This window comes from Carcharhinus amblyrhynchos, chromosome 14 (assembly GCF_965287045.1).
Source record: "Carcharhinus amblyrhynchos chromosome 14, sCarAmb.v2.hapA, whole genome shotgun sequence".
Classification (NCBI taxonomy): domain Eukaryota; kingdom Metazoa; phylum Chordata; class Chondrichthyes; order Carcharhiniformes; family Carcharhinidae; genus Carcharhinus; species Carcharhinus amblyrhynchos.
The window spans coordinates 61,904,043-61,976,131 of NC_137337.1; the positions used below are offsets into that span (position 1 = coordinate 61,904,043).

The following is a 72,089-nucleotide window of genomic DNA, read 5'->3' on the forward strand; positions in this document are numbered from 1 at the left end:
CTAAAAGTCTCCCAAAGCCTGTCCATCTACGAGACGTAAGTCAGGGGCATGATGGAATACACTTGCTTGTTTGTATGCAGTTCTGACAATATTCAAGAAGCTTGAAACCATACAGAACAAAGCAACCTGCTTGACCACTGCCCTTTCCACCACCTTCAGATACTGAAGCAGTCCATGATCATATGCAACAAGATCTGGACAATATCCAGTCTTGGGCTGACAAGTGGCAAGTAACATTCACGCCACGTAGATGCCAGGCAATGACCAGCTAACCACCGCCTCTTGATATTCAATGGTGTTACCATCACTGAATCCCTCACTGGCAACATCCCTGTAGTTACCATTGATGAGAAACCCAACTGGATTCATCACATAAACACAGTGGCTACAAGAGCAGGTTAGAGGCTAGGAATACTCAGTGAGTAACTCACTTCCTGACTCCCCAAAGCCTGTCCACTATGTACAAGGCACAAGTCAGCAGTGTGATGGAATACTTTCTACTTTCCTAGATGGGTGCAACTCCAACAACACTGAAGAAGCTTGACACTATCCAGGACAGAAAAGCTCACTTGATTGGCAGCACATTCACAAACATCCACTTCTTCCACCACTAACACTCAGTAAGGGTAGTGTGTACAATCCGCGGATACATGGCAGCAATTCACCAAAGATCCTTAGACAGCTCGTTCCAAACCCATAGCAGCTTCCATCTAGAAGGACAAAAGTAGCAGATACTTGGGAACACGACCACCAGCAAGTTCCCCCCCAAGTCATTCACAATTCTTGTTTGGAAATATATCGCCTTTCCTTTGCAGTCGCTGGGTCAAAATCCTGGAATTTCTTCCCCAACTGCATTGTGGGTCAACCCACAACATGTGAACTGCAATGATTCAAGAAGACGGTTCACCGCCAACTCCTCAAGGGCAACTAGGGATGGGCAATAAATGCTGGCTAGCCAGCAACGTCCATGTCGCAGGAATGAATTAAAAAAAGATCCTTCACTGCCACTGTTTGAGAAAGCTGAAACTCTCTCCTTAACAGCACTCTAGATGTACCTACACCATATCAATTGCAATAGTAAGGTAAAAATAAAGTTTATTTATTAGTCACAGTAAGGCTTACATTGACATTGCAAAGAAGTTAATGTGAAATTAGTTCAAGAAAACCACAACCTTTGCTAGGGCAATTAAGATCGGGCAATGAATGCTGGCTTTGCCAGTGTTGTACACATTTCATAAATTAATTAAAAGAAAACAATATATTGACTTATGTTTTTACGTAAAGGAAAATACTGAGAGAAGTGTATTGAGTTCAAATCCTTTAAACAGACTTACAAAGAGAGGGACAGTAATATGGTTGATAATTCACTTAATTTATTATTGAAGGAGCATTAATCTTAAATACCCTAAACACTAATATTGCACACCTTGCATTAGTTCTACCTTCAAAACTCTTGTGCGTAATGATGCCCTCTAAATGTGACTTCTGCAAGCTTCTATCAAATCCTCATGTGCCTTCATTCTCATGATGTTGTGATCAACTATAGTTACCAAAGGGACCTATTATGATCCTAACTTGAACTTAAGGGAGGGATTTGCACAGCTCCTGGTCTGTGTTAGTGGGCACATCATTCCCCACAAAGGTCATCTCATTTGAGAAACAAAAGCATTTACCTTCATTTTGGTAAGCAGTATGGGCACTCTTACCATGGGACATTACCCACATGATAAAGGGTGGTGATTCATTGGTGATATCAGGACTGAAGAAGGAAGGAACTGCACTGCTGGGAAGGTCTTCACCTAAAACACCTTGGGGCTAATGTCTTGGCATATTACTAGATCTGTAGAGACGACTTTAAATTAAATAGCAGGGAGAAGGGTGTATGTGGAGCAAGATTTGGAAAGTTAAAAGGACATAGCAATCGCATAGAGTAGCAATAAGAGATACTGTTTGACAGAAAGGGAAAGAGCATAGAACCATAAGAGCATACTGATCAGTGAGATCAGAGTGGGGAAAAATGATAAAAAGGCAGAATGAAAAGCTCGTTATTTAATTGCACGCACCATTTGTAACCAGATGGATGGATCGATAGCACAAATAAAAGTAACTGAGTATATGATACAGAGATTTGGGCTGCGATTCTTCCATCCAGACCCACGACTTTTTTGGCGAGTCGCGGTGGAAGAAGGTATAGTTCATTGGGAAGAACTCTACCAGAAAGACGAACCATCCATGACTAACTAAAGATGGTATCAAATAGGAAGTGAAAGCATTCACTACTGCAAAGATTTGTGATGGGTCAGAAGATTTGGAAAGTTTTAGCTAGAGATAGCTAAAAACGATATAAGAAGAAGAAATTGGAGTATGTTATATTAAATAAAACAGACAAATATGTCAAAAGGAAAAGTGTTGCTAAATTTCCTCAGAAGGTGAGCTAAGGGAATTAATAATGTGAAACACGGAAATGGCAGAGACTTTGGACTCTGCCTTCATGATCGGTGGCACAATAAGTATCCCAAGAATAGCCCAAAATAAAAAGACAAAAGGGAGAGAGGAACTTAAAACAATCACAGTCACTAGAGTAAGGGTACTGGAAAATATATTGCAACTAAACAGTGGCAAGTCCCCTGGATGTGGTGGCCAGCATCTTAAGGCCTTCAAAGAGGTGACTGCAGAAGTGATGGATGCTTTGGTTTTAGTTTTCCAATCTCTCCTCAGTTTAGGAAAAGTCCCAGCAGATTGGCAAAAGTAAATATGATGCATCTATTCAAGAAAGGAGGGAGACAAAAAGCAGGAAACTACAGTTCAGTTAGCCTAACATCTGGCATTGTGAAAATGCTGCAATCTCTGGCTTCTGCATTTCCAGCAACCTCAGGAGAACTGTTTCCAAAAGTTCAGCAGCTGGCTGGTGCCTGGCCGTTTCCTTGGCTCCAGGAGACTTTGGCCTGCCTGAGCCATCGACCCTTCCTCCCTCCACCCAATGAGCATCAGTGGCTGTGTGGTGTTCACCAGAAAATACCCCAGAAGCCTCACCACTAACATATCCCACCGAGGTGACTGTATCTGCACTGGTGGAAGGTGTGGGTGATGATTATGCCCACATTATCATGGCCACATCATCATGGGATGGCCCACATCATCATTTACTGGTCAGTGCTTTCCTCAGAGCTTTCCTCTGAGGTGTCGACGAGGGTCGCAGCAGGGATCACAACGAGGGTGTCAATTCCTGGGAGCCCAGCCTCATCGAGTTCTTCTCCTGCAAAATAAGACACATGGTTCAGTGTAAGGTAGGGACACGTATCTGAGAAGCTGGCAACTGACTTGAGTTGAGGTGGTAGCAAGTCATTTAGAAAATAGGCAGCTGAATATTTCCAAAGAATTTCTAAGTGTCAAAACTGCGAGAGTGATACAGTGTTTGACGTCAGTCTCTCAGGCACACATGGTATTGCAATCTTTCAACACTGAAGCCATCACATGGAACACGCCTTTGGGGAGGCTCCAAGCATGTGACTCACCCCAAGTTGCCTCAGCTCTGTGCCATTAAGTTGGCGAAACTTCATTTAAACATTCATAAGACGTTCACAACTAGTCACGTCAGGAAGATGGCACACTGCAGAACCATGGAGCTAGAGTTAGGACAGCTGCTGGAGACCACAGAGGCAAGGCAGACCATCTTGTTACCCCCAAGAGGGCAGACAACCCAGGGGTCAGGACAGCATTGTGGCCTGGGAATCAGAGCCCATTCCACGCTCCCCACCCCCCCCACCCCCGGCCAAACCCCCCACAACACTCTGTGGCCTTACAACCATCAGGCTTTCAGTCACCCACTTTTGCTCAGCAGATAAGATGGGACATAATCAAAGAGAACAGGACAAGACTGGCAGTGGACTCCCTGAACAGCACCTCTTGACCACTTTTGAATCCATTGGGGGACAATAGAGAGAGCCATGGCCAACAGTTAGGCCAGTGTGTCAGACAGAAGTAAGGAGCCACAAAACCTTCATTCATGTGACCTTTCTCAAGTCAGTTGCCAGCTGCTCAGATACGTGTCCCTACCTTACACTGAACCATGTGTCCTATTTTGCAGGAGCAGAACCCGATGAGGCTGGGCTCCCAGAAATTGACACCCTCGTTGTGATCCCTGCTGCGACCCTCGTCGACACCTCAGAGGAAAGCTCTGAGGAAAGCCCTTCAGCACCGGAGCATCTACTGCATCATTGTGCTCTGCTGTGGGCTCCACAACATTGTGCAGCAGCAGGGCAACATGTTGTTTGAGGAGGAGGGGGACCATGCAGAAGGCTGAGAGGAGACAGTAGAGCAGGGGAACATGGAGGATGAGGCTGAAGAGGAGCCACGGGGATGGAGAACAGGCAGCGATGGCAGGGACACAAGGGAAGCCCTCTTTGCTGCACATTTCACTATCTAGAAGCCATGTTGTGCTGCAGCTCCAACATGCACCCAGGCCCACACCCCCCTCCCCCCCAACCATGGAGCCCCCAGCCACTCTCCCCATCATGAAGCCCTCAATCCGTCCTTCCAACCCCCACTACCACTCTTGTCCACACCCCTCGATATGGTTCTTATTGTCATCAGACCAGGGTGATGGGCCTGCGTTCACTGTGTTAGTGAGTTACTGGTCCAGGCAGGAGGGTGATGGTGATTTGCTATGCAGCACACTGTGATGTTGCCCTGGTGCAACACAAGTCTGACCCCTACCTGTTCTCTAATTCCACGCTGGCACCTGGACCCACGTCCCAGAGACGGTCAGGGCACTACTGTGAGGTCCAATTCCCCGGAGGTAAGTGGCAGGTGAAGGGAGCTGGGCCTGGTGTCCAGTGGTGATGAGACTGTCACCCCAGGCTGTCTGTCACTGTGGACTCACATGGCCCCCGCTGACAGCTCAGAGAGCCATTGGGGATGGGAGCAGAGGAGCTCCATGCACTGGTGCTCACATAGAGCATAAGGGTGGCTATGAGTAGGTGCCCATTGGGAACCCTTTAGCGTTAACTTGCTGGCACCCTTGTGACTGTCAGGAGATGGATTCCCATCAAAGGGAACATAGCAGATTCCATGCAGTATGAAGAGTCATGTTAATACCTGCAGAACACCCTTGATTGGGGCGACAGCTGCCAGACCTGAAGCTTGTTAGCGTTAGTGGGTGCAGCCTGGGATGGAATGTCAGCAATCGGCCACAGAGCCTGTGCAGCAGACAAATGGCAGGGTAACTATAGCGACATTAGCAGCGTTGGAACTTGACCTGGTATGAAACCCCTCGGGGATCATTCAGTGACCAAGGGGAATGGATGGTCCACGAGCCCCAAGCCAACAGCGAGTCCCCAACCTATGGAACCCCACACAAGCCTGGGCCCGATCAATCCCCCACACCTGTGCAAGTCCCCACCCCATCCCGCACCATGGCAACGGCTGCCCCCACCAACCCCACCCCCTGCACCTGGGAGGTTGGTGCTCAGTGGTACATACCTCCGAGCTCTTCTTCACTACTGCTGCATCTGAGCCACATTTTTTAAGACCTGTACTAATTGACGGCGGTGTAATGTCACGCGGAAAGGTGGGAAGCCTCCGGGAGTGCCAACAATTGTGTGCCGAGATCGCTCATGATATTGAAATCCGTCAATCCCATATTAATAAGCCTTGTGCCTATTCTGATCGTGAAGCAGGTTGTGCTACTCAAAAGGACCAGGAGAATCATAAACCATCTGGCGCCAGGCAGGAATCCACGTTGTAGCTATCTTCCCAGCTAGCTACCAGGCGCGGTGAGACGGCAAAATTCCTTCTCATAATTCAGTGAGGGAGCTTCAACATGGTTTTGTGAAAGAGAAATTGTTTTTAACAAATTTATTGGAGTTTTTTGAGGATAAGCAGCATGACTAAAGACATACCAGTCATCGTAGTGTAATTGGATTTTCAAAAGGCATTCGATAAGGTGCCGCGTAAACATTTACTACATAAGATAATCGCTTGTGGAGTTGGGGATATGACTTTAGCATATAAAATGGATTGGCTAATTAACAAGAAATAAAGAGTCAGGATAAATGGGTCAATTTCAGGTTGGCAAACTTTAACTAGTGTTTTGATGTTGTTGCCAAACCTTAGTGAAGTCTTACTGTTACCACATCTTCTTGTCTTACCAGCCTTTGATGAGTTTTTGCTTCTCCTATAACAAACTTGAGATAGTCAGTCTAGTTTAACATGAGAACTATTTATAAAGACCTTAGGCTGATCGCATGGAATTAAGGACACAGAGAGCCCGCTTTTACCATCAAGTTGTGCCCGCTTTCGGGTGCAAAACTTGGTAAAAGTCAGGCAAGTAGTGCAATCCGCGCCTGCCTCTGCGTCAGTTCCCCCTTTACCGAGGTCTGAAAATGAACGCAATCGGGACCGCACCCAAAATGGGCTTGACAGCCATTTAAATGTATTTGCATGTATTTAAATTGACTTAATGAGCTGCACCCCCAACTTTACCAGCATTTCCCCCTTTACTACCATGTTCACCAATCTGGATCAGCACAAAACTGACATGTTCCATAAAAGTCCGATTCGTATGTTCCATCAGCGAGGGTTTGTGAAGAGGTAAGCGCTAAGTGTCTGACGGCTTTCGCTGTTCACAGGTGTCCTTGCATTACGGCCATTTTCTTTCTTGGGTCAGTGACGGCTGTGTGAGTGTGTGGGAGGCTGTTATTCAGCGGGGTCTCCAATGTCTGACTTGCAGCACAGACTCGGGTCTCAGCACTGACTTCAAGTCTTGTGGTGCTGCTAGTTCCTAGTGCACTCAACTCAATTCCAGCTGAAGGATGTGTGCAAAGCCCTTGCAAATTGCACTGCTGCAGCCTCTCAACTTTGCAAGGAGCTGTGATTTTAGGGAGCATGTGGCTGGGAGAATTGGAGGGGGCTGTGATTTGGGGGAGCATGTGGCTGAGGGATTTGGGGGATATGGATAGTGACTGTTGATGTGCTAGGTGCAAGCAGCGTTCCTTAACCTCTACATGTGCTCCTCTCCATCTCCTCCCACCTCCCCCTTCCACCTTAAGAGTGATGAGATGGCTTTTGCGATGCAACTGATCAATCTTCCTGTTCTTTTAGCTGCTGCTGAAGGAAGAAGAGCTGGAGGAAGAATTGTGGACACAGGAGGCCCAGACCTGACCACTTGCACAAATAGAGGGAGATGACCACCAGAAGCAGGAGGTGGCTGCCATTCAACCCGAGAGGGGGCACAGTAGAAGGAGGGAGAAGAGACCCAACAATTCCATGTACGAGTGTCATTTGAACAGATGTCAGACATTGTGTGCCACCAGTGGTACACCTGTGCAACCTGTTGCAGGACCAGGCGCCTAGGGCCGGGGATGTTGGGGGGGCACCCACTCTCAGTGGCTGTCAAATTGACGGTCACTCTGAACTTTTATGTGACTGGCTCCTTCCAGATCCTTATTGGAGATGTATGTGGCATTTCCCAGTCAGCTGTGCACACACGTGTCAAGCAAGTCACAAAAGCCCTGTACACACAGACTGGGCAGTACATCAAATTTAACCTGGACCAGGCCCATCAGGAAGTCAGGACTGCAGGGTTCGCAGCTATTGCAGGGATGCATAACATACAGGGGCCATCGATTGCACCCATGTCACCCTCAGGGCCCCCCAACAGACTCCATGAAGATTCATCAACAAAAAAGATTCATCAAGAAAGGGAACAGAGATAGCCCGGGAAATTACCGACCGGTGAGTCTGACCTCAGTGGTTGGTAAGCTGATGGAGAGGCTTCTGAGGGACAAGATTTACGAGCATTTGGAGAGGTTTGACATGATCAGAAATAGTCAGCATGGTTTTGTCAAGGGCAGGTCGTGCCTTATGAGCCTGGTTGAGTTCTTCGAAAATGTGACTGAATACATTGATGAAGGAAGTGCAGTGGAAGTGGTGTACATGGACTTCAGCAAGGTGTTTGATAAGGTCCCCCATGCAAGACTTCTTGAGAAGGTGAGAGGGCATGGGATCCAAGGGCCTTTGGCCTTGTGGATCCAGAACTGGCTTGCCTGCAGAAGGCAGAGAGTGGTTGTGGATGGGTCTTTTTCGGCATGGAGGTCAGTCACCAGTGGCGTGCCCCAGGGATCTGTTCTAGGACCCTTGCTGTTTGTCATTTTCATAAATGACCTAGATGAGGAAGTGGAGGGATGGGTAAGTAAGTTCGCTGATGACACGAAGGTCAGTGGATGGTCTGGAAGGATGTCAAAAGTTGCAGCAGGACATAAATAGGATGCAGGACTGGGCGGAGAAGTGGCAGATGGACTTCAACGCAGATAAATGTGTAGTCGTCCATTTTGGCAGAACCAACGGGATGAACGAGTACACTATCAAGGGCAGGAGTCTTAGTAGTGTTGAAGAGCAGAAGGATCTTGGGATCCGGGTCCACAGGACTCTTAAATCGGCCTCGCAGGTGGAGGATGTGGTCAAGAAGGCGTATGGTGTACTGGCCTTCATTAATCGAGGGATTGAGTTTAGGAATCAGGAGGTAATGCTGCAACTTTATAAGACCCTTGTCAGGCCTCATTTGGAGTACTGTGCGCAGTTCTGGTCGCCTCACTATAGGAAGGACGTAGAAGCTATTGAAAGGGTACAGAGGAGATTTACAAGGATGTTGCCTGGACTGGGAGGCATGCCTTATGAAGTTAGATTTTGGGAGCTGGGACTCTTTTCCCTGGAGAGATGAAGGTTGAGAGGCGACCTGATAGAAGTTTATAAAATGTTGAGAGGAATAGGTAGGGTGGATTCTCAGAGGCTATTTCCCCGGGTTGAAATGGTCACTACGAGAGGACACAGATTTAAGGTGCGGGGAGGCAAGTACAGAAGTGATGTTAGGGGTAAGTTTTTCACTCAGAGGGTGGTGAGTGAATGGAATCAGCTGCTGTCAGTGGTGGTGGAGGCGAACTCGCTGGGGTCTTTTAAAAGACTTCTGGATGAGTATATGGGATTTAATGGGATTGGGGGTTATAGATAGGTCTATAGATTGGTAGGTGTTGATGTGATCGGCGCAACTCGTGGGCCGAAGGGCCTGTTTGTGCTGTAGTGTTCTATGTTCTATGCTCTAAAAGGGATTCCACTCCCTGAATGTTCAATAGTGTGTAACCATAATATGACCATCATGCACATCTGCACAAGACAGCCAGGCAGCGTGCACCTCAGCTTCATTGTCTGGAGCTCTGACATCCCAGAAGCATTTGAGGAAGAGCACAGGCTGCAGGGCTGGCTTGTTTGATATGGGTTACCCACTTCAGACATCGCTGATGGCTCCTGTGCAGAAGGCTGTGACTGAGGCAGAGACCTGCTATAATGAGGCCCATGTAGCCACCCGCACAAAAGTGGAGAGGTGCATTGGGCTCCTCAAAGTGCAATTCCAGATTGCTCTGGCAGGGCCCTCCAATACAGCCCAGTGATCTCTTTCCATGTCGTGTGCTGTGCCTTGCGCAATCTGGCTCTGCAGAGAGGTGACCTATAGGAGGAGGTGGAGGAGGATGTGGAGGCTGACCAGCCGGGTGCCACTGGGGAGGATGACCAGCAGGAGGAGGAGGAAGAGGAGGAGGAGGATGAGGAAGAACATGCCTTGGAACTCCACTCAAGCTCTAGAGGGCTGACAACTCAAATGAGGCACACGAGGGCAGCTAGGGAGGCCCTGATCACCAGGCAGTTCAGTCACTAGGGGCTTGTGTCTTTGGGTTCCAAACCCTACCCTGCCAAAATTCCTTTTATCTCCTGCAACATTGTCACTTCAAAGTGGTGGGTCTGGGTACACTGTTAGCGAGTTCTTTGGCAGACAGGAGGACGATGACAACTTGCTAAGCACCATTTTGATGATTCCCTAGTATAAACTAGTCTGACTCCATCTGAGCTCCACATGCATGCTGGCACTTGGGCCCACATCTTTGTAGTGGGTAAGGGATCTGAAATGCCCCATACAAGCCCTGGGGTGGGTGGACTGGGGGATGGGAGGTAATCGCTCATGGGTTCTGGGGAACCAATGCCGGGATCTTGGGCTCATGTCGCACTATCTGTAACCCCCATGACTTGCCTGGCCTTTTAACATCTCACTTACTGTCCCGTCTGGAGACAATACACATCCCTTTAACCTATGTTAAATGTTATCTCTACTCACATTGTCTGCACCTTTAAGAATTGATTAGCTGTAAAGACTCGCATTCTAATCAGTATTCTGTAAACTGTGTGTGCCTTTCACATGCTCTGTTTGAGACTAGAACTCTCCTCTCACTTGACGAAGGGGCAAACCCCAAAAGCTTGTGTGTTTACTATCAAATAAACTGGTTGGACTTTAAATTGGTGTTGTGAAACTTCTTACTGTGTTTACCCCAGTCCAACACTGGCATCTCCACATCCTTGAGGGCCCTGGCAGTCTTTCAGGTGTCTGGGACATTTCCATGACACCCTTTTCACCCGTTTGTCCCTGTGATGCCCCAGTGTCAGGAAGGGGGGAGTCAGAAGGTATTGTCACAACTACAGTCTCCTGGCTGGAAGGCCCTGGAATGGGTTCCTGTGGGTCCCTGGGTCACTGCATGGGATGGTGGTGCTTCTGCAGTGAACTCCAGAAGTCTGGCATCACATGGCCCTGTCAGCCCTGGAGGACCGCCTGTGTCCTACCCATGTGGTTGAGCCCTCTGCGATGGCCACTTGAGTCAGGAGCCACCTGTCAATGGCCACAGTAAGTGAGACTGGACCATGCTCTGCAGCCCCTCAACTATGACCCTCTGCAACTGAGCCATGTTCTCATAGGCTGCAGCCATAGCCCACTGTGTCTCAGCACTGTCCCACTGGGTCTCCTGCAGGGTCTCGAGCCTCTCAACCATGGGCCACAGAATGCCTCAGCTGTAGCCCACTGTGACTCGGCTGTGGCCCTCTGGGACTCAGCCTGTGGTCTGCTGTGACTCAGCCATCGCTTGGAGCCTGCCACTCATGGTGAGGATCCTTTACCCCATCCTTGCAGTGTTGGCCTGGGAACCACACAAGATAGGCAATAGGTGGCCCGCCTGAAAACTTTGGGACTCCTCCCAGCAGCCTCGCAGTTGGTCCAGTGTGGCTGTCAGCGCCTCCTGCATTCCCTGGCTCTGTTGCTGCAGCTCCAGCAGCTGAGGCAGAAGTGATGTCAAAGGCCCAGCATGTGGCCTGGGGCCAGCTGTGTCCTCACCTCTGGCAGGTTCCCATGTGCCAGAGGCCTTGGACGTTCCCTCCTCCACCCAATGTACATTATCAGATGTGTCGTGCTCACCAGAGCGACCTAGAAGCCTCACCACTAACTGGACCCACCAACATCTCAGTATCTGGGATGGTGAGTTGTGAGGTGGAAGCTGAAGCCAAAATGGTTCCCCCTCAGAGATCCCTTCACCCATATCCTCCGAAGATTTGTCCGAGCTGTTCTGAACAGGATTGGCAGGAGCTGCATCAGGGGCCTGCAGTGTGAGCCATGATGCCAGAAGGTCTTGGGGCTTCCGGTTCTGTCCCTGCAACACAGGACACAAGGTTAAGTGCAAGGAACAGAGAGGATTCTGGGATGCCAAACACGTGATTCACATTTCTCCATTGAATATAGAACAAAGAAAATTACATCATAGGAACCGGTCCTTCGGCCCTCCAAGCCTGTAGTGACCAGGTTGCCCATCTGATTTGTAACCCTTCCTCTTTTGGGACCGTATGCCTCTATTCGCAGCCCTTTTAAGTAGCTGTAAAGACACTCCTTAAATGTCACTATCGTATCTGCCTCTGCGACCTCCCCCAGCAGGCAGTTGCAGGCACCCGCTACCCTTTCTGTGCAAAGAAACATGCCTCATCTCCTTTAAACCTTGCCCCTCATACTCAAAACTTGTGCCCCTGAGAAGTTGCCTCAAAGTGAGTGGAGGAATTACAGGTACTCACGTCCTGATGGCAGCCCGACCATGCTGTCATTGACAATCTGTGTCTCCCCTTTCCTTGAAAGGTCCAGTGCCCACTCCTCAAAGGGGGTGAGGACCCAGAGGTCTCGTTTACCAGCCCGTGTCTCCGCCCTCTCATGGGTGTTATAGTTGGTCTTCTCCTGTGGAGGCGGAAGAAGCCATGAAAGAAATGATGGCGTGACTAGTATCAGGTGGTGGCCCTTAGAGGGCAAGAGCTATGGGGCCCTTAGGAGGAATAGGAAGGAGGTGCTTGGTGGTCAGGAGCTGGAAGAATGCAGAGGGCTGGGGATGGGAGAATCTGGTGGCGATTTGGTGAGTGATGCAAGATGGGCTTCAGCACTCAGTCTTGCTGCCTGGATGAGATCATTGACCTTTTTCTGGCACTGCTTCCTGGTTCAGGGGACCAATGGCACTGACCGAGACAGCAACTGTCTCCCAGGCCGCATTGCCCTCAGAAACCCTGGGTCTGTGGCCTCCTGGGGAAGAGAGGGCATCCAGTAGCCTGTCCAGATCATCCTCAGAAAAAGGGGGGGGGTCTTGTCATGCGCATATTGTCCTGTACTGTCTGCCTGTCTATTCTTGAGTTTTTAATGGAGCTGCCCTTCGTTAGAGCGGATCAGCTGTAGGCAGTTTGACAGAGCATTCCAGCACGTTCCATGCAGTTTGCTTGTTAGCATTTTGTGGAAGGCAAGTGAACACTTACAGACGTGCTAATGGGGGGAGTGGATCAGTGCCTCAATGATTGGGGAGAGAGGTGTCACACAGCTATCGGAATGTAGAGAAAATGGGGCCTTGTACGGGAGGGTTCGGAATGGGAGTGAGGGGGATCACTCTGCCTGATTTCTGTAGGATGGAGGGGTTGGGTGGATCTCTCTGCCTGAGATCAGTAGTGGGGACGAGGGGCCCACTCTTCTGTTTACAGATGGGTGGTAAGAGGAGAGTCAGGGCTGTTTTAAATTAAACCCCCTCCTGTTCATAACAGATTGTTACCTTTCTCTTTTTTTATTCATTCATGGGACATGGGTGCCACTGGCAATAGCATCTATTGCCCAACCCTAGTTCCCCTTAACAAGATGATAGTGAGCCTCCTTCTTGAATCACTGCAAACCACGTGCTGTGGGTTGACCCACAATGCCATTAGGAAGGGAATTCCAGGTTTTTGACGCATCGATTGCAAAGGAATAGTGATAGATTTCCAAGTCAGGATGATGAGTGGCGTTCATAATGTTTTTCGCTGCACTCCTTTCACTGTTCTCATTCTGGAGCATTGATATGTTGGAAAGACTGTGGAAAGAGTTCAGTGCCATTTACTTCATGCACCTCTCAATGTCCCCTCACCCTGTAATTTTAGCTTCTGATCTTTGTCACTGCAAAGTCAATTTGTTCATTGGACATCCTTGGTGCTTCACCAACCTGCGGCCTCCAGCACTGCTACCATGCTTCGATGCTTTTGCCAAGCTCATGTGAAGAACGACTGTCTTCTCTTCTTACCATACTTAACAACAATTAACCTATTACTCTACAATTAGTGGAATGCCACAGGGATCAATGCTGTAAACTCCACTATTTATGGTTTATATTAATAAGGCAGAGATAGCTTTGATAAAGGAGCCAACTGCATTGTGGCCAAATTTGCTGATGACACAAACATAGTGTAGAAAGCAAATTGGAAGCAGGATACAAAGAATCTACAAAGGGATATAGATAGATTATGTGAGTGGTGAAAAATGGTATTAGAATACAACATAGGAAAAGTTGAGATTGATGAATTTGGCAGGAAGAATAGAAAAGCAGAATATAATTTAAATTGAGAGAGACCTCAGAATGCTGCAGTATAGAGAGATTGAATGTCCTTCTAGATAAATCACAAACAGAATATAGATACCATAAGTAATTCAGAAGGCAAATGAAATGTAGCTCTTGATTGCAAGGAGGGTGGAATGTAAAAGTCAGGAAGATTTGCTGCAACTATACCAGGCAAGATTAGACATAGAATAGAGTGTACAATTTTGGTCTCCTTCAGGAGGAATATACTAGCATTGGAAGTGGTTCAGAGAAGGTTCATTGGGTTGATTTCTGGGATGAAAGAGTTGTCTTATGAGGAAAGGTTGAGCAAGGTGGGTCCGAACTCATTGGAGTTTAGAAAACTGAGAGCTGATCTTATTGAAAGATATTAAATTCTGAGAAGTTTTGACAAGGATGCTGAAATGATACTTGTTGTGGTGGAAAGGAGAACCTCGGATGCAGTTTGAAAAACAGGAAGGGGTCTCCCATTTAAAATGGAGATGTGGAGGATTTGTTAGACTTTGGAATCTTCTTCCACAGAGAGCAGTGGAAGCTGAGCCAATGAGTGTATTCTAGACTGAATTCAACAGATTTTGGGAGTCAAGAGAAAACAGGAATGTGGAGCTGAGGCTGCAATCAGATCAGCCATGATCTTATTGAATGGCAGACCAGGCTCAATGGACTTAATGCTTGATTCCTATTTATTATGATCTTATAAGGCCATAAGACCATAAGATATAGGAGCATAATTAGGCCATTTGGCCCATCAGGTCTGCTCTGCTGTTCATTAATGACTGATAAGTTTCTTTACCCAATTCTCCTGCTTTTTCTCTGTAACCCTTGCTTCTCTTACCCATCAAGAACCTAACTATCTCTGTCTCGAAAACATTCAGTAACCTGGCCTCCACAGCCTTCTGTGGCAATGAATTCCATAGGTTCACCTCCCTCTGGCTGAAGAAATTCCTCTGCATCTCAGTTCCAAAGGGTCTTTACTCTGAGGCTGAGCCCTCAGATCCTAGTCTCTGCTACTAATGGAAACATCTTTTCCACATCCACTCTGTCAAGATCTGTCAATATTTTGTAAGTTTCAATGAGATCCCTCTCAATCTTCTAAATTCCATTGAGTACAGACCGAGAGGCTGGAATTTTACCACCTCGCCCATCCCAGAATTGGGGCATGCGAGGCTCACAGACGGAATTTTCTATTGGCGTCAGATGGGATTTTACAAGTCTAGCCCGAGCAAGGTCATAAAATCCCACATAGAGTCTTCAAATATTCCTCACCCCTGTGAATGTATATGTGCGTAACTACTGATCCCGATTGTAATAAGGTTCACAAGGCCAAAATCTTCCTTTTGAACACAACATTAGGAGTTTACGGACCTGCTGCTCACTGCTGGCAGTGTTAATAGGTTTCAGTCAAGGTGGTTCTTTCACACTGATAGTGCAGCAAATAGAAGACAAAAAATTAGTTATGGGGAGCTCAATCAATAATTCCAATATTCCATGGGTCTTACTCTGACTACTGGCACCTCTGTAATATCCACTTTCATGAAGCATTATACCAGGGTAAGAATAGTGGTACCAACCAGTGATCAATTGTCCATTCGTTATCCAGTAGGAAGTTTGCCTAAATTATGTCTCTTAACTCTTCAGCTCTCTGGTCTGAACATTTCTCAAAAATATATGGTACTTTAGTGTTCTGAGACACACTGATTCACTGATAATTTTTTTTCCCCAGAATGAACAAACTCCTATTTTAATGAAGGACAAGAGACTCCTGCATCCCTTGTTGATCGCAGGTCACTCTGAATGCTAAGTTATTTTGGTTCGTAATCTCTTCAGATGTCCTCTTGGCCTCCAGGGATGTTAATATCTGACTTTCTAGCTGTTAAAGGCTGGTATTAAAACAGATGTTCATGCCAATCTATCAAATAAATCTGAAACATTGTGTGCATGCAACTCAGATCCCATCTTGTCCTTCCTTCCATGGTCTGATGTTGGCTAAGCAATGTCTTAATTTTATAATTTTCATCCTTGTTTTCATTCCTTCAAAGCCTCACCCCTTCCCATAATCTTCTGGCGATCTTCTCCAGTTGCATAATGCTGCAAAATGTCTGTGTTCCTCCAATTCTAGTCTCTCGCATATCCCCAATTTTAATCACTCCATCATTCGTATCTGTGTCGTCAGCTACCCAGGCCATAAACTGGGGAATTTGCTCCCAAAATCCTCCACCTCACTATTTCTCTTTCCTCCATTAGGATTGTCTTTAATACTTACCCATGTGATCAAAGTTTTGAACATCTATTCCAATATCTTGTGTGACTCGCTGTCAAGCTTTGCTTATAACTTTCCAATGAAGTGACTTGGGATATTTTACAATCTTACAGGCGCTACATGAATGCAAGTTGTCTTTGTTATTGTCTTCCTTTAGTTTAGCATGTGGAACCCATCTGACATTTGGGTCAATATGGTGTGAACCCATTTTATTTCGATCTCTTATCCTTCTTTATGACCATCCTTACAATCCAACTCTTGACCCAAACTTCTGGTTCTCAATCATACTACTCCTCTGCTTGGCACCCGACCCACTTTTCTATAAATGCTTGGAACATTTTTCTGTGATATAAATACAGATTGTCTTTATATTTGTGCCCAGTATGAAAATCAGGTCAAGCAATTTCAGGCTTGGATTACAGAGTTAAGAAATGGATCTCTTTTGTCCCAGATTTGCTATTGATTATTTCAGGATACCTGCAGCACAATGAACTGGTGTCATTTTTCGGAAACTCATCTTTTATTTATCTATTGTTAGATCGAGGGGGCGTTCACTTGATTATGCAGTATAATAGTCCTATCATGTCTGTTTCATAGTTGCAATTGTTGTCAAGTCGTTGAGACAGGTAGGAAGTTTCTGAAATTGGCTATCTGGAAAAGATCAATCTGTTTGAATTCAGAGTGGGAGTGTTAACTGTCGATAGTCATGTATGAGTAATTGAAAGTTTGTCCCAAGTATTGGAACTTTGAAAAGATGTTGTTTTGTGAATTTTAATGACCGAGGTTATTCACTTTGGAAGCAAAAACAAGAAGACAGATTACTACTTGAATGGCTGTAAATTGGGAGAAGGGAGTGTGCAGCAGGACCTGGGTGTCCTTGTGCACCAGTCATTGAAGGTAAGCATGCAGGTCCAGCAGGCGGTAAATAAGGTAAATGGCATGTTGGCCTTCATTACAAGAGGTTTCCATTAAAGGAGCAGGGATGTGTTGTTGCAACGATACAGGGCCTTTGTGAGGCCACACCTAGAGTATTGTGTGCAGTTCTGGTTTCCTTTTCTGAGGAAGGATGTTCTTGCTCTCAATGGAGTGCAGCGAAAGTTTACCAGGCTGATTCCGAGGATAGTGGGACTGATGTATGAGGAGGCATTGACTAGGTTAGGATTGCTTTCGCTGCAGTTCAGACGAATGAGGAGAGGTCTCATAGAGACTTATAAAATTCTAATAGACAAGACAGGGTAGCTGTAGGGAGGATGTTCCTGATGGTGGGGGAGTGCAGTACCAGAGGTCACAATCTCAGGATTCAAGGTGGACTATTTAGGGCGGAGGTGAGGAGACATTTCTCCACCCAAAGAGTGGTGAGCCTGTGGAATTCATTACCACAAGAAGTGGTTGATGCCAAAACATTGAATTTATTCAAGAGGCAGCTAGATATAGCACTTGGCATGAATGGGATCAAAAGTTATGGGGAAAAAGCAGGATTAGGCTATTGAGTTGGATGATCAGACATAATTGTAATGAATGGTGGAATAGGCTCAAAAGGCAAAATGGCCTCCTCCTGCTCCTATGTTCTATGTTTCTATGTTGTTTGGATACGTACATTTAAAAACATATTTTATTTTTATTTCTCTCTTAACCTAATATTTCCTTTTCTCTATATTTCTTTCTATACCTGACTTGACAATGATTCTTTTCTTTTATCCTTTTTCATGAGATGGGAGCATCTCTGGCATTTGTTGCTCATCATTAATTGCCCCTAAGAAGGTGGTGGTGGGCTGCTTTCTTGAACCATTGGATCCACAGTGCTGTTAAGACAGGAAGTCTAGATTTTCCACCCAGAAGCAATGACAAAACAGCAATATATTTCCAAGTTAGGATGGTGTGTGACTTGGAAAAAGACTTACAGGTAGTGGTGTTTCCTTGTCTCTGCTGGGCTTGTCCTTCAAGATGGTAGAGGTTGCAGGTTGGAAGATACCATTGGTCCTTTGGCAACTTGTTGCAGTGTGTCTTATAAATGGTGCACACTGCTGCCACTGTGCATTGACGGTGAGGGGAAGTGATTGTTTAAGTGGGTGCATGGAGTGTTGGTCAAGCAGGCTGCTTTGTCTTGGATGTATCAAGAATCTTGAGTGTTGTTGATAGTTGCACTCATCCAGACTGACTGCGATCACACACCAGACTTATGCCTTGTAGACAGGGATTGGGAAGTTAGCCGCTGGGTTTATTGCTGCAGAATTCACAGTATGACTTAAATTCCCAATGTTATCCTTGAGTATTTTATACAATAGTGCAGGAACTGACTAGATTATGCCAACAAGAAGAATTAATGGGTTAATACAATATTCAAAATGTTAGTGGAGATGATATACTTCTTATATTAGGCCTTCTTATCTTATTGGTTTACCTTTGCAGAATTATAGCTCGCCACAGAAAAGCTGTTGTGAAGACATGAAGGCCATCCTCCTCCTCCTTGTCATCACCAATATTCAACAATCCCCTGCTCATGATGTAGAAGGTGAGTGATGATTCTATCACATCTTAATCCTTTATTTAATTTGCTTTATGTATTTAAACTGGGATACCTTAGGTAGTGAATACATTGTACAGTTCAAGTTGAATGAAAGGTCTTACCATTTGATCCTTTCTTAGTCTGGGTGCCCTTGTGTCCCACAGCTCCTGAAAGACATACAATCCAGAGTTCGTGTTCTTCCAGAAATTCTCGTTGGATGTTCATTTAAATGTCATTGGATGAGGAGAGTATTGGCTCTCCAGATGATAGTCTGTGTGATATTCACATCTGAAGAACAATCATTTTTTCACATTTGTTCATGGAATGTGGGCATTTCTGGCTAGGCCAGCATTTATTGCCCATCCTCAAGAGCATTTCAAAGTCAACCACATTGCTGTGGGTCTAGAGTTACATGTAAGCCAGACCAGGTAAGGACAGCAGATTCCCTTCACTAAAAGGAACTGGATGGGTTTTTACAACAATGGCTTCTGGTCATCATTAGACTTTTAAGTCCAGATTTTTATTGAATTCAAATTTCACCATCTGCCATGGTGGGATTCAAACCCTAGTTCCCAGAGCATTACACTAGATTATATCACTATGTCACAGCCTCAGTAATGTGCTAGAGGACAAGTTGTGTGTTTGAACTGCATCAGTACATAAATCTCTGCCTCGATTTTCACTTTGTTTCATCTCTCTGCCTGTGTGATTCTGCTTTTCTTTGTTTTGTCTTACTCCATCTGCACATGTGGTTCTTTCAGTCTAGAATTTTCTCCCTTCTCTTATCCACTCCCTTTCTCCTTCGCCCTTAATGCATCTGTTTCTTTCCTACCATACACTGTGCATCGACCTTTGACATACGATCACTCTCTATCCATTTCCTCTCCCCTCTGTGCGTCTCTGACTCTCTTTCTTTCAAGTTCTGTGCTCTGTCAGTATCTATCTTTTCCTCCAATTTTTATTATCCTGGTTATCTTTTCTGTCTATCTCATGTCACTATTTTTTGCCTCCTTGTCTCTGTCTCTTTCTGCATCTTCATCTATTGTCTGTAGCAATGACACTCTCTGCTCGTCTGTTCCATTGTCTATGTCTCTCTGTAACACCCCTCGCCAATCTTGCAACGTTTTTCCCTCTTTCGTTCAGTGTCAACTGATACAGAATGTATCGTTTCTTTTGGTTTAAGATGAAGCTGGCATTGGAAACCATGACATTGCAATTCTAAACGTACTTGGCAACTTTGAGGTAAAGGAGAATGGCTGCGCAGATAAACCCAGTTACCAGCACAACTTTACAAGAAGCTGCAGAGAGCTCAAAGAGAAGTATCATGTCACCCAAGGTAAATCGTTTTCGAGAACAACTGAAATTGCTTCATGATGTTGACGGTCTTGATACAAACTCCACCTCACATCCCGTGACAGGGGAAGATGGTCAGGGTAGAATTTAAAGAGTTAAATACATTGAACACACTCTGAACATACTGCACCAACTCTCTGAGTGACACATGTCATGGAGAAGCACGACACTTAATGAATTTGTTTGAATAAAGGCAATTGGGAAGCCAGATTAAAAGTTATTCCCTTCCAGTTTCAGGAAATTGTAAGGAAAGCAGGAGCCAGGGCCAGGAAGAACAGATGTGCCCTTTCCCCCAGCTATAAAAAGAAGCCTTTAGCCACTCCTCTCTGCATTATGGAAGACCCTGTGCTCCTTCCAATCCTGGACTTTCTCACCAACTTTTGCCTTGCCCACATCCAATCACAACTTTTCAACAATTTGCTAATACCTCCCCTACCTCAGATAATAGATGTCTTCCTCACTCCCACCAGATGCTCCCATGTTCTGATTATAGGTCTTTCCACCCTCCCAACCACAAGCTTTCCACCCCTTCTGATCACAAGTACCTACCCCTTCCAATTGTAACTTCTCTCACTTCCAATCGTAACCTTCTCCCCCTTCCAATTGTGGGTTTCTCCCCACCTCGATCTTGGGCCTCTCACCCCTATCAATCATTCCACCTCTTCCTGCCAGTTCTTTCCCTTTTCCATTTCACAAGCCTCTCTGTTTCCCCCAAACGCAGATTCCATCTTGCCTCCTGGTCGCTGTTAAGATCCCCAACCCAAATGTGACCTCTAATCATTTTCAGCTATGTGTCTCTTTCTATCCACTCCCAATCTCAGCCTCTTCCCCGCCATTCCAATTCTTTAACAAATCCACCTGTCACTTCTCAGCTTCTTGCGATCAGGGATCACCTTCCTTCTCATCATAGGTGTTCCACCCACACTTCATTCATGGATCTCCCTGGCCTTCTGATAGGTTAGGTAGATAAGTCATGGTAAATTAATGGGGTTACGGGCAGTGGGGATAGGCCAAGGTAAGATGCTCTTCTGGAGAGTTGGCACAGACCTGAAGGGCCAAATGGCCTCCTTCTACACTGTAGGGTCTCTATGGTTCTATGGTTTCCAAGAGCTCTGTCTATTTCCTGCAACATCCAGGCTTCAGGGCAGAAATTGAAACTGAAAATGAAGGTTATGCTATGAAGATCAGAAGGCCTCCACATCCTTGGGTTTCTTGCCTGTTTGACCAGTTAGACCTTCATTCATACTCATACTTGCTGTAACCATTGGGACAATATCTCTGTCAATACAGAATTACACTGACGTGTCCATTGAAATGTCTCCAAATCCTTAGGTCAAATCATAGACATTGCTGGTATCATTTTCTTCAACATAGAATTAAATTTAGAAAACTGAAGCAAGGAAAAGCACAAAGAGTAATATAACATGAAGTCTAGTTCAATGTAGTTTTGCTAGTCAGAATGAACACTAAGCTCTGTGAATTTGGTGACCAAGGGAATTTGGCTCAGTGAGGGAGGAGGTGCTCATCTGATAGAATCAGTGCAGAAGCAGGCCATTTGGCCTACTGTGTCTGCACCTACTCTCTGACAGACCACCTTACCCAGACCCTTTTCCCCAGCCTATCCCTGTGACCCCACACATTTACTGTGGCCAATCCAAGAAACCCACACATCTTGGGTCACTAAGGGACAATTTAGCATGGCCAATCCAGCTAACCTGTTCATCTTTGGACTGTGGGAGGAACCCGGAGCCCCTGGAGAAAACCCATGCAGACATGGGGAGAATGTGCAAACTCCACTCAGACAGTGACCCAAGACTGGAATTGAACCCAGGTACCTGGGAGTGTGAGACAGCAGTGCTAACAGCTGTGCCACGGTGCCGCCCATCTTTGATAGAATGAGGAGTGGCCTGAGAGAGGAAGCTGGAGATCAGGAGTGGAATTCAACCATTCTGCCCACCATGGGAATCAGAGCGGGTGAGGAGTGCAGCATGGGAAGGTCCATTGACCTCAGGCGGGATTGGGACATGTGAGGCTGTAAAATCCTGCCCCTGAAGTTCAGAGGTATTAATTAGGTAAGCTGGTAGGTGATGGGTCAGCAAGTTTAAAAGTTTCTTTGCTCTCTAACCAGTGCAGTGTGTAAGCTGGAACTGGGTAAGTATAATACAGTGCTAAATTTACAGTTTAACTGGTTAATCCATTTCATGTAACTATAAAAATTTTTGAATAAAGACTATAAATAAATACATAAAGTCACTGCAGAGATATGGCAGAATAAATTGTGTGTCTGAATTGCAGAGTGTGGAAGTTTTTAGAAGGTGGGATTAATGGGAGCAAATATGTTTCCAGTAGATATCTCGATCTTGGATCTCTCTGGCTTAGAGTCATTAAGTTGGGGAGTGAGTTCGGGATACACTTGACACATAAAGGAAGGAAGAGGCTCTGTACAGTTTTATCTAGATTTTAGTTTCATCCCAACAGAAAATACATGTTCTAGAAAGGGAGGGGGTGATTTATAGGAAGCCAGATAGAGAACATTCAGGAGAGGTTGAGAAGGAGGGCCCTTGGACACTATCACTCTCAAACATACAATGTTCTCACTATCTTTGAGGACAAGGAGAAAACCTACAGAGCCGACAACCACATTACACCAAGGCACCCTGGCTCAGAAAGCTGTCCAAGGTGGGGAAGAGCAGAATGGAAATGTGGGAGTAATAGGTGACTTCATATTTAGTTGGATAGATAACATTCTCTGCAACAAAAATGAAAATCTCAAATGGTGTGCTGTCTACCTGGTGCCAGGATTAGGGACTTGTTACAGCTGAGATGAATATGGAAAAGGAAAGTTCCATCATTGTGGTCCATGTTGAAATAAATGGAACAGGGAGGAGGTTCCGCTGATAGCGAATACCAGGAATCTGGCTCGAAATTCAAAAGCAGAACCTTGAAATCAATAATCTCTGGATTATTGCCTGGTCCACCTGCAACTTGGCAAAGGCGCAGGCACATCGGGGGAATTAAAGCATTGGTGTGGGAAAGCGGGGTTCCTTTTTTTGGATATTGGCATCATTTCTGGGCAAAGAGTGCATTGCAGCAATGGAATGAGCTCCATCTGAACCACGATAGGACCCATATCTTAGTAAAGAATAAATGGGAGGTTTGGGGAATCGGTTAATTGGACAGCTGGTTCATGATGCAAAGTGATGCCAACAGTATGGGTTCAATGCCTGTATTGGTTAAGGTTATTCATGAAGGCCTGCCTTCTCAATTTCGCCCCTTAGCCCAGAGAGAGAATGTCCAGGGTGCGTGGGATCCTTAATTATGCTGGTTGCTTTTCCGAGGCAGCGGGAAGTGTAGACAGTGTCTTAAGGATTGCCAAATCTGTTAGAGGTTGAACTAAAGCATTGTTAGAGAGTGTAAAAGAGTTAGAATAAAGTTTTAGAAACATAGAATGAAAATAAACATAGAATTAGAAAATATGCTGGGCAAGTCACCACGCTCCGCCGCCATCTTGGACTTTGAATGAAAACAGGCTGAATGTTAGCAAAACATGAGTGCAGGAGAACATTGGGAAGAATAAATTAAAGGAGAACATTGTTGGGAACAGAATAAGTTGTTCTGGAACAGGAGTCTCAAAGATATTTGAACATGAAGTTGATGGAATCCTTTTAAATTAGTTAAAATCTTGACACAGCAATGCACAGTGTCTGTAACACAACTGGAGGACAGAAAGCGATCATGTTTTGGAAAGCACTAAACATAGGCACCTGGATTTCTTGAATTAGCTGGGTACAAGATGGAGGGAAATTGGGCAGGGACAATCAATAGCTTTGTATAATTGTTTCTTGCACTTACATTAACTGAAAGATTTGGGGCATTCTAGAAGTGTAAAAGTTACTTTATGCATGTAAGTTCTTTCTTATGAGGACAAGGGCTAGATGGCCTACTCCTATTTCTTATGTTCTTATGTTCTTACGTTGATTCTTTAGAACTTATTTCGTATGAAATTATGATTGTCAAATTGTCAGGAAATCATGAAAAATCAAGGAGATTCAGTCATATTGAGTGTGTTCTGCTGCTTGCTTTCATGAAAAAAACCATTCAAAATGGGAAACTGTGCAGTGGTTGAGTCAGTTTAGCTAGATTGCTGAAACTAGAACTTTTGATCTGTTGGTGAGCCTAGTAACCCTGGAAACAAATGTTTACCTAAAGCAAGTTGATAAAAATGGAGAAATAAACGTCAGGGATTTGAGTAAGTTTAGAGGTTCAAAGGAAGATATGAGTTGTGAATTTTACAACTACATTCTAAAAGCTGGACTCACAAAATGAAAGTAATTAAGAATGACATCTGAGAAGGTTAATTCAGATAAGGGAAGGTCAAAAGGGGAACATTACATCGGAAACAATTTAAATTTATGCAGGTTAACTGTTTTTGACCTGAGCTCATAGCAGGACACTCTGCCTTAACCCCTAGCAAGCTGTGACTGTAGAAAAGCCTGCTTGAATAACCAGTTGTTCTGCCCTTCATCAGAAACAACCCCAGAAGATATAAATGCCTGATGTGGTAACGGTTACTGGATTTTGCCTACAGTTTTATAAACCAATAGGGTGTTGTTTGGGGAGAATAGCCCTGAAGATAGGGAAATAAATTTGGAGCTGGTTGAATTTCAGAATATGGTGTATATCCACGTGGAGAATTTTCCAATCCTTCCCGCCATGAAATTTGTAGCAAGCGGGGGTGGACCATACAAAGATTTATTGATCCCGGGTGGGATTTTCCAATTTTGAGGAAAGCGCGGGTGGAAAATCCCGCCCGTTGAGTTAATTATGTGTATTTCTATTAACTATTAACCATTTCTGGTTGACTTTCTTGTGTATTTCATTGTTGAATAATTTTTTGTATTTAAAATCAGCACAAGTACACCCTTCTCTGTTTTTTGCATATTTCATCACATTATATTAAAAACACATGAGAACAGTTTTCCTTCTGGGATTTGCAGTACCACTTAACATCAACTGTGCTCTGAAGTCTGTACTCGGTCCTCCCCACCTGATTTTTCTATGTGTGATTCAATACTTATAGGAACAATCACAGCAAACTCTCCTCTAATAGGTTCCCCTTGTTGTCAATGGTAGTTCCAATCATATAATGAGCAGAGTCGTTTCTGCTCTCCAACACTTTGATTCAATTTATGTGCCTAATCTTACATTTTCACCATAGATAGTATTCAACTCCTGATGAGCAGCAGTGGTGAACTCTACCATGCCTATTGTGACATGACCAGCAATGGAGGTGGTTGGACTCTTGTTGCAAGCGTCCATGAGAACAACATATATGGGAAATGCACCACTGGGGATCGCTGGTCCAGCCAACAAGGGAATAAAGCTAATAATCCAGCAGGAGACAAGTCATGGACCAACTATGTGACGTTTGGTTCACCAGAAGGAGCAACAAGTGATGACTTAAAGGTGATAAGGTTTTGTGAAATCTCTTTGCTTAAAAATATCTATGGTTCAGAATGGCTGATGTTAATGGAACGGGATAGAAGCAGAGTAGGCAGAGTGGAAAGAACAGGAAGTCTAACTGGAGGAGTTGAGGGTGGCTTGTAATTAAAGAGGAAGTTTGAAGTTCCCCATTCAATTTCATAGCCCAAAGAGGAAATATGTTGGGGCATATTCCAATTGCCTCTTGTAGTCTAGTTGATTATTCATTGACTGCCTCTTAGGAAGAGAGTTTGTGCAGAAAATTCCCTCCTATTTAAGAACATAAGAACATAAGAAACAGGAGCAGGAGTAGGCCATCTAGCCCTTCGAGCCTGCCCTGCCATTCAATAAGATCATAGCTGATCTGTCGTGTCTCAGTTCCACATTCCTGCCCTCTCCCCATAACCCTTAATCCCCTTGCCTATCAAAAACCTATCAAAACGCGTCTTAAATATATTTAGTGAGGCAGCCTCCACCACTTCAACGGGCAGAGAATTCCAGAGATTCACCACCCTTTGAGTGAAGAAGTTCCTCCTCAACTCTGTTCTAAACCGCCCCCCCTTTATCTTGAGGCTGTGCCCTCTAGTCCTACTGTCCTTTCTGAGCGGGAGGAGCCTCTCCACCTCTATCCTATCCATCCCATTCATCATCTTATATGTCTCAATGAAATCTCCCCTCATTCTTCTAAACTCTAACGAGTACAAGCCTAGTTTATTCAGCCTCTCCTCATAGTTCAACCCCCTCACCTCCTGTATCAGTCTAGTAAACCTCCTCTGCACTCCCTCCAAGGCCAAAATATCCTTGCGTAAGTGTGGCGACCAAAACTGCACACAGTGCTCCAGCTGCGGCCTCACCAGTGCCCTGTACAGTTGCAGCAAGACCTCCCTACTTTTATATTCAATCCCCCTCGCTATGAAGGCCAGCATCCCATTTGCCTTCCTGATCACCTGCTGCACCTGCAGGCTGGGTTTTTGCGACTCATGCACAAGGACCCCAAGGTCCCTCTGCACCGTCGCATGCTGCAGTTTTTTGCCATGTAAGTAATAGTCCTTCCTACCATTATTCCTACCAAAGTGAACAACTTCACACTTGCCAACATTAAATTCCATTTGCCAGTTCCTGGCCCATTCGCCCAGCCTATCTAGATCCTTCTGCAGACTTTCCACACCCTCCGCACAATTTGCCGTTCCACCAATCTTGGTGTCATCAGCAAATTTCGACACCATACACTCGGTTCCCTCCTCCAGATCATCTATATAAATGGTAAATAGCTGAGGACCCAGCACCGACCCCTGGGGCACTCCACTAGTCACCAACCGCCAATCCGAATAGCACCCATTGACCCCCACTCTCTGCCTCCTATTTGACAGCCAATCCCCTATCCACGCTAACACCCTACGCCCAACTCCATGCCCCCTGACCTTCTGTAATAACCTCTTGTGCGGCACCTTATCAAACGCCTTCTGAAAATCAAGACTCTTGAGACGCTTGAGATGACAGTGTTAATGGGAGTGCTGGCCCAAATCCATTGCCTACTAAAGGTCATTATTTGAATATAAATTCCTTATGTTGTAACACAGGCTTCAAGGTATTCTGAATAAGTAAATGGCTCCAAAATTATTTAATTAAAACAATTTGTATTTTTATCACATGAAACAAAAAGGAAATTGAAGCCTTCCTGGGGGTTAGAACTAAGCAGTTTCACCAGGATTAGTTCTGTTCATGCTAGTAACAAGTTGAAGGGGGGAAGTCATCCTTGTACCAATGTGTAACTTCCTGATGACATTGAACAATTTGACGAAGAGGTAGTCCAAGTGAAATTGATAAAAAAATGGATGCACTAAGGAAGAGCAGATGGCTTTTCTGCTCTTCCTTAGTGCAGAAGGAACCTTAGTGCAGAAGGCTCTAGAAATTGGAAAGGTAAGTACAGAGTACCTGAAAGGGAAAAGAAAATGAATTAATAAAGAAAAGATGATCCCGATATGTAAGTACCGATCTCTGAATGAAACAATCTTGCTTGGACTGGACCAGATTTCACAGTGAAGTGCAGAAGGTTTTTTAACAGTAGATCATGAGATTATACACATGAACGCTTCCTTAAAAAGACATTGAAGTTCTGGAGAGCATTAGAGCAGAATTTCTGTAATGATTCTGAAATTCTGGAATTCACTATCACAAGATTCATCAAAATTGATTTGTTTCAATGGGACAAAAAAAGGTGATGTTGGAATAAAACTGTTAAAATGTTCAGTGGAAATCAGCTAACTTGGATTGGGGCAGCATGGTGGCAGCAGGGTGGCACTATGGCACAATGTTTAGCACTGCTGCCTCTTGGCACCGGGACCCGAGTTCAATTCTAGGCTTGGATGATTGTGTGGAGTTTGCACGTTCTCATCATGTCTACTGGGCTTCCTCCGGGTGCTGCAGTTTCATCCCACATCCAAAGATGCGCAGGTTAGGCGGATTGGCCACTTGACATTGCTCCTTAGTGTCTTGGGATGTGTAGATTAGAGGAATTAGTCACAGTAAGTGCTCCCGATTACAGGGCTACAGAGCGAGTGGGGCCTGATTAAAATGGTCTAGAGTCAGTGCAAACTTGATGACTGAATGGCCTCCGTCTGCACTGTAGGGATTCTATGGTATACAGGACTTGGACCAAATGAGTAAGCCTAGAGTATAGAGAACAGCAAATAATGGAGGTGCAAAAGCACAATACTGCAGATGCTGAGAGGCAACTGTGCTAAGCACTCTGCTACATTACAATCCCACTCAGGGGTGGGTGTAGTCAGAGCCCTCTCCCAAACTTCTGGCCATTGGTGGGCCAGGGGGAGCATTGTAACATTTCAGTGTAACCCAAATCACCTTTTCATTCAATTGCTTAGAACACTATTGAAGCACTTAAACTATTTTCTAGCTGCCTCCTCTCGTTTGCTGCAAATGTGTGTTTTTAATGAGTCCAAGGCACTCTTGGGTTGCATTATCAAATAGTTAGCGGGCACTCTGTAAACCTCATCAACCCATAATGTATCAGGTCGACACACAATAAGCAGAATTGCTACTGGCAACAAAAGTCTTTTGAGTGGGCGCTGAAAAGGTTTACTTTGGTTGAAAGGACTAATTGAGAAGTTAGGGTTGTTATCCTTGGAGAAGAGAAGGTGGGAATGAGATTTGATGGGGATGTTGAAAATCATGAGGTCTCTAGTCAGAGTAGACAGGGAGAAACTGTTCCCATTGGCAGAAGGCATAAGAACCAGACGACACCAACTTGAGGTGATTGGCAACACAAGGAAAGCTTTGTTCTGTTTGAAACTGGAATATGCTGCTAGAGAGTGTGATGGAGGTAGATTTGATTGTGGCTTTCAGAAGGGCAGTACAGTGGCACAATGGTTAGCACTGCTGCCTCACAATGCCAGGGATGCAAGTTCAATTCCAGCCTTGAGTTTGCATTGTTGTTGCACATTCTCCAGGTGTCAGTGTGACTTTCCTCCGGGTGCTCCGGTTTCCTCCCACAGTGCAAAGATGTGCAAGTTAAGTGATTGGCCATGCTAAATTTCCCAGAGTGTCAAAAGATGTGTAGGTTAGGTAGGAAATCCATGGTAGAAGTGCGGGCTTATGAAGATAGGGCTGAGGGGTGGGCTGAGATAAGATGCGCTTTCAAAGAGTCGAATGGTCTCCTGCTGCATTGTAGGATCCTATGAAATTGGGTAAACACCTGAAGAGGATAAATATGATGGCCTCTGGTTAAGGGATAGTGGAAGGGGTCAAGCTGATTTCTTCTTGCAGAGAGATGGCATGTATATGATGGGCTGATTGGCCTCATTCTGTGCCGTAATCATCCTATGATTGTACTCTCAACTCCATATTGTGCAGCAATAAGAGGTTGCTCTTAGTTACCCATGTTTTTTGATGCTCCTGAACTCGGCTTACATCTGTGCTGACTAACTGTGTCTGTTTCCAAACAGAACCCAGGTTACTACGACATAACAGCTTCAGACATATCTGTTTGGCACGTGCCCAATGACACACCCTTAAAGAACTGGAAAGGTGCAGCAATTCTTCGGTATCACACTGAAACTAACTTCCTAAAACGCCATGGGGGAAATTTGCAGCACCTTTTCAAAGTAAGTGCTTCAGCAATTCTTCAATTTCATTGCAACATTTGAAAAAGAAATGGGGATTTGCCATGGAGTAAAATTGGCAAATTGATCTGGTTAGTTCAAATTGCCAGTAACATTTAATTGCATTAACTGAAACTTAAAAATCTTCCACGAACTTGGGCAAATGGACATCTTAAAACAGTAAGATTTTTTCCCATTAAAAATATTCCTTGATGTATTTAAGTGTGGTAACCTATGGTACTTTATTCATACAGCTGAATGTGTTTTAATTTTTTAAATTAGTATCACAAATAACAGGATCTTGATCAATTGGGCCAGTGGGCTAATGAATGGAGTTTAACTTAGATAAACGCGTGGTGATGCATTTTGGTAGGTCGAACCAGGGCAGGACTTAGTCAGTTAATGATAGGGCATTGGGGAGAGTTGTAAACAAAGAGATCTAAGGGTACAAGTTCATAGCTCTTTGAAGGTAGAGTAATAGGTGGATAGGTTGGTGAAGAAGGCATTCGGTATGCTTAGTTTCATTGATCAGAACATTGAATACAGGAGTTGAGAGGTCTTGCTGAAGTTATAAAAGACATTGCTAAGGCCACATTTGGAATACTGTGCACAGTTCTGGTCACGCTATAGAAAGGATGTAATTAAACTAGAAAAAGTGCTGAAAAGAATTACGAGTCCGCTACTGGGACTTGATGAGTTGAGTTAAAAGGAGAGGCTGGATAGATGGTTTTTTTTCTCTGGAGGATCGGAGACATAGGGGTGAACATATAGAGGTTTATAAAATAGTGAGGGTACGTAGATAAGGTAGACAGTCATTTCCTAATGGTAGGGCAGTCTAAAACTAGAGGGAACAGGTTTAAGATGAGAGGGGAGTGATAGAAAAGGGTCCAGAGGGGCATTTTTTGCACAGAGGGTTCTGAGTGTCTGGAATGAGTTGCCAGAGGTGGTAGTAGAGGCGGGTACAATTTTGTCTTTTAAAAAGCATTTAGACAATTACGTGAGTAAGACTGGTAGAGAGGAACATGGGCTAAATGTGAGCAATTGTGATTAGTTTAATGATAAAAACTGGGCAGCATGGACAAGTTGGTCAAAGGGCCTGTTTCCATGCTATAAATCTCTATGACTCCAAGTAGGTTTATATTAACACTGCAGTGTGGTTACTGTGAAAAACCCCTAGTCACCACACACTCCAGAGCATGTTTGAGTGCACTGATGGAGAATTTAGCAAAGTTAATGCACCTACCCAGCATATCTTTCGGACTGTGGGAAGATACTGGAGCACCCAGAGGAAACTCATGCAGACATAGGTAGAATGTGCAAACTTCACACAGCAATCACCCAAGGCTGGAATCAAATCTAGGTCTGTGCTGTGACGCAGCAGTGCTAACCTTGTCCCACTGTGCCGCCTAAGCATTTTAATATGAGTATCCATTTCTTCTTCTGCAGGTAACAGAGAAAATCACTTTTAAACATGGGAACAGAGTTAGGTGCGATCCATTCATTTCTTTAAGCCTGCTCCACCATTCAATCAGATTGTGACTGATCTGGCCATGATCTCAATTCCACTTTCCAGTCTGCCTCATAACTCTTGTCTATCAAAAATCTATTCATCATAGCCATGGATAAATTTACTGACTCATGCAGGATCCAGTGTTCCATGGGGAAGAAAATTCCACAGTCTAATGACTCTCTTTTGAGGAAGAAATTCTTCTGATCTCCATCTTAAGAGGTAGACCCCTTATTTTAAACTGTGCTTCCCTCATTCTAGTTGCCCCTACAAAATGAATCATCCACCGGGATTCCACCCAATCACTCCACTCTGGACCTGATATGATTCTAAACTCCAGTGGGTATAGATCTAAACTATTCAACCACTATTCAAAAGATAAGCTCTTCATCCCAGGAATGAGTTGAATGAACCCTATTTGAACTGCTTCAAACACATTTATATCCTTATTCAAATAACGGAAGCAAAACTGCACACACTACTCTAGGCGTGGTCTCACCAAGGTGCTGTACAGTTGCAATAGAAAGAATTGCTTGACTGGGGGGAGAATTGCAAAGTTAGGAGAAAGATGGAGAAGTGGGCACAGGAAGAGGAGGGTCATAGGAGGCAGGACAAGTCTATCATGGTGGTCTTTCAATCTGTGAACAATATGCTCCATTTCAGCGATATCCTGTAGAATACAACAGAGGGAAATGCCCAGATGATAACGGACCTTCAAGTCCCATCAGTTATGACTTCGGCAATGCAGACAAGATAAGAAGATTTTATGGGCCTAATACACACAGTAAGTGCAAAATGTTCTCTTTACTCTAGCATTAAAGTGCACTGCCTTTAAAACGATTCCCTACAGCTCAGCAAAACATTTGAAAAAAGTAAATTGGTTCTGTCATCTTCAGAGGATCAGCCACACAATCTATGTAAAAGTCATAGGTATAGTAAATAACTTCCAACTGGCTCATTACAAAATTTGCCCGAGAGAATTTAATAAGATTAACATTTGGCCATACTGGCCACAATTCTATCATCACGCCTGGCAGGTTGGGGTGGGAGATGCGCATTGCTGGCCTTGTTCTGGGATTTGTGCATGTGCCGGGAAAGCACACGCATCTCCCAGAGCTGGCAGGCCAGACCACACTAGAAATCGGCAGGAACGCAGGTATGTAATTTGAATCTCTTTTAAAATATGTTTTAAATGTCATTTGAATCTAATTATCAGGAACTTACCGGTCCCAATTGAATCCCCCAACCCGCCTAGTGTACTTCATTCTGGCGGGGTGGAATAGCTCCCCACATTTGGGGAACTAGTGGGAAACCCCACTGGAAGGGGAGCAATCGGGGCCCCTGAGGGGGTTAGGCAGTGGGGGATGTTGCCCCCTTGATGGTGCCCCCTGGCAGTGTCAGCCTTTGCCCCCCGAATGCCCAAGGGGCAAAGTGCCCACCCAGGGTGCACCATTGGCCTATTGTAGGCAGGGCCTAGGGATGATCAGTGGGGTTGGGGGTGTCCTCTGCAGACAGGATTTGGTCTGGGATGGAGGGAGGGCAGCGATCGGGATGGGTTGGAGGGTTTCATCTGCTGGGGGAGGACCTGCCTCCCAGGCGTTCCGACCCCAGGGGGTGTCAGCGGGTGGGAGGGGGTCTGCCAGCGTGAGGTGGATGGGGTGACCACCGATTAATATGTTCTTTCCCAAATTTCCAATCCATCCTGTTGTCCATTTTTTTTCAGAGAGAATGGCTCTGGTTTTTCTAACTTCTTGACCTCCTTCTGAATATGAGTTACCAGATTGGTGACATTCTCGAAATATCTGATATGTAGGTGCAGCATTTTGATCCAATCAAAGTGCATGTTCCTCCTCTTGCTGCAAGAATGAAGTCCAACGCCATCCGATTCTGTAACACGACTGTATGCATTGTTCTCATTACATCATTGATAAAGCAGTAGCTGTGTCATTAGCTACCCTTTCTAAGATATAAGCAATATTTTCCAATTCCATTATCAGTCTTACATGTGAATATCCTGGCACCATTATTCCAAAGAAATAGCCTACGCTCACTGTAGAACGTCGACATCTGGCAGTTTCCTCTGGTAATTGATCATACATAGCACATAGAACATAGAACAGTACAGCACAGTACAGGCCCTTCGGCCCTTGATGTTGTGCCAAGCTATATCCAAACCCAAGATCAAGCTATCCCACTCCCTATCATTCTGGTGTGCTCCATGTGCCTATCCAATAACCGCTTGAAAGTTCCGATAGTGTCACAGCAGGCAGTGCATTCCACACCCCAACCACTCTCTGAGTAAAGAATCTACCTCGGACATCTCTCCTATATCTCCCACCATGAACCTTATAGTTATGCTCCCTAGTAACAGCTACATCCACCCAAGGAAATAGTCTCTGCACGTCCACTCTATCTATCCCCCTCATCAACTTATAAACCTCTTTTAAGTCGCCTCTCATCCTCCTCCACTCTAAAGAGAAAAGCCCCAGCTCCCTCAACCTTTCCACATAAGACCTACCCTCCAAACCAGGCAGCATCCTGGTAAATCTCCTCTGCATTCTCTCCAATGCTTCCACATCCTTCTTATAGTGAGGTGACCAGAACTGCACACAATATTCCAAATGTGGTCTCACCAAAATCCAGTATAGTTGCAGCATAACCCCCTGTCAATAAACGCTAACACACTATAAGCCTTCTTCATGGCTCTATCCACTTGAGTGGCAACCTTCAGAGATCTGTGGATATGAACCCCAAGATCTCTCTGTTCTGCCACATTCCTCAGAACCCTGCCATTGACCCTGTAATCCACATTCAAGTTTGTCCTACCAAAATGAATCACCTCGCACTTATCAGAGTTAAACTCCATCTGCCACTTTTCTGTCTAGCTCTGCACCCTATCAATGTCTTTTTGCAGCCTGCAACAGCCCTCCACCTCTTCCACTACTCCACCAATCTTGGTGTCTGCAGCAAATTTACTAACCCACCCTTCAGCCCCCTCTTCCAAGTCATTGATAAAAATCACAAATAGCACAGGACCCAGCACTGGTCCTTGTGGTACACTGCTGGTAACTGGCAGCCAGTCTGAAAATTTTCCCTCCACCACCACCCTCTGGCTTCTATGAGGCAGCCAGTTACTGACCCAATTGGCCAAATTTCCTTCTATCCCACACCTCCTTAATTTCTTCATGAGCCTGCCATGGGAACATTATCAAACGTCTTACTAAAATCTATGTATACGACATCAACTACTCTACCTTCATCTACACACTTAGTTACCTCCTCAAAGAATTCAATCAAATTTGTGAGGCAGGACTTACCCCTCACAAAACCATGCTGACTATCCCTGATTAAACTGCATCTTTCCAAATGGTCATAATCTTATCTTTCAGGACCCTTTCCATTAACTTACTGACAACCGAAGTAAGACTAACTGGCCTATAATTATCAGGGTCATTCTTATTTCCTTTCTTGAAGAGAGGAACAACATTCGCCATTCTCCTGTCCTCTGGCACAATCCCCATGGACAGTGAGGACACAAATATCAAAGCTAAAGGCTCTGCAATCTCATCCCTTGCCCCCCAAAATATCCTAGGATGTATCCCTTCAGGTCCAGGGAACTTATCGACCCTCAGGTTTTTCAAAATTGCAAATACATCTTCCCTCAGAACATCTACTTCCTCCATCCTATCAGCCTGTAGCACACACTCATCCTTAAAAACATGGCCCCTCTACTTAGTGAACACTGAAGAAAAATACTAATTCAACGCCGCGACTCCATGCACAAGTTCCCACAACTACCCTTGACTGGCCCTAACCTCACCCTGGTCATTCTTTTATTTCTCACATTAGAGTAAAAAGCCTTGGGATTTTCCTTTATCCAACCTGCCAAGGACTTCTCATGCCACCTCCTAGCTCTCCTAAGCCCTTTTTTTAACTCATTCCTAGCTACCCTGTAACCCTCACGCGACCCAACTGAACCTTGTTTTTTTATTCTTACATGCGCTTCCTTTTTCCTCTTGACAAGGCATTCAACTTTCTTTGTGAACCATGGTTCCCTCACTTGGCCATTTCCTCCTGCCTGACAGGGACATACCTATCAAGGACACGCAGTATTTGTTTCTTGAAAAAGCTCCACTTTTCATTTGTGCCCATACCTGACAGTTTCTGTTCCTATCTTGTGCGCCCTAATTCTTGCCTATTCGCATCATAATTACCTCTGCCTCAATTATAAACCTTGCCCTGCCATGTGATCCTATCCCTTTCCATTGCAATAATGAAGGACACCGAATTGTGGTCACTAACACTTGGCCCAGTTCATTACCCAATACCAAGTCCAATGTGGTCCCACCTCTTATCGGCTTATCCACATATTGTGTCAGGAAACCCTCCTGCACACGCTGTACAAAAAGTGTCCCATCGGAACTATTCGACCTATAAAGGTTCCAATCAATATTTGGAAAGTTAAAGTCACCCATGATAGTACCCTGTGACCTCCACACCTATCCATAATCTGCTTTGCCATTTCCTCCTCCACATCTCTATTACAATTTCGGGGCCTATAGAAAACTCCTCACAACATGACCGATCCTTTCCTATTTCTAACTTCAGCCCATATTACCTCAGTAGGCAGATCGCCCTTGAAATGCCCTTCAGCGGCTGTTAAACTATCCTTGATTAACAATGCTACTCCTCCACCTCTTTTACCACCTGAAACATCTGTACCCTGGAACTGCCAACAGCCATTCCTGACCCTGTTCTAACATGTCTCCATAATGGCCACAACATCATAGTCCCAAGTACCAATCCACACTCCTTCACCTACCTTATTCCTGATGCTCCTTGCATTGAAGTAGATACACTTCAACCCACCATCCTGTCTGCCTGTACACTCCTGTGACCTTGGTACCTTCCTCAGTACCTCACGACTCTCACTGGCTTTTGGACTACAGTTCATTTTCCCATCTCCCTGACAAATGAGTTTGATCAGTGTGATAAAATTGTGGAACTACATATTCTAAGTAACAAACTCCTTTCCAATCTTTGGACAGCCTTCGGTAAGTTTTGTTTACACAAATCCAATAAGTTCCATTAAGTGTTGGGTATATTGAATGTTGGCACATATGATTATCCTCCGGGGGGCTTAAGCAAATCCTGCTCCTGATGTCTATGGTGTAGATTTAATTTACTAATTCCAATATCTATGATTCCCTGATCACCTTGATGCATAAGATTCCTTGTTCCTCTAATCAATTAGAATCAATTTGGGTGCTCGTTTGGTTGTATTGAATACAGGTAAGTATTTATTCAAGTAAAAAATCTACACTTTCACATTCCTTTGTAAATCCCACTGTCCATCCTCTAGGTTTCCTGAACAATTTGGTTAATTGATCCCATATTATTAATTCCTCCCACCTTAAAGGGATTGTCCGCAAAGTAAACCCCTTCCCCACATGAACTGGTATATGAGTACATACCCAACATTTAAATACATCAGCTGTTCTAGCATAAGTATACGCCAAATACAAATAAGTGTTTTTGTTATACTCCTGATAATCTACTTGCACTATACAAAACATACATATTATTATAAGATGTAATATAATCTTTTTTTTAACCATTTGTTATTACTCAAATTGTGTTTATGTTAATAACAGTAATGTACTTATTTTAACTATGCTCTGTTTTTGTTCCTTATCCAAAGATTGATCTAAATTGTTAATCACTGATGTTTTCTTTCTTCAATGGATGGTTGATTTTTCCTTGTATATATAAATCTGCAAGTCTACACACAATATGACCCTAAGGTTTCTCAATTAGAATCAGTAATCATAAATTAAATTTTTCTCATAAACATTTTCTAGATTGCTTTACTATACTATCTGATTGGACTAAAAAGTCTAAAATATTTTTATACAAATTTGTCAGTTTCTTTTTACTAATTTAATCCTTTGCGTAAGGTTTTAGCTGTGTCCAGTGTCTCCATCTAGGACAATGTTTTTCATCAACCAAAGCACATGTTTCTCCTGCAATGATTATTTAAAATGGTCCCTCTAATCCGTTTTTGTCAGACATTAATTGTACGATAACCCCATACTCTGCAGTTGGTAAATTTGGATTTTCTTTCTCAGCTAATTTCATCCAATCTGATTATTGTTGTTGAATGCCTACTTTTTTTTTAAAGAATTTAATCAGGATTTAAATCTCTCATGCATTGATAGACTGCTTCTTTTCCATTTATTAACTCCCCTCCCACTGTGATAACATCTTCGGGGAGATGCATTGCTCTACCTGTCATCAGTTCAAATGGGGTTAATCCTATTCACGAGATGAAGTGGGCCTTTGTCTTAATAGAATTGCAGGTAAAGCCTGCACCCAATTATTTCCTCTTTCTAAAATGGCTTGAGCCAAACTGTTTTTCAATATTCTGTTCATTCGTTCCACCATCCCTGAGCTCTGTGGATGATATGGTAAGTTAAATTTCTGTTTGATCCCTAACATTCTACATACTTCTCTCAAAACTCTCCCAGTGAAGTGAGTTCACGGATCTGAGTCCAATTGTAATTGCATTCCCCATTTGGGTATGATTTCATTGGCTAATATCAAAGCCACAGTTTTGGCTGTTGCATCTTTACATGGGAATGCTTCTACACATTGAGTGAATGATCAGTAATCACGAAACAATAATGAAGTCCATTTGTAAGTTTTCTCATGATCCTTTAGGTCTGGATTTGTTTCCCATTTTTATTTTGCAATATTGTCCTAGTTCTATTTGAGCAAACTGAATGCATTTTTGCAGAATTTGGCGATCATTTCCCCATACCCTTCCACCAGCAGTAATTCTTAATTAAAGTGGTTATTTTATCTCTACTAGTGTGTGCTACTCAATGATATAAACTAATCAGTGTTTGGTGTATTCCTTCCACAGCTATTATTTTCTTATTTTTCTTCCATATTCCATCCCATTCTCTGTTTCCTCCCAATTCTTTCCATTTGTTTTTCTGTTCTTCTGCAACCTGTTCTTGAATCTGTTTTATGAATAATTCTGTGTCATCTTTGCTTTGTATTGAAGCTACATCAGTTAATTGGATTTCCTCTAATTTTTGTTCTAATAATCTTTTAGCTGCTAAATCTGCTTTGCAATTCCCTTCTTGGTTCTTTCTAGTGATTTGTTTGTGTGCTTGAACTTTGAACACAACTGCTTGTATTTCATCACTTTCTTGGCAAAAGATGTGAAATGATTTACTGAGATTTGGTAATCCTAAAGCTGGAGCCTTAGCTAGGGCTGATTTTATGTCAGTAAAAGCCTCTATTTCCTTGTCTTTCCAATCTATTTTTTTCTCCACGAAGCTTTCCTCTGTTGACCGAATCTTGCAGTAGTTTTGCTAGTATTGCATAATCTTCCACAAAATTCCTACAATAATTGAACAATCCTAACACTTGTCTCACTCCTTTCACTGTGTGTGATTGTGGTATGTCTTCTTTGGATCTTCTGGAATTTCTTTCCTGCCTTGTGAAGCAATCAAAACATCATCTATATATTATAGAATGGTGGTTCCTGCACATTTAATAGGCTCGATTATTTGTGCCATGTGTTTGTGAAAAATAGTTGGACTATTGTGAAACCTTTATGGTAGACGAGTCCAAGTGTATTGCTGATATCCCACTGTGGAGGCAAATTTGTACTGATGTTCTTTTGCTATTGGAATTGGCCAAAATCCATTGACCACATCTAATGCAGTAATGGTCCCAATTGTGTTTAGACTGCTAGTTGGATTTACAACTATTGAGTGCGCTGGTGTTGCATATCTGTTTAGAAATATGTAATCCACAATTAATCTATTTTTTTTTAATCGGCCATATAAGTGAATTAGTAGAAGACACTGTCTTTGTCACTACTCCTTGTTTTTCCAACTGCGTGATAGTGCATCTAACAGCTTTAACTTCTCCCAGAATCTTTTCTGGAGAGACATTTAAATTTCCACAATTTTGTTTATTTCTAGCTCAAATTTGAGGGTATTGTGCAGCTTTTTTTTTCAGATTGATCTCTTTTCCCAATCTGAAATGTTGCTACCCTAGAATTGCCTCAACATTTCCTTTTTCCCTATTTATTCTGTTTGAATAAGTGGTGCCATTTGATGTTTCCTGCCCTGACATCAATTATCACCCCTAACTAGACAATAACTCTAAACACAAACTGCTTCCTTCTTTATTTTGACACATTCAGATTTGAACTTTTTTTTTAATTGTTGGTATACTGAGCAGTGTGACTTTAACTCTCCCAATAACTCTATGTTATTCTATTATTTGATCAATCGTTGGTAAATTCAAGTCTGTTAGTGATAGAGTTGTCCTCATATCAATTAACTTGATACAATTCAGTCCTTCTAGCACTGTGTCTATACATCCAGAAACCCATATCACTATCAGACACTAGGGGAGCCAATTGTCATTCTGCAGTTAATAATTTACAAAGTTTCTCTGCTGTGAAATTGACTTCTATAACATAACAAAATCTTTGAAACAGGAATCAAACCTTTCAATTTGATTTCAGGTAGTAACTTATCTTGATTATTCATTCTTCATCTCAAATAGCATTGTTGTTTTGAAGTAGCTTGCTTGAACACCTTCTTCCTATATTAGTGATATGAGCTTTCTAATGTCAATTAATCACCCTGTTTACTTCCTTCAATGTTTATTTAGTTAACTGAATTAATTCCCTTTTGAGCCCACCTTATATCTGTGGTGATTTTCAACTTTCCTACAAAAAAAATTTATGTCTAAATGTATTCTGTGTTTTGGATTACTTAACTCATTCTCATGATTAGTTTGCTGATTTTAAACTTCCACTCCTCACATCTAATCAAAATGCTATTAGGTCACTGCCATATTGACTAGCCCTAATTTAGTTGGCACTGTTATCACGACATACCCAATAGGAACAAATGTAAACTTCACACTTCACCACCGACTCAATTATATTTTGATTTGAATTAACAATTCATATTTAAAACACAAGGATTCATCCTGTTTAGGACTGAATGGGTTAACTTTCTGCTTTCTGTCTCAAACTTGGCTTGATTACAGAAATCTTTGGCAATTCGCCCTTTTTACACAGAAAACATTTTTTGAATTTGGAGCTGCGTCTTTGTCAACTTTTTTTTTAAAAAAAGACTTCTTTTTAGTTATAATCTTTTTACAAGTTCTGCATTACTAAATTACCACAATCTACTAATATCTATTTCTTTAAATTGTATCTTCTACATTTTACAACTTATCCAATTTTTGGCTACCATTTAATTCTGTAGTATTTTTAAATAGTCTGTATTAACTAATAAGAGCATGGCGTTTTTGCACCGCTGTTTCAGCGAAACTAACTCCATTTATCTTAGATTCCTGTTTTACATGCTTTTCACTTGTTCTATATAGTCAGTGTGTTCTTGCGGAACCTGCTGGGTGTGGATAAGTTGCTATTCCTACCCACACTTTTGCAGTGATACTCTTTAAAAACTGTATATAATCAGTATGCCGTTGTGGAACCTGCTGTAGGTGGGTAAGTTGCTATCCCTATACCCTCCCCATCCCCCCCACTTCTCCCACCCATCCCCACACCCTGCCCCACTGCCCCCACCCACCCACCCCCACTCTCTTCCCATTACGCCACCCCCCTTTCTCCCCATTACCCCTCCCCCCTTTCTCCACTCCCCTCCTTTTGCACCAACATTCTTGTTCAAAAAAAATTTTTTTTGTCTTTATGACCCACAAGGGGTCCAAGTATCTGACGGGTCTGGTGATTCAGAGTGCTTCCCCCTCTACTAAAAAAGGTGAGCAATATAAATGTGTCCTCACCATTCCAGGGAAAGTGTTCATCAGACCATTGGCTCCAAGATCATCCCACATAGTCACCAAATTGTTGTAGGAGATTTTTTTTCAGGTGGCCTAATTAATTTAAAGGCTAAATCTTTTCATTAAACATTTCATTTCACAAAGGCAAAGGAAGTTCATTCAGTTCAATGAAGTTCTTCAATTAAACTAATTTTATTAAAACATTGAAATGTTAGAATCAAAAACATGACAAATTCAGACAAACATACAATTAAGAAAGACAAGTCTTATTTTGGCCCAAAATGGGAGACCTATGGTTGCACCTACACAGCTAATGTGCTAGCAGGGTCTTCATAAAGATCTCAGATTTCATGCCAAAAGAGTAGAATAGTTATACTTTTTATTGGATTAATTAACAACAATTTCATTCATTCACTGATCTGTCAATCTACTGATGGCATGCCCTTCAATCAATAATTTTTTGACACCCTCAAATATAAATATATCATTAGCCTGTCCGTTTTACCGAAGTTCTCTAACGATTCAACATTTCTTTAACCAATTTAAATCGGTTCTTTTGAAAGCACCTTTATCTATTGGACTTATTTTCCCCGGCTTACAAATGCATTGGTAATTTACTTTGTTGCATTATCTGTGCCTGACTTGTGCTGATATTTTTCATGAATACATCTTACATTTTACTGGCCTGTTACACATTCATTTCTTAACAAGACAAATCTCATTTCTTACAGAACATTATTAATATGTTAATTAAATATTTTGTATTATGCTCAAAACACATATTAAAACATTAGCTGCTAATTATCCTCAAGTTGAGTATATAGAATTAATCAGAATTCTCAACTACAATTCAGTTTTCTTATCTAATTTTCTTATATTTGATATTGACCTGCTGTCTGGCTTTTGTCCCAGCATATTTCATACTTTATGTTCCAGTTTCTTAATCAAAAAGTCCATTGTGTTTCTACATACTTCATTTCAGTTTGAATTTATCTTGCACATTGACCTGGAATGAATATTCAACATTAATTTTTCAGAAAAGTTTAATGTAATTAAATTATTCCTAAAGCTAATTCCTAACTTACCTAATCCTTTCTACTGTTAATTCCCATCTACAGACTCCCAGCGCAGAGGACAGTTAATCTAAACTGACAATTAGGTGAAATGCTGAACGTGTATTACACTTGGGGAGGTGCGATTTTCTAGATGAGACATTAATCCAATGGATGCAAAAGATCCCACAGCACTAATCAAAGTTTTGATTTGATTTATTATTGTTACATGAATCTTTCTCACATTCTATATGGACAAAGCATATCATTCATAGAGTACATGGGCTAGAAAGAAAGAAGAGAGCGCAGAATGTAGTCATAGCTAGGATGCAGAGAAAGCTCGACTTAATTAATATAAGGTAAGTTCATTCAAAAGTCTGATAGCAGCAGAGAAGAAGCTGTCCTTGAGTCAGTTGGTATGTGATTTCAGGTTTGTATCTTTTTCCCAATGGAAGAAGGTGGAGGAGGATATATCTGGAACGTGTGGGGTCCTTGATAATGCTGGCTGCTTTTCTGAAACGGTGGGAAGAAGAGTAGGGAAGATATCCTTTGCGCTGTGGCTAGCATTTATACCTCCCCCTGCATCACTGGAAAGAAAAACTGTCTAGTTAAAAATCATTAACACTGCAAGCAGAGAACGGTGAAAATTCTCAGCAGGTTATGGCAGCATCGGTGGTGAGATCAATGTTCTTTATGGCCTGTGACCTTTCATCAGAATATCTGCTTCTTCTTTGGGAAAAGAAATACCATACTGGACTCATTGGGTGGGGTTTTCTGCACCTCCAGTGGTGTGTTTCATAGCAAAGGCAGTCTGCTATTGGCTGACACCAGGAACATCTAATCCTGCCACGGTCAATGGAGTTACTCCCCCTGTCACCGGGATACCCGAGGCAGGTGTTCACCATTGGTGGGACCAGAAGATCCTGCTGGAGCGGACAGGCAGAAGATTGCAGCCAACGTTTCTCTCTCCCCAGATGCTGACATACCTGCTGAGTTATTCCAGCACTTTCTGTTTTTCATATTCCAGTTCTCCAATAAACCTAGTTCTCTGCTTTCATTTTACTGTTTTGTTGTGAAAAAGAATTGTTCTTCAAGTTCACTGAACCCCGTGTGGAAAATGTTAAATAGGCATATCCTGGACTCAAATGTGCAGCTGGTAGAAAATCCTAGTTCTCAAAGTCCTCAGTCATTGCAGCTCCGTTCCTCAAAGGCGGTGGAAAAAAATTCTTTGAATATTTTTAAAGGCAGAGATAGATAGATTCTTGATAAGCAAGGGGGTGAAAGGTTATGTGGGGGTAGACAGGAATGTGGAGCTGAGATTACAATTAGATCAGCCATTCTTATTGAATGCTAGAACAGACTCGAGGGGCTGAGTGGCCTCCTGCTGCTCCTAGTGAGTATATTTGTACGTAAGTCCAATAAGAGCAGAAATTATATTACCTAAAATTATTTCTAAAAATTGATATTATCCATTTTTTTCCAATTGTGATTCTTTGAAGCACGACCTTCAAAGTTGTAGATGCCCACTTTTTATATCTAAATAATTTTGTGATTTTTTTGCGTCTTTGCAGATGAATTTGTACCTGGCTTTGTGCAATTCAGAGTGTTCAACAATGAAAAGGCAGCACTAGCCATGTGTTCTGGGGTGAAATACACTGCATGCAATCCGGAACATGTAAGTAAGGGAACTGCAGTAGTGAGGGATGTTAAAAGAATGGATGCGAGTGGATGCAATGGTGAGCAAATAGAGAATAAGGAAAGTCAATGGGCAATCCACACATAGACGTTCAGGCAAAAATCATTATCCAACAGGTGGGAGATGATCCAGGCTAATTTTCCCCTTTCTAACCCAACAGTTCTCCAATTCAAATGGGATTAACAAACTCCTGCCACTTGTGCCTGCAGCTTTCTTGATCAGCGCAGTTCAGCCTATGCCCCAGCAGTAAAGTAATTGGGTGCCATTGCCCATTGGGATATTACTGGACTTGTGTGTTAAAATATTTCCAATTATTTACATCTAGGTCTGTTTTGGAGGTGGGGGATTCTTTCCTGAGAGTTCGCCAAGGCAGTGTGGAGATTTTACAGCTTTTGACTGGAATGGCCATGGCACGGGAAATCATTGGAGTGCAACCAAGGCAATCTCAGAAGCAGCTGTCCTGATCTTCTACCGTTAACACAAGCCACGTCGTCACGGGTGTCTCTTTCTTGTACACTGACAATTGAATGCAATGTGACAACATTTAGCATTTAAAATTTTTTTTTTAAAAATTGGCTTGTGTAGCGCTTCTCTTACTTCTACAATCAGAAATTCATATAATCCCAACATTCAATGAAGGGGCTAATTGTACAACATTTAACGTTTGGTATGAGGGCAATATTATTCATCGCTGATCATGCCAGGGATTTTTGACAATCATCTTTTCTTAATGTTAAATTCCTTAATGACTTTCATCATATTCCCGACAGGTTCTCAATAAACTGGAATTGCAAATGTTACTTGTGTGAGTTTGTTTTTAACTATTTCAGCATTATAAAGATTATAACATTTAATGACTTGGCACAAGCAATCCTCTCGGCAATGCTTCCAGTAAGATGTCTCACAACACCAGGTTAAAGTCCAACTAGTTTATTTGGTAGCAAAAGCCACTAGCTTTCGGAGCACTGCTCCTTCATCAGGTGAGTGAGATTTCAATTCACAGATAGGGCATATAAAGGCACAAACACAATTTACAGAATAATGGTTTGGAATGTGAGTCTTTATAGGTAGTCAAGTCTTAAAGGTACAGACGGTGTGAGTGGAGAGAGGGTTAAGCACAGGTTAAAGAGGTGTGTATTCTTTCCAGCCGGGACAGTTAGTGAGATTTTGCAAGCCCAGACTAGTCGTGGAGGTTATAGATAGTGTGACATGAACACAAGATCCCGGTTAATGCCGTCCTCGTGTATGCAGAATTTGGCTATCAGTCTCTGCTCAGTGACCTGCATTGTTGTGAAGGCCGCCTTGGAGAACACTTACCCGAAGATCAGAGGCCAAATGCCCATGACCGCTGAAGTGTTCCCCAACAGGAAAAGAACACTCTTGGCTGGTGATTATCAAGTGGTGTTCATTCATCCGTTGTCATTGTGTCTGCATGGTCTCCCCAATGTACCATGCCTTGGGACATTCTTTCCTGCAGCATATCAGATAGACAACATTGGTCAAGTATGTACCGTGTACCTGGTGGATGGTGTCCTCACACGAGATGATGGCATCCGTGTCAAAGATCCGGCACGTCTTGCAGAGGTTGCTGTGGCAGGGTTGTGTGGTGTTCTGATCACTGTTCTCCTGAAGGCTGGATAGTTTGCTGTGGACAGTGGTCTGTTTGAGTTTGTGCAGTTGTTTGAAGGCAGGAAGTGGAGGTGTGGGATGGCCATGGCGAGATGTTCATCTTCATCGATGACATGTTGAAGGCTCGGGAGAAGATGTCAACAAAAGTACTCTGTCCGTCATGTTCTGTGTTTGTCTTCTGTGGAGGTTGATGTGGTTTTATGCTGTGGCACATTGGAACTGTCGATCAATGAGTCAAGCACCATATCCTGTTCTTATGACGGCATCTTTCAGTGTCTGGAGGTTTCTGTTGCGATCCTCTTCATCTAAGCAGATCCTGTATGTACAGAGGGCTTGTCCATAGGGGATGGCTTCTTTAATATGCTTAGGGTGGAAGCTGGAGAAGTGGAGCATCATGAGGTTATCTGTGGGCATGCAGTACAGTGAAGTGCTGAGGTGGCCGTCCTTGATAGAGATGCGTGTGTCCAATAATGTAACTGATTCCGGAGAGTAGTCCATGGTGAGTCTGACGGTGGGATGGAACTTGTTGATGTCATCATATAGTTGTTTCAGTGATTGTTCACCATGAGTCCAAAGGAAGAAAATGTTATCAGTATATCTAATGTCTAGCATCGGTTGAAGGTTCTGCATGGTGAAGAGGTCTTATTCAAACCTGTGCATGAAGATGTTGGCATATTGAGGTGCAAATCTGGTCTCCATGACTATTCTGTGTGTCTGGATGAAGAACTGGTTGTTGAATGTGAAGACATTATGGTCCAGGATGAAGCGGATGAGTTGTAAAATTGCATCTGGAGATTGGTAGCAGTCAGTGATGAGTGCTGAGGCAGTTGCAGCAATGCCATCATCATGAGGGATGCTGGTGTAGAGTGCCGCGACATCCATTGTGACAAGGAGTGCTCCTGGTCAACTGCTCCATGTGTGCCGAGTTTCTGTAGGAAGTCTGTAATGTCGCGACAAAAGTTGATCATCGAATTCAATATCCTGCTACACACACCTCCCTGCCCCCCCCCCCCCCCCCCCCGAGTTGCATCTGTTCGGGTACATGGACGGAGAATTTAGCATGGCCAATGCACCTAACCAGCACATCTTTCAAACTGTGGGAGGAAACCGGAGTACAAAGAGGAAGCCCACACAGAGATGGGAGAACACGTAGACTCTGCACAGACAGTGAACCAAGCCGGGAATCAATCCCGGATGTCTGGCACTGTGAGGCAGCAGTGGTAACCACCGTGCCACCGTGGCCCCTAATGTCCTTTAAGGAAGGAAATCTTTTGTCTTTACCTGGTCTGGCTCTTTGTGACTCCATACCCACAGCAATGCGGCTGACTCTGAAATGCCCTTTGAAATTGAGGACAGTTAGGGATGGGCAATAAATGCTGGCCCTACCAGCGACACCCACATCCTGTAAAAAAATGAATTTAAAAAAATCCTTAGAAAAAGCTCCAACAGGTTTGTGAAACACGATTTCCTTTCCATAAATCCTTTTGACTTTGCTCAACCGTATCATTATTTCCAGTATCATCAGACCTTTATAATAGATTGTAGCACTTTCTCTACTACTGGTGTTAAATTGACAGTTCTGTAGTTCTTAGTTTTCTCTCTCCACCCTTTCTTACATACTATGGTTACATCTGTGACTTTCCCATCTACAGGGGCTTTCCCAGAATGGATAGAATTTTGAACGATAACCACCAATGCATCCAATATTTCTATAGCCATCTCCTTCAACACTCTAGTTTGTAGCTCATCTAGTTTGGGAGATTTATCAAACTTGAATCCAATTATCTTTTCATGCACTACATCTTCATTAATAGTAACATTTTTCAGTTCCTCATTTTCACTTGACCCTTGTATCCCAGGTATTTCTGGGATATTTTCTGTGCCTTCCTCCACGAAGACAGACACAATGTAATTGGTTAGTTTCTCTGCTATTTCCCTATTCTCCAATATAAACTTCCCTCTCTTTGTTTGTAATGACCCACATTTCTCCTTGCTAAACTTATCATTTTCACGTACTTGAAGAAGCTTTCTGACCAGTCTGCCATGTGGGACATTGTCAAATGCCTTACTGAAATCTATGTAGACCATCTCTATTGTACTACTCTCATAAATCCTCCTTGTTACTGCCTCAGTTAAGTTTTGTAAAACATGATTTTCCAGCATGTTGTCTATCCCTGATCAATATATAACCAATGTTTAACCATATAAACTCACATAGTGAGTTCATGTTACCAGGAACCCATAGAACAACAGAAGAGCTGCAGCACAGAAAGAGGCCATTCAGAGCATTGTGTCATCACCAACTGAAAGAAAAACTAGTCACTTATTCTATTTTGCAGCAACCAATCCATAGTCTTGCAGGTTACAGCAATTCACATTATGATCCAAGAACCTTTTAAATGAGTTGCAGGTTTCTGCATCAACCACTAATTGTGACAATGAATCCTAGAAAACCTACCACCCTCTGGGTGAAAAGTCTTTTCCTAATATTCCCTCTAATCCTTCTACTAATGACCTTAAATATGTGTCCCCTCATAAATGACCAGTCCACGAGGGCAACAAGTCTTTCCTATCTACTGTTAGTCCTTCACAATATTGTACACTTTTGTGGTCGGATGGCCAACGGCAATGGCAACAACAACAACAATGATGGCAACAGTGACAATAAGAAGCAAGCATGCTGGGAATTTTAGCCAAGTTGTATTAAATACAGATGCAAGCAGAGAAGGTTGCAGCAAGTCATTACCTGCCCTGGGAAGATGAGCCCTAACACTTTACGTGTGATTAAATAAGGATGGCTGTACTAGATATCCTGGAGCCCTTTATTCCATGGTGAGCTTGTGTAACGTACATGCAGCTTAGTATAAACACTTGGGAGTTGTTTATGATTGGCTATAATCGAACATTGTGATCATTTTCCTGTAGTCTGAGTGCCAGAGAACTCGGCCCAGGGGTCATGCAGCCAATGCTGTCTGGGAGGCTGTGGCTGCATCTGTAAAATATGCTGTGCACTGGCACATTGGACTGGCAACCAGTGCCACAAAAAAAGAATGAGCTTCTTCAGGCAGGAAAAGTGATTATGCATCCCACTCTGAAAGCAGTCACATGTGTTGTGCTTGCAATGTGAAACTACCTTAGACACCCCATGGGTCTCCACCAACCGACCACCCAGCACATGCCTCCAACTCCTGTGACAGCCCCCAGTCACCAACCCAGAATGGCGAGGAACTGCCCTGGTACAGCCCACCCAGGCACCTCAACCTCCGACACACCAGAGGCACTGTACTGTTCCACCAGAGGCCCAAACATTCTAGACCACTATACACAAATATCAAATATGCCTACTACTCTAAGGCTCGTCCACACTTTGGCAAATCAGACCACAAGACTGTAGTACATTAACAGACTTCATTAGTAAATGTGTAGAAGACAGTGTGACAAAAAAGCAAATTGATTTGTTTTCCAACCGGAAACCATGGCTGAACAGGGATATTCAATGCTTGCTGAAGTCTAGGTTTGAGGCGTTCAAATCAGGCGACGCTGACCTATATAAGAAATCCAGATATGATCTATGGAGTTGCATCAAAGATGCCAAAAATCAGCACCGGACCAAGCTAGAGTCACAGGTTAGACACAGCAGGCTCTGGCTATGGGTCTCGACAACTTATCCCAGGTACACAAGGATAATGCTGAGAGGGTTCAGATCTTGGCTCATTAACAGAATGCTGTAGCGGAGGGGGTCCAGTGTTTGGCCCAATCTCAGAGGTCCAGTGCTGTGGAATCACAGACCGTGGGGCAGATGCACCTGGGCCTCCAGGACTGGCAGAAACAAGTGACACTGAGGCTTATGGAGGTCAGTCCAGCTACCCAGGCATCCCCTGGAGTGTCCTTGGGGCCTATTGGCACCCCAAAAGAGGAAGAAATGCTGGAGCCCATGCTGGAACCTCCCACCAAGGAGATTTCGGACATCCACAGACCTTCTGAATCCTCCTTCCTTACACCAGGGCATCTCAGAGCAGCCGGATGAACTGGGTAGCAACATCAGTGTCATTCGCAAGGTGGCCAGAGCCCCGGGTCTAGAGCCCCCTAGGAGACGTCGGCCAAGGGCATAACAAGTCATCGGCTGCAGATCATAGCCGGGCACCTCCACCTCTGGTGTACATCCTGGGGGATCACCTAGACATCGCAAGGGGCCTTGTAAGATAAGGAAGTTGTACGGTCACAAAGAGAGCAGGGGTGAAGGTCAGCACTAGTCAGGGTTAAGGTATTTGTCAACATTAAAATCAGAATGAAATGTTTCTTGCACCCATAGCTGTGCCTGATCTGTCTCTGATTCTACCCCTACAGGGATGACCATACCTCAACCTCACACATCAAGGCGCAGAGCGCTGTGCTGTGCAATAGCAGCTCTCAGGAAAAGTTACAGACTGCCTGCCCTGCTTTCCTCAACATCCACCAGACCCTGGGTCTAACACCACCCTCCCAACCCTCCAGCCCATTGGCCCACACGCTTGTGGCTACAACCTTATGTGGGCTTAGGAGCCAGTGTGCAGTCAGAGAACAGCTAGAAGTCAGACATGTTTGGCACGAGGGTAGGATCCTATTGTGCCTCAGAGCAAGTCATCATCACCCTCCAGCCTTGACTGAAGACTCACTAGCCCAGGCCCGTTACCATGTTGAGACTCTGAACCATGAGGGGCTGGGTGGTGTGAAAGAAGGTGGGGGAAGGGAAGAGTTGTTGAGGGATTGAAAAGGCAGCTTAGAGTGGAGGTCGGGAGGTGGGGTGCGGTTGCAACACCACGTGAGGTGCGGTAGGAGGGTGTTGGTAGCAGCCACCATACTGCGCGATTGCAACTAACTGAACCTGGCTGCAATCAGTGCAACACTTGCCACCCTACCCTGCCGGACCCTTGCCACCGCTGCCTGTCCTCTATCCTTCAGCTCTTCATCAACCTCCTCCTCCACATCCTGCAGTTAGCCTGGGCCTGGGGAAGCAGTCTCATCAGCACTCACTAAGCCAAGGTTGACACCTGATATAATGACAACCATCACAGTAACTTGCATTAATAAAGCAGGATGAACATAGGAAAAACAAATTATTTCACAGGAGTATAATCAGACAAAAATTGACATTATGTTAATGAGGGATATATTAAGAAATGTGGCAAAAAGATAGCCAAAGAGCTGGATTTTAAGGGGATCTAAAAGAAAAGTAAGAGATAGCCACATGAATACATTTAAGATCACAAATTTTTATTCATTCAAGGGATATGGGCAATGCTGGCTTGGCTGGCATTTATTTCCATCCATAATTGCCCTTGAGAAGGTGGTTAGTTGCCTTCTTGAACCACTGCAGTCCTTGTAGTGTCGGTACATGCACAGGGCTGTTAGGCGAGGAGTTCCAGGATTCTGAACCAGTGTGCCAACACGTAGCTGTCCACATGTAACACCATTGAAACTGTACCTGTCCTTTATGATTAATTATTGTAATAAAAATGAGGTATCAAGACTTTTTTCTGTAATCATGCACTTGAACATGTACTACACAAAAGAATTCTCACTCATGTGGTAAACACATTAACAAATGGCAAAAAATGATTATCCTTTAATATTGAATTAAAGAAATGGTACACAGAAAAATTCAATACCATTGATGAAATTGCTTATATTTGATGGAAAAATTATACTCATTTAACAGGATGCCATTCAACGATATTTTCCATTAAACATTGTGCTTTAACACAGTAGGTGCTCCAGTTAATGATATTTTATTCTATAATTCATTGAGTTTTCACATGATTGGCTACACTTGTTTGTTCAATGAACTATTATTAATATTTACGATGATGCAATTGACATCTCACTGGAGATTTTCCTTCTGTTATAAAAGCTAGCCTTCTCTGAATGCTTCATATAATCAGGCAGAGTTATTACCTTGGGTACCAACAGAAACCATCACATCTCACAGAAAATGCGTGAACCAACAATACTGCATCAGATAGAAGACATTTACTACCCTACTCTCGCAGTTATTGGAGTTCCTGGTAAGCCACTTAACCATTTTGTGGAAGCAAATAACTTTCACTGTGTGTCTCACAAATGAAACTTGAACTTGTGACTGATTCAATAATTTGTCCCCATGGTGCTTGGTCTGTTGGCTGTTTTATACCTTTGTTTACTATCAATGTTAATTCTAGTTAAACAATGAGGTACACATGCAAAGTGCAATACAATATCTAATATTAGTGGACCAAATCAGGTGCTGAAACAGTAAAATATTAGGAATATTGAGGATGATCTTACACTGGTTCCCAGATATGCAACATCGCAATTTTAAAATCCTTATCCTTCTTTTCAAATTCTTCCATATCCTACTATGCTCCAACCCCACAGCACTTTCAGAGAAAGTAGTCTCACAATACCAGGTTAAAGCCCAACAGGTTTATTTGGTAGCATAAGCTTTCGGAGTGTTGCCCCTTCATCAGGTGAATGAAGAGTTTGGTTCACAAACAGGGCATATGTAGACACAAACTCAATTACAAGATAATGTTTGGAATGCAAGTCTTTGTAGGTAATCAAGTCTTTGCAGGTGCAGACAATGTGAGTAGAGAGAGGGTTAAGCACAGTTAAATAGGTATGTATTGTCTCCAGCCAGGACAGTTAGTGAGATTTTGCAAATCCAGGCAAGTCGTGGGGGTTACAGATAGTGTGACATGAACCCAAGATCCCAGTTGAGACCGCCCTCATGTGTACGGAACTTGGCTATCAGTTTCTGCTCAGCAATTCTGCATTGTTGTGTGTCGTGAAGGCTGCCTTGGTGAATACTTACTCAAAATCAGAGGTTGAATGCCCTTGACTGCTGAAGTGTTTCCCGTCAGGAAGGGAACACTCCTGCCCGGTGATTGTTGAGCGGTGTCCATTCATCCGTTGTCGTAGCATCTGCATGGTCTTGCCAATGTATCATGCCTCGGGACATCCTTTCCTGCAGCGTATCAGGTAGACAATGTTGACCGAGTAACAAGAGTATATACCATGTACCTGGTGGAAAGTGTTCTCACGTGAGATGATGGCATCCGTGTAAATGATCCAAGATGTCTTGCAGAGGTTGCTGTGGCAGGGTTGTATGGTGTCATGGTCACTGTTCTCCTGAAGGCTGGGTAGTTTGCTGTGTACAAAGGTCTGTTTGAGGTTGCACAGTTGTTTGAAGGCAAGTAGTGGTGGTGTGAGGATGGCCTTGGCGAGATGTTCGTCTTCATCGATGACATGTTGAAGGCCCCGGAGAAGATGTTGTAGCTTCTCTGCTCCGGGGTAGTACTGGATGACAAAGGGTACTCTGTCGGCCGTGTGCCATGTTTGTCTTCTGAGGAGATCCGTGCGGTTTTTCATTGCGGCACGTTGGAACTGTCAATTGATGAGTTGAGCGCCATATCCTGTTCTTACGAGGGGATGGCTTCCTTAACATATTTAGGGTGGAAGCCGGAGAAGTGGAGCATTGTGAAGTTATCCATGGGCTTGGATACAGTGAAGTGCTGAGGTGACTGTCATTGATGGAGATGTGTGTGTCCAAGAATGCAACTGATTCTGGAGAGTAGTCCATGGTGAATTTGTTAGAGAAGTCATCTCCTATGGACAAGCCCTCTGTATGCACAGGATCTGCTCTGATAAGGTGGATCACAACAGACACCTAAAGACGCTGAAAGACGCCCTTGTCAGAACAGGATATGGCTGTTAACTCATCGATCGACAGTTCCGACACACTGCAGTGAAAAACCGCACAGACCTCCTCAGAAAATAGACATGGGACACAGCTGACACAGTACTCTTCGTCATTCAGTACTTCAACTGAGTGGAGAAGCTACAACATCTTCTCCAGAGCCTTCAACATGTCATTGATGAAGATAAACTTCTTGCCAAGGCCAACCTCACACCACCACTACTTGCCTTCAAACAATCGCGCAACCTCAAACAGACCATTGTATACAGCAAACTACCCAGCCTTCAGAAGAACAGTGATCATGACACCACTCAATCCTGCCACAGCAACCTCTGCAAGACATGCCGGATCATCAGCACGGATGCCATCATCTCACGTGAGAGCACCATCCAGCAGGTACACGGTACATATTCTTGTGACTCAGTCAACATTGTCTACCTGATACGGTGCAGGAAAGGATGTCCTGAGGCATGGTACATTGGCGAGACCACACAGACTCTATGACAACGGAGGAATGGACACTGCTCAATAATCACCAGACAGGAGTGTTACCTTCCTGTCGGGAAACACTTCAGCAGTCAGGGGCATTCAGTCTCTGATCTTCAGGAAAGTGTTCTCTAAGACAGCCTTCATGACACATGACAACGCAGAATCACTGAGCAGAAACTGATAGCCAAGTTTTGCACACATGAGGTCAGCCTCAAAAGGGATCTTGGGTTCATGTCAAAGTATCTGTAACCCCCACGACTTGTCTGGGTTTGCAAAATCTCGCTAACTGTCCTGACTGGAGACAATACACATCTCTTTAACCTGTGTTTAACTCTCCATTCATAGTGTCTGTATCTGTAAAGACTTGGTTACCTGTTAAGACTCACATTCCAACCATTACCTTGTCATTGAGTTTGTGTCTATATATGCCCTGTTTGTGAACTGAACTCTTCACTCACTTGATGGAGGAACAATGCTCTGAAAACTCGTGCTACCAAATAAACCTGTTGGACTTTAAACAGGTGTTGTGAGACTTATTGTGCTTACCCCAGACCAACACCGGCAACTCCACGTCAACACTTTCAGATAGCTGTGTTCCTCTAACTAGTTGATAAAGCAGGGCTGACTTTACATATGATCACCTAAGATTAATGATACCGAAACAGACCATTTGGCTCAACTTGTCTATACCAACACAAAAGCTGCATTTGAACCTCCTCCCATTTTCCTTGTCTAATACACCATCACAGTTGTCTATTGCCTTTCCTCTCAAATGTTTCTTCAGTTTCCCCTTTAATAGATTGATTCTCATCATTTCAGCTACTCTGTGGCAGTGACATCCACATTCTCACCAGGACAGAATCGCATTCTTTTTTGGGCAAGTGAAATCTTACTTCACTGTGAAAAAAATGCTAGATTTGTTTCCTGTCAGCAAGGGGAGGAAGTAGGGCCAAAGCTTGCCAAAAGCAAGTAGCTTGCAGCAGAGGGCACAATTGTGCACGCTCAGATCTCTCCATTATAAAACACAGAGGATCTGTTCATCTGTCACTGCCTCCTCCAGGTTTTGCCATTTGTGGCTCATCGTTCCTCCTCGCTCTCATGGGGTTCTGCAGCCGATCTTTGCCTGCCACCCCTCCCAACATCGACCAATCACACACACACTTCTCATGGACCGATAACCCGCCCATCCCTGCACTGACCGGACAATCACTTGCAGAGCGCACAGCATTCCCCCAACCACAGTTGCAGAGTGCACAGCATTCCCCCGATTGCTGTTGCAGAGCACGCAGCATCATCCCAATAATGTTTGCAGAACCCACAGTGTTCTTCCTATTCGGCCCAATCCCTCAGGCCTTGCCCCTCCCATTGGCCCTGGCCCACTAAGGCCCTGTCCCCTTGGCACTGCCTGGTGCCCATAGGGCAGTGCCAGGATGTATGGCTGGCACAGCCAGGCTATCAGGCTGTCAGCACCAGGCCAGCACTGCCCAAGGGACACACCCTTCTGCAAACTGACTTCCTGGGGTCCTCAACAACCTTTGGTCCCATCTGTGAGGCCATCACGTCTGGTCCCCATTGATGGGGAACATATGTGATCCTCACCAGTGAGGACCTTCACCAATGAGGCCGTTAAGGTGAATGACACTGGATGATAGTGCCCCAGGCTCACTTGTAATATGTAAATTATATTTTACGTTGAATTTAAATATTACATACAGTCGTGTGCCCCTTTCGGGTGCAAGGCTGATGTCGCTGATGTCCAATGCCGGTAAGATTGCAAGAGGTTGGCTTTTTTGCAATCTTACCAGCCCACCCTGCCCATAGACTGGCGTGGTGATGTGTTAAGATTGCTCCCCTGATGTTTTGGCCAATGGTTATTTCTCAGATGACATCACAAAGACAGGTTATCTAGTTGCAATCATATTGCTATTTGTGGGAGCTTGCTGTGCACACATTGTTGTATTTCCTACATTACAACGATGACTACATTTAAAAATACTTATTCACCTATAAAACAATTGGGGTCTCCCACAGTGACAACAGTAGCAATATAAATGAAAGTTTGCCACTTTTGGTAATTAAAGAATTCAATTGGTAGATGGAAATACAATATTTCCTTGGATTGGCAAATCCAGACCAAGAGGCAAAGGGGATGTTTCTCCAGCTCCTCATACACCAGCGTAAATTGTGTTATGGCTGCAGAAGCTGGTGAGAGGGACCGAATGCGATTTGCATGAAGGAGAACTCATTTTGAGACTCTACCCATTCCCTACCCAATGACAATCTGGTTCATGCCCAGTGAGGCTGTGAAACAGATTAACACATCTAAATCTCCATTTAAATATGTTTTTCAGGGTTTTAGTCGGATTCACCTGGCTCCCAGTATCCTCTGATACACTGACAAACAGGAAGCTGGCTGGAATCACTAATGCTCTCCACCAGTGGAGGCTAGGTATAAAGGCTACACCAAGAGATTGGAAGTCCTTAGGTGAAGCTGGGCATGGCTGGAAGGTGTCTGGCAGTGCCCCTAACACTCTAACAGTGGAAAGCAGTGGGGGTGCATGGTATGAGTCTGAAGAGGATGTGCTTTTGGCAACCCCACAGTGGAATATTGCTCACACAGGGGAAGGGGAGCACTGGTAGCTGCAATTTAGGTGGGGCACCATCCTGATGCCAGTGACTAGTGCTGGTGGGAGGAGGACACGGGGGCTTTTCTAGCTTTGTCTGGAGATTGGAGTGCCTTTAACAGAGATGCCCAGATCTCTGAGGAGCAGACTGCGCCGGCCTCTTCAGGTCCTGCACATCTCTTTCCTGGAAGGAATTGCCCCAAGCTCCGAAAAAATGTCTAAGTGTGAGCGGAATGTAATCTGGAGCACACTGACCCAATGGTTAGGAATTACACCATTTTTCTAGCCAGCGCAATGCTTTGCTGTCACCTTACAACCTCATACTGTCTGACTTACAGCGAGGCTAGGTGGTAAGATCAGGCGGGAGGAGACCTTAACAGCACTGCTTTGCTGTCAAAATCAACTTTGAATCCAGAAAGAGCACAAAGTCGATTTGAATATTAATGAAATACATGTCATTAAGAAATCCAGGACACTATTGTCTGGGCTCACTTACCTCTACTGTCTCACTGGCAGAGATTCTTCCTGATGAGAATTACATACGGTCCCCACCAATGGGGGAGGGGTGGGGATCAGAGACCATTGAAGACCCTGGTGGTCGGAGCAGGACCAGGCAATATCCATGGGGTAGTGCCAACCTGGCAGTGCCCAACTGGCACCCTGGCAGTGCCTGCATGGCACATTGGCACTGCTTGCCTGGCACCCTGGCACTGCCCGCCTGGCACCATTACTGTGTCAGAGGCAGTGCAAAGGGAGTGGAGTCAGAATGGGGGCAGAGCCAGGGAGGGGAGTGGGCAGAGGATGGACAGGGGGTTATGTGGGGAGTTCTGCAGGGGTTGGAGGAAACTCTATTGGGGTGGGAGGGAAGGGGAACTCTGCCAGGGTGGCAATTGGCAGGAGGGAATGGGGAACTCAACCAGGGGTTGAGATTGGCAGTAGATGGGAAGGGGGGAACTCTGCTGAGTGGAGAAGGGTGGAGGCGTGATTGAACATGAGGAGTGACTGAAGAAGTATGGCTACTGCTAATTTACCAATCAGGCTCTCTAAGCCAGGGGGAACATGATGAACAGCCCCCGCTACTCCAAGTAGCTAATTTATTCCTCTTCTCAGCATCTTGACTCCTGCAACCCCAGATAATTAAATAATAGAAAATTCCTGTCCTTTGTTCTACTGTCATTGATATTCTCCAGAGCCCTAACTCCTAACTTATTAGGGTTTAGGTACATTGAATCAAATAGATTTTACATGTTCACATGTGCATTACCTCAGGTAACATTTACTTGGTTTGGTAACACACAAAACAAACAGGTATTACTTTGTAAAATATTCCCAGGTTCAAATGGTGACATCATGAACTAAGAATATGTTATCTCTCTTCAAAAACGAATGAAAAGTTCATTTCCTCAAAAGGTTGAAAGTTTATTTCATTAGTATCACAAATAGACTTATATTAACGCTGCAATGAAGTTACTGTTAAAATCCCCTAATTGCCACACTTTGGTGACTGTTCGGGTATATTGAGGATGAATTTAGCGTGGCCAATGCACCTAACTAGCATGTCTTTCGCATTGTGGGAGGAAACCGGAGCACTAGAAGAAACCCACACAAACACGGCAAGAACGTGCAGGCTTCACACAGACAGTGACCCAGGCTGGGAATTGAATCTGGGTCCTTCATGCTGTGAGGCAGCAGTGTCAACCATTGTGCCACCTTGCCACACAAATGTAAAACCCATAAAGAGTCTCTTTCCATTATCCTTTACTCGTCAGCAATTAAAATTTATTTATCCCATTGGAATTTAGGTAACTTCCCATTTATGCGAGTTGGCGACTCTATGCACCCAATTTATTCAATCAATTAAGTATCAGAAACAGTCATGCTTAAGTTTAACCAATCACTTTAATTCAAAAGGTAACAGTGAGAAAATCTGAATGAGCCAAATCCTTCCACAAAGCCAAAGCCTTTGGGTCTCAATTACCACCACATTATGACATAATCAAATCAATGTTATAGTCATTCTTTCTCCATCTATATCTTCACGTGAAATTCACATGAAGCAATTTGGAATTCTCCACCTCAAAAAAATGTTCAGGCTATGTTATTCAAAATTTCTAAATTAATATGTCTGTTGTTTGAAATTTCCATTTATGACTTTGGCGTTTGTTCTTTTTACTGCAGTTAACTTTGTGGCCATTCTGATCCTATCAAGGGGAAAGTGTGACCTCTCCAAATGTATCACCCATTACCTGGTGGCCATGGCAGTGGCAGATCTACTTGTCGTTATTACTGATGTGATACTGTTTACTGTTATCCCTTTTCATTTTCCAGGTTCTTACTTGAACACCACTACCTCATTTTCTCTTTTACTTGTCCTGCTTTCTGCAGCAACAGACATTTCCACCTGGTTCACTGTCAGTTTCACCTTTGATCGATTTGTTGCTATTTGTTGCCAAAAACTGAAAACAAAATATTGCACAGAGAAAACTGCGGCTGTGGTTACAACTACAGTGAGTGTTCTATTCTGTTTAAAAAACATTCCTTGGTACTTTGTATATGAACCTGAGTATATAATTGACAATGTAGCCTGGGGGACAATCATTTCAGTGAATTTTTATACAAAAACAGCATGGGTAGCATTTGACTTCCTCAGTATAATTTTAACCCCTTTCCTTCCATTTGTTCTAATTTTATTGCTCAATGCTCTGACTGTCAGACACATTATAGCAGCCAGCAGAATCCGTGGGAAGCTATTGGATCACAACAAGAGTGAGAATCGCACTGACCCAGAGATAAAGAACCGAAGGAAATCCATCATTTTACTCTTCACTATATCTGGCAGTTTCATACTGTTATGGTTGACAAATGTTCTCTATTTTCTTTATTGGAGAATTGCTAACATTTATGAATACACTGGTCCCTATGATCCTGCATATATTACTGAACAAGTGGGATACATGCTACAGCTTTTGAGCACCTGCACCAACACTTGTATTTATGCAGTGACCCAAACGAAATTCAGAGAGCAACTGAAGAATGCAATCAAATTTCCATTCACTGCAATTGTCAAATTAGTTAAATGATTGAACAGCTGTGAACTGTAGCTGCCTCTCTAACATGGCAAGTCTTTGGAGACTGAGATTTTCTAATCAATTCACTGTGTTTCTTTCCCATAGCACATACTCAGCATGATGCCAGATCACAGAATATATTTAAAATTAATCTGCTGATTTAAGATTTAGTTGGACAATATCTGAATACAGTAATTGTGTCAGATAAATTTCACATTGTCGGACACATTGGTCTCAAGTAGAATTCATTTAGTGAAAGTTGTGCTGTAATCATGAATTCTGTCTATGTTTACATATTTGAATAAAAACTACTGTTTAGCAGAGAAAGAGAAACTACAACAATGATTTTAACAAAAGTAATGGCAATATTGGTTTTAAATTGGTTATTCCGTCTGAGCGTTAAACATGCTGGGATTTTTGGTCAATTTTTAATTAAAGTTACCTTAATCCTAAAGTTATTCTGAGTCAGGATTCTAGCCTGGGAACTGTGGTCTGAAGTTTCCAATGTTGACAAAATATGGGAAGATGTTTACTTTCCAGTAGATCTGGTGGCATAGAGTTTTATTGCCAATTTGTGAGAGACATGCCATTAAACTAAGCATAATGCCATTGCTTACAAGTAATTTCACTGGCTGTTTGAGCCATGTGATCAGTTTCGGTTACACAATTGGCCAGATGACAGAGAATTTTCTGGAAGCAAGTGAAGAATTTACAAATAAAAGACATGCACGTACCTTTGTTTTCAATAATAACTATACAGATTCACAATCATAGATAGATAGAACCCTACAGTGCAGAAACAGGCCCTTCGGCCCATCGAGTCTGCACCGAACACAATCCCACCCAGGCCATACCCTCATATGCCTACATATTATACCCACTAATCCCTCTAACCTGAACACTAAGGGGCAACTTCTTAGCATGGCCAATCAACCTAACCCACACATCTTTGGACTGTGGGAGGAAACCGGAATACCTGGAAGAAACCCAAGCAGACACAAGGAGAATGTGCAAACTCCACACAGACAGTGACCCGAGCCGAGAATCAAACCCAGGACCCTGGGGCTGTGACGCAGCAGTGCTAACCACTGTGCTACCGTGCCCCATCATAAGAAGTGTGCCCTGAAGGATTCTTCAGAGAGAAGGTAGATTCTACATGGGGATATTTCTTGGTTAAGGTTTTCCCAATTCAGTAGTATCTATTTCATAAGAACATAAGAACATAAGAAATAGGAGCAGGAGTAGGCCATCCAGCCCTTCGAGCCTGCCCCGCCATTCAATAAGATCATGGCTGATCTGTCGTGGCTCAGTTCCACTTTCCCGCCCTCTCCCCATAACCCTTAATCCCCTCTCTTATCAAGAACCCATCAACCCGCTTCTTAAAAATATTTAGCGAGGCAGCCTCCACCACTTCAACGGGCAGAGAATTCCAGAGATTCACCACCCTTTGAGTGAAGAAGTTCCTCCTCAACTCCGTTCTAAACCGCCTCCCCTTTATCTTGAGGCTGTGCCCCCTAGTCCTACTGTCTTTTTTGAGCGGGAAGAGTCTCTCCACCTCTATCCTATCCATCCCATTCATCATCTTATACGTCTCAATGAGATCTCCCCTCATTCTTCTAAACTCTAACGAGTACAAGCCTAGTTTTTTCAGCCTCTCCTCATAGCTCAATCCCCTCAACTCCGGTATCAGCCTAGTAAACCTCCTCTGCACTCCCTCCAGGGCCAAAATATCCTTGCGCAGGTGCGGCGCCCAAAACTGCACACAGTACTCCAGCTGCGGCCTCACCAATGCCCTATACAGCTGCAGCAAGACCTCCCTACTTTTATATTCAATCCCCCTCGCTATGAAGGCCAGCATCCCATTCGCCTTCCTGACCACCTGCTGCACCTGCAAGCTGGGTTTTTGCGACTCATGCACAAGGACCCCGAGGTCCCTCTGCACCGTCGCCTGCTGCAGTTTTTCGCCACGTAAGTAATAGTCCTTCCTACCATTCTTCCTACCAAAGTGGACCACCTCACACTTGCCAACATTAAATTCCATTTGCCATTTCTAAATTAATATTGAGTTAAGAGTTAAAGTTCAGTTAAAGTTAATGTTCAGTTATGAGTTGAAGTTCAGTAAAAGGGTTAGAGAGTTGCAACTGTTTAATTTTGACTTAGTACCTAAAATGTTAAACAAAAGGAAATTGTTGAATGAATTAAAGAGTCACCTCCCAGGCTCACCTGATGCAGGACCAATACTCCAAAAGCTCGTGAATGGAAATAAACCTGTTGGACTTTAATCTGGTGTTGTCAGACTTCTTACTGTTCTTTGAAAGACCAAGTGGTGTAACATAGGTTGGAGTTTGACGGGCAGCTGGAGATCTATATGGATCAAGATGGTCACCTACACCATTTTCTGGGTCGTTCCCTCTGAAGCAGAAATGCAAGTGAATCCCCCCAGGGGTTTCCCAGCTCTGTGATTTCTAATACTTGTTATCATTGGCCCAGGACCTAAGGACATGAATTGTTAGGATCAGGAGGAGGCCATTAATCCCCAGAATCCAACCTTATTTTCAATTCCCAACTCTACCAATGCACAGACAATACCTCTTTTTCATATCACTATCTAGCCATTACTAGATGGCAAGGATTCTAAAACTGAAGGGCTATGCTTAATATGGAAGTTGTCTTGTGTGATATCCATTGCCACAAGTAATTGAACAAAATATTCAGCATAATTGAAGCTCTTTGTTTGTCCCAACAAAATATTACACAGCAACGTCCATGCATGATAAAGTCTATCTGGACAATACGGTACACGTGTTGGATCTGATAAGGCAGCGATGATTCTCATGAACTCGCAATTAACCACCTTAAGAAATGATTCAAATACCATCACAGAAATTGGGAAATTCAAACTCAGTTAATTAAATTAGGTCACTAATGTCAATTAAACAAGGCACAGTAAGAAGAGTCACAGCACCAGGTGAGAATCTGAAGAAGCAGCATTTCGAAAGCTTGTGCTACCAAATAAACCTGTTGGACTTTAACCTGTGACATTTCTTACTGTGCCTACCCCAGTCCAATGCCAGCATCTCCACATCACAATTAAGAAAGGAAACTTGTTGCTCTAATCTAATCTGGCCAGATGTGTCACAATGTAGATTTGGAGTCATTTACAAATGGCCGAGCAAACCGCTGAGGAGTCAAAATGCTTTGACAAAGTATGTTAAGAATAATCCTCAGACTGTCCTCTACCTAGAAAATAATCTTTCTTCTCATTTAATTTCTTAGGAATGTAGGTAGTCAGAGCAGGGGGAGGCCATTTGGCCAATCACGCCTGCCTCATCATTCAAACAAGTCATGGCTGGCCATCTACCACTTACACCATTTTCTCCACTATCTCCATCAACTTAATGATATTAGTATCCAGAATCTATTGATTCCTGTCTTGAACATGTACAATATTGACTTTCCTCAGCCTTCTGACATGATATAAACTAGCCTGCTGCCATCTGACTGTGCTCGCAATTATATCATTTAAACTCTTTGATATTTTGTTCTGTGGATTTAGCTATCTGCATCTCTCAAATTCCATGATTACAAAATCAGTATGTGTATACCTCTGATAATCTCTCATTTGGGTAGGTAAGCAATTTCTACTAATAGGGCAATATGCAGCTGATTCTGTGGAGATGCCTACCAATCTTGTTGCTGGGCAAATCTCATCTCTTCATGCCTTTAGAATGCTGGCTACTGCTGTCGCTAGGCAGATCCCTGGCATCTACTTGTTAACCAATTCTCTATTCATAGCAGTATATTACCACCAATCCCACATGCTCTAATCTTGTTTACTCAGGTCATGTGTGGGACCTTATCAAAAACCACCTGAAAATCAAAATACAATACTTCAACTGCTTGTCCTTTATCTATGCTACAAGTTGTACCCTCAAAAAAAAATTCAACAGGTTTGTCAAGTACAATTTTTCTGACATAAATCCATTTGACTCTGTTGTTGTAGGACAATATTGGGGATCGTGTCTTTTATATTTTAATTTATAAGTCCATTCGTACTTTATTTAATTTCAGTATAATACATGCAGGCCTACATAGAGCAAGTCCAGAGAGCCAGAGGTAAGGAAAGGACTAATACGGACAGCTAGAGGCCTGATCTGCCAACAGATAGCAATGAACACCTGCTATCAACTTCTGATCATTCTGAATTATCATGACAATGGGAGAACCGGCATTAAGACAGCCAGGCTCCATATAGTCTAGGGAGGATCTTCTGTAAAACACGATTATCTAACCAGGGCAAGTGGTTGGGGATTATTAACACATCAGTGCAAATTGCTTGCACAACTACAATGCTTTGACATTATAATCGGGTTAACAGAACTATCCAAGAACTCATTAACAAAGTTGTACTGGACAATGCAGTCTGCATAACAAGATTAGAAGAACCATCGTGTATCTAACTCAAGAAATTAATATGCCAATACAAATCTTTGTGACTCGAAAAGATATATTAACCTGTACCAATCTACCAGGCACAGAGAAGGGCTCACAGGCAACCTGAGGTTTCAGGCCGGAATCCAGCTTTCCCTTTTGCATGTGGAATAAAAACTTTTCTTGAAGCTCAACACGGCCTCCACAGCTTGATTCGTTTTATTTCCCTCCTAGACTGTTCACTCAGATCATTATTTTCAAAATGCCCTGTCATCACATCCTTTATAATAGATTGTAGCATTTTCCCTGTTCCTGATGTCAAACTGACAGTTCTATAGTTCTCAATTCTTCCTTCTTCCTTTCTTAAATAGTGGGGTCACTTCTGTTTCTTTCCAGTCTGTAGGAACTATTCCAGAATTCATAGAATTTTGAAAGATAACTACCGATGCATCCAGTATCTCTATAGCCAACTCCTTCAGCACTCTGGGATGTCGCTCATCTAGTTTGGGGCATTTATCAAATTGAATCCAATTAATTTTTCATGTACTACATTTTTATGAATATTAACATCTTTCAGTTTCTCATTTTCACTAGACCGTTGGTTTCAGGTATCTGGGAGATTGTCTTTGTCTTCATGCAGACAGACACGATTGGTGAAACTTTACGAGAATTTTTTTCTAAGTGTCCCGCTAACGTGAAAACGGGAGAGTTCCTGATCTGTTTTTTAGGTGAGTTTTCTCTCCCAATCTTATGCACTCAGTCGCTGAAAATATGGCTTAGACCATTTCTAACCACTAGAGGCAGTAGGCCAGGCTTAACTCACCAGACAGCCTGTAGCTCAGATCAGAGCCACAAACTGCGCATATGCAGAAAAAGCACAACAGCAGCATCCCTGATAGAACTCCCCCCATTCCTGGGGCTAGAAACAGCCACCACATCCCCCACAGACATTGGGAACGCCCCCAAAATTACCGATCCTCTTACCCTGACCACTCCCCGCCATGGACCCCCTTGCACATGGCCTCCTAATCACACCTCCTGGCCCCAATTGTTGAATGTAATGATCCTCTTTCTTCCCTGTCCCCCAAAGATCAGAGGTACATTGCACCTGCACCCTCCCCCCTCCCCTCCCCAAGGTTTTTAAATTGCTCATTCTGTCCCCACAGGAGAAAAATGCCCATAATCGCCAGGAGATGGCGAAGGCAAGGGTGGTGTGCCTAAGATCTGGGTCCTCACCGACTTTGAGGAGCAGGCACTGAAACTTGTGGGAGAGAAGGGCAACCGCACCATCAGCAACAGAATGGTGGGGCTGGAGCATAGCAGCGAACACCTGCTAATCCTCCTCTCATTGGAGGTACCTGAAGTAAGTTGCCTGCATCCCAGATTCCTCTCCCTCTCTTGCAATTACCCTTGTGCCCTATATTGCAGGAAGAGACCCTGACATGCTAGGAACATCTGGCATCATGGCCCCTACTGCTGCCCCCATCCTGCCCCTGACAGCTCAGAAGACTCCTCAGAGGAAACTGATAAAGGGGCCTCTGAGACCGGCACCAGTTTTGTGTCAGCTTCCACCTCGCAAATCACCATCCCAGAAACTCTCACATCGGTCAGTCAAGTTAGTGGTGAGGCACCTGGGTCACTCTCTGGTGTGCACGAAACATCTGCTGAAATACATCAGGTAGGGGAGGGAATGTCCGAGGCCTCAGGTACATGGAGGCCTGCCAAAGGTGAGCACTCAGCCAGCACCAGGGTACATGCTGGTCCTCTGAGATCACTTCTCCCTCAGCTGCTGGAGATGCAGCAACAGAGCCAGGGATTGCAGGAGGTGCTGACTGGACCAACTGAGAGGTTGTTGGGTGGGGAGTCCCAAAGTTTTCAAGTGGACCAGGTACTGCCTTGTCTTGCACGGTTCCCAGGCGAACACTGCAAAGGTGGCATCCAGGGTGGAAAGCCTGGGGCAGGAAATCATCATCATGAGTGACTAAACCACTGCAGGCCACGGCTGAGGACCTCAGCAGGCTTCTCGAGATTCTGTGGTCCATGGCTGAGAGGTTTGAGATCTTGCACGAGACCCAGCGGGACACTGATGCAGCGGGCTATGGCTGCAGCCCTTGAGAACGTGACCCATTCACAGAGGGTTATGGATGAGTGGCTGCAGAGCTTGCAGGAGACCCAATGGGACAGCGCCAAGACACAGCAGGCTATGGCAGCAGCCTTTGAGAACTTGGGCCCACCCAAAGAGGGTCATGGCTGAGTGGCTGTAGTGCATGGCCCAGTCTCAGAGGTCACTTGTAGCTGCCATTGACAGGTAGCCCCCAACTCAGAGGGCCCATCGCCCACCATGGCAAGAAAGCAAGTGGTCCTCCAGGACTGGCAGTGCCAGGTGATGCCAGAGTTTCTGGAGCTCACTGCAGAAGCACCGCTGTCCCTTGGAGTGACCCAGGGGCCCACAGAAATCTTGAGGAACAAGGGCTCAAGCCCATTCTGGGGCCTTCCATCCAGACTATGGCAATGGCTACATCTTCAGACTCCCCCATTCCTGACACCAGGGAATCTCAGGGAAGCAGGATGAAGAGGGTGTCATGGATATGCCCCACACACCTGGAAGCTGGCCAAGGTCCTCAAGGTTCAAGCCCTGCCGAGGATGATTGCCAAGGGCGTCACAGGCCAAGGTGCGCAGTCGGCAGCTGGCCATCTCTACCTCCAATGTACATCTTGCAGAGACACTGAAATGCAGTGGTAGGCCACGTAAGGTTGAGAAGTTGCAGTGGCGCTAAGATGGCACAGGTAAAGGGCTACACTAGGTAGACAGAATATTTAGGCACTTTAAAGTCTCCCCTTCACATGCTTTTATATTATCACTTATTTTGAAGGCACTTTTATTGGCACCAATAAATATTATTTCACCCCAAACCTGTGACTAATTTGTCTCTAATCTGTAACAGGGGAGTACTTACCCCAACAGTCAGCGGAGTGACCCTGCACATTGGTGTCAGTGGGGGAGGCTCTTCAGAGCACTGCTACTGTGAAAATCAAAGTGTTCAAATCATTCACTGGCTATAGCATTGGCAATGACTTACAACATCTGCCATGGCATCCCCAGATCCCTGGAGAGATTCCTCCTGCTCATCCTACCCACTCTGAGGCCCTGCATGAGTCTTTAGTTCTCCTTTGCCAACCACCCAGATGTCGAGCCAAGTGCCATCGTGCATGCAGAGTTCAGGTAGGAGTCAAACTAGTTTGCACTAGGCATCATCACAATGGCATATTGCAAGTCATCATCACCCTTCTACCTGACACAGAAACTCGCTAATACAACGTACCCAGGCTCACCACTCTAGTGTTACAATTTGCAGGGGGTTGTAGGGCAGCAAAGGGTGGCGGGGAGGGGAATGGAACCCACATGCAGCAACACAAGCCCCTAGTGATCAAACATGTGGTGATCAGGACCTCCCTCACCACCCTCACATGCCTGATCCTTGCTGCTGTCAGTCTTCCAGCTCCTGGGTGGTGTTGTTTGTTGTTGCCATCTTCCTTGACCTCCTCCTCCTGCACTTTCTCCTTGTCTTCTTTCTCCTGTTAGGCAGCCTCTTCCTCAGCGATGCCCACCTGGTTGACCTCCACTTCCTCCTCTTCCTTAACATCTCCTTGCTGCTGTGCCAGGTTGGGTGGAGCGCAGCACACCATCACAATGCATGACGATATCAGGGGGCGATACTGCATTCCCTGAGCTGCATTTGAGGAGCCCTATGCATTGTTCCACTGTTGAAAAGGGTGGCAATGTGGGCCTCATTGATTCAGGTCTCCATCTCAGTCTCAGGCCTCTGCACAGTGTCACATTCAAGTCTGAAGTGGGTACTCCATATCCCCTACAGACCAGCCCTGACCCCTGAGCTCCTCCTCAAAGATCTCTGGGACATTGGAGCTCCTCAATATAAAACTATCATGCGTGCTGCCAGGGTGTCTGTGGCAGACATGCATGATGTTCAGTTGATGGTCATTTATTAAATGGAAGGCCTTCCTGTTCATGAATCTTCTTGGATTTTTCATGGAGGACTTGAGGGCAATGTGGGTGCAGTTTATAGCCCTCTGCACATTTGTTATCCCCACGATGGTCACGGACTTCCTTCTGGGCCTGGTCCGGGTCACATTTAATATACTTGGGCATACAAAGCATGCGTGACCTCCTTCACATACTTGTGGATGGATGGTTGGGAAATGCCACAAATGTCTCCACTGGCAGTCTGGAAGGACCCAGTGGCGTAAAAGTTTAAGGCAGCTATCACTTTCACAGCCACTGAAAGTGAATGCCCTCCTGTGTCCCCATGTGCCAGGTCTTGCAACAAATGGCACAGGTGTCGCACTGTCTTCTTTCACAGCCAAAGCCATTGGCGGCACATGGTGTCTGACAGTTTCTCTGACACTCACATGCGGAACTGCCGGGATCTCCGCTCCCTCCTTCTCCTGCCCTCACCTCGGGGCGATTGGCAGCCATGTCCTGCCTCCAGCACCCATCTCCCTCTATTCCTGTGAATAGTAAGACCTGGGCTCCTCTGCCCACAATTTATTTTCCTGCTCTTCCTCCTCCATTCCAGCAGCAATCAAAAGAACAGCAAGAACCAACGGGTTGCACTGCAAAAACCATCTCATCAATCTGAAAGGGGATAGGGGAAAGGGTCACTATGGTAGGTGAGAGACAGATGGAGAGATTAAAGTACCCTGCTCGCACTCAGCCCCACAACACACATTGCCCATATCCCACCCCACAGCCCCCCAGCAACACGCATTCCCAACATTCTCCCCCACAGTCCCCCAGCAACACAGACTCCCCATATCCCCCCTACAGCCCTCCAGCAATACACACTACCCACATTTCCCCCACAGTCCCCCAGCAACACACACTCCCCACATTCCCCCCTACAGCCCCTTAACTATTTAGTGAAAGTAAATAACTTTGATATATGTCTCACAAATGGAATTTGAACTGTATGATCAAGTTTTCTTGTGATTGATTTGATGATTAGTCCTGGCAGTGCTTAGTCTGCTGGCTGTTTTACATGGTTGTTTACCATCAATGTTAATTCTGGTTAAACAATGAGATGCACATGCAAAATGCAATACAATATCTAATATTAGTGGACCAAATCAAATGCTGAAACAGAAATGAAGGGAAGGAATGAAAGAAAGTTTGAAGAGAGAAAAGATTTAGAGGCAGCAAGTACAGATAAATATTTTAAAAGCTGGAATAAGGATTTTTTGAAATCCCTAAGGAGAATTTACAGGCAGGAAATAGGCTTAACGATTTAATTTGCTATCTTTCTGGGTCAGGGCAGTGGATTAACAGTATCAATGATCACATTGTTGAATCGTTGTTACATATAGACCCTGACATTCTGCAGTGCATTGAATGGGCTCTTAATATACAAATCCAGTAAATTATTGGGAATACTGAGAATGATCTTACATTGCTTCCCAAATAAGCAACATCACAATTTTAAAATGCTCATTCTTCTTTTCAAACTCCTCCACATCGTACTCTGCAATCAGCCCTAGCTCCGCAGCACTTTCAGGTAGCTGTGTTTCTCTCACTATAGCCTATTTAGTAGGGTTGATTTCACATATGATCACCGAGGGTTAGTGATGCAGAAACAAATCATTTGAATAGACCAACAGAAACTAGTCCATAACAGCATATAAGCTGAATTTGAATCTCCTCCCATCTTCCTCATCTAAATGCATTATCATAACCATCTATTGCCTTCTCTATCAAATATTTCTCCAGTTTCCTCTTAAGTGAATTGAATCTCATCACTTCGCCCAATCTGCGGCAGTGACATCCATATTCTCATCATATCTTAGCTAAATAAGTTTCTCCTGAATTTCTGATTGTATTTCTTGCTGATCGTCTTATATTGATGGTCGCTAATTATACTCTTCCACACAAATGGAAACATTCTGTCTGGATCCACTCTATCAAAAACATCCATAATTTTAAAGATGTCAGTGAATTTAAGAAGGGCTGATTAACTCAGTTGGCTCGATCACTAACTTGTGGTTCAGAACACAGCCAAGACCTTGGATTTGATTCCTGGTCCAGTTGAGGTAGACTTGGGACCTGCCTACTCGCATTGCCACTGAGACTGGAAAGCACTGGCAAACCACTACTGACAAAAGCTGCCAAGAGGATAGTTCTGGGTGGAGTATCAGCAAATAATGAACCAAGAACCAACATTTGGTCACTTCAGCCTACGTTTTTCAAGAGGGAAGAGGTCCAGTCCTTTCCTGTTATATATCCATGAATTTCTAATATCATCCTTGTAATCCTTTTAAGAACATAAGAACATAAGAAATAGGAGCAGGAGTAGGCCATCTGGCCCTTCGAGCCTGCCCCGCCATTCAATAAGATCATGGCTGATCTGTCGTGGCTCAGTTCCACATTCCCGCCCTCTCCCCATAACCCTTAATCCCCTCTCTTATCAAAAACCCATCAACCCGCGTCTTAAAAATATTTAGCAAGGTAGCCTCCACCACTTCAACGGGCAGAGAATTCCAGAGATTCACCACCCTTTGAGTGAAGAAGTTCCTCCTCAACTCCGTTCTAAACCGCCCCCCCTTTATCTTGAGGCTGTGCCCCCTAGTCCTACTGTCCTTTCTGAGCGGGAAGAGTCTCTCCACCTCTATCCTATCCATCCCATTCATCATCTTATATGTCTCAATGAAATCTCCCCTCATTCTTCTAAACTCTAACGAGTACAAGCCTAGTTTATTCAGCCTCTCCTCATAGCTCAACCCCCTCAACTCCGGCATCAGCCTAGTAAACCTCCTCTGCACTCCCTCCAAGGCCAAAATATCCTTGCGTAAGTACGGCGCCCAAAACTGCACACAGTACTCCAGCTGCGGCCTCACCAATGCCCTATACAGCCGCATCAAGACCTCCCTACTTTTATATTCAATCCCCCTCGCTATGAAGGCCAGCATCCCATTCGCCTTCCTGATCACCTGCTGCACCTGCAAGCTGGGGTTTTGCGACTCATGCACAAGGACCCCAAGGTCCCTCTGCACCGTCGCCTGCTGCAGTTTTTCACCACGTAAGTAATAATCCTTCCTACCATTATTCCTACCAAAGTGGACCACCTCGCACTTGCCAACATTAAATTCCATTTGCCATTTCCTGGCCCATTCGCCCAGCCTATCTAGATCCTTCTGTAGACTCTCCACACCCTCCGCACAATTTGCCGTTCCACCAATCTTGGTTCATCAGCAAATTTCGACACCCTACACTCGGTTCCCTCCTCCAGATCATCTATATAAATGGTAAATAGCTGAGGCCCAAGCACCGACCCCTGAGGGACTCCACTAGTCACCAACCGCCAATCCGAATAGCACCCATTGATCCCCACTCTCTGCCTCCTATTTGACAACCAATCCTCTATCCACGCTAACACCCTACCCCCAACTCCATGTCCCCTGACCTTCTGCAATAACCTCTTGTGAGGTACCTTGTCAAACGCCTTCTGAAAATCAAGAAAGACCACATCCACCGGCTCTCCTCTATCCACCGCCCTAGACACATCCTCATAGGACTCCAGTAAATTTGTCAGACACGACTTCCCTTTAATGAAACCGTGCTGCGTCCGCTCTATCAAGCAATTCCCCTCAAGATGCCTCGCTATTTCCTCCTTGATGACGGATTCTAACATTTTACCTACAACAGACGTTAAACTAACCGGCCTATAATTCCCTGCCTTTTGCCTGGCACCCTTCTTAAACAACGGCGTAACATTAGCCGCTTTCCAATCTTCCGACACTTCCCCGGAATCCAGCGACGTCTGGAAAATAACCACCAAGGCATCCACTATCACCTCCGCCATTTCTTTCAGAACCCTCGGATGCATTCCATCCAGTCCTGGCGACTTGTCCACAATCAGCCCCTCCAGTCTGTCGAGCACCGCCTCTCTTATAACAGTAATGTCATTAAGACCCTCCAGTCCTACCACCTTTCCATCTCTAACACCCGGCAAATTACTCACGTCCTCCTCCGTGAAGACAGAAACAAAAAAGTTATTCAGGACCTCAGCCATATCCCCATCCCCTACCACTAAGTCCCCCTTCTCATCCTCTAAGGGACCAACGTTCACCGTAGCCAGCCTCTTCCTTTTTATATATTTATAAAAACTCTTGCTATCCTTTTTTTTCTGCATCCTTTCCAGTGGCTGTTTGCATTCTTTTATAATAGAATGACTAGAACTGCAGGTTACACTCTAGGCGTGGTCTGACCAAGGTTCGATACAGTTTCCACACTTTTCAATTCTATCCATCTCAAAATAATATTGAATGTTCGGTTGACTTTTTAAAGGCCTTGTTAACCAATGGTGCAGCTTCTGGTGATTGCTGTAATTGTACTCCAAAGTGCTTTTGTTCTTGTACCCCACTAGGCTGGTACCTTCAAGTAACCTCTCCATTCTACCCACCAAAATGTTCTAATTCCAATCGTTTCCTGCACTTACTGGTGCACTAATGCACACTTTCAAATGCTTCCACAGCTAGCGATTTCCGAAACAGGTTGCTGG

General features: G+C 44.1%; 2 protein-coding genes across 2 annotated transcripts; both read left to right on the forward strand.

Moving 5' to 3' along the window:
• Positions 1-18,453: 18,453 nt before the first annotated feature.
• Positions 18,454-44,070, forward strand: LOC145352284 (intelectin-1a-like). The gene is made up of 7 exons (XM_080202029.1): positions 18,454-18,520; positions 19,698-19,850; positions 25,086-25,333; positions 29,311-29,469; positions 31,637-31,757; positions 43,440-43,543; positions 43,890-44,070. The coding sequence occupies exons 1-7, from the start codon at positions 18,454-18,456 to the stop codon at positions 44,040-44,042; spliced, it is 1,005 nt and encodes a 334-aa protein (XP_080058155.1). The 3' UTR covers positions 44,043-44,070.
• A 7,094-nt stretch (positions 44,071-51,164) lies between these two features.
• Positions 51,165-59,142, forward strand: LOC145352285 (putative G-protein coupled receptor 139). The gene is made up of 2 exons (XM_080202030.1): positions 51,165-51,237; positions 58,199-59,142. Exons 1-2 carry the CDS (start codon positions 51,165-51,167, stop codon positions 59,098-59,100), a joined length of 975 nt encoding a protein of 324 aa, XP_080058156.1. The 3' UTR covers positions 59,101-59,142.
• The last annotated feature ends 12,947 nt before the right edge of the window (positions 59,143-72,089 follow it).

Excerpts from the sequence above, each read along its gene's own strand:
- LOC145352284 (XM_080202029.1), top strand. The coding sequence starts at position 18,454 with ATGAAGGCCATCCTCCTCCTCCTTGTCATCACCAATATTCAACAATCC. Across the intron at positions 18,521-19,697 it reads CCCTGCTCATGATGTAGAAG|ATGAAGCTGGCATTGGAAAC; the intron begins GTGAGTGATGAT and ends TTTTGGTTTAAG. Across the intron at positions 25,334-29,310 it reads CAACAAGTGATGACTTAAAG|AACCCAGGTTACTACGACAT; the intron begins GTGATAAGGTTT and ends GTTTCCAAACAG.
- LOC145352285 (XM_080202030.1), top strand. The coding sequence starts at position 51,165 with ATGCGTGAACCAACAATACTGCATCAGATAGAAGACATTTACTACCCT. Across the intron at positions 51,238-58,198 it reads CGCAGTTATTGGAGTTCCTG|TTAACTTTGTGGCCATTCTG; the intron begins GTAAGCCACTTA and ends TTTTTACTGCAG.